Genomic DNA, 72,089 nt, shown 5'->3' on the forward strand with positions numbered 1-72,089 from the left:
TAGGCGTAACGGAGTATACGTCTGTGATCAAGGAAACGATGCAGTATTTGGGCATGACAGTAGTTCGGCGACTGCTAATTCTGAACATCATGCTACGCATTCGGATATTTTAATTACCTCATCGCCGGGAATCCCTAATGGACAACAGTTAGCGTCTAGGGAGACGCAAGGGATTGATTTACCGGCAGTTAGGTCGATGGATAATGCAAACAGTAGACTGGCGCCCACAGATTTTACGTTTGATTTTTCCTTTGCTAATACAGCCGACGAAATTAAGAGAATAGGAACCAGACCCAAAATGGGGAAAGGCACAAAAACTTATGCGACTGCTATTGGCGACATTAGCGAAGCAAAAGGTACTGTAAAAGCGAGCACTCGTTCTAGATATGAGAATAACATTACTAGTAAAAATCATGAGTGCTTACTTAAAGATTTCTTACAATATGACTGTGTATTTGATAATAACAAACATAATGGAAATGTCAACAGCAACTTTAAGCACAAAGGCACTTTAAAAGACATTATATATGAATTTGGAAGGAAACTTAATGTCATCAATTCAATTAAACTAGACAATGCTTATCTAGCACAATGCATGAATTTGGGTATAGTACCTATGGGCCTTCGTTTTTTTAAGGTACCAATGGGAATTGATCTAACTAAAGAAACAATCAATGAGTTTAACAAACTTTTTGATACTTTTGGAATTGCATATATGAAAAAATTGGTTGAATTCAATGATGCTAAACTGTGTATGTTACTCAGTGAGATTGACCAGATGAACGAAAGTATTACGTCAGATCTAATGTTTAAAGACTGGGAGAAATTGTATTTCAAGCAATTTGAAAATACTGAATATAAAACTAAAACAGCACATAGTAGAAAAAGCAAGAAATTAAGCAGAGATAAGGAACAGTATGAACAAGGAAGGGCGTATATATGGAAACAAACTGGTCAGAATTCATATGATAGAAAGGTGTACAATGTAGAAAAGGAAAATTTTCAGGAGGGGAACAACAGAGAGGGTTCCAAGAGATGGACAAAAAACAACTCTTGGAGAAAGAAAGGTTACAGTTATTACCAGGATTGGTAGGGGGAACGGGTGAAATAGGGAACAAGGAAGGTGTGAATAGTGATAATACACCTAATAAAGTTGTTAGCAGGCACAACAACTTTCAGATTTTCAATTACACCAACCTAGTCTTATCCCCAGCCCATTTCAGCCTATTATCCAAAGGTATGAAGTTTATACCGACTCCCTCTTTCAGGACGGTGGATACTATATGTGAAGTCAAGAAATACATAAGGAAGCTGAATTTAGCAGTAATGTTCAAGGACAACAATATTATAAGAGAAAGTAACAACGCCATCAGAAAAAAGAGTAGTTTTATACCTACTATGAATCAGGAAATTTTGAGATACGAGAAAATGGTCACACAAGATATATATAAGATCAAAAGGAACCCCAGAATAGTTAAGACCAATTTAAATGAAGATGAACTGAGGGTCCTTATGGATTTGAAAAAGAACAACAGTATCAGAATTATGAAGCCCGACAAAGGTGGGGGCATAGTAGTGTATGATCAAATAGAGTATAACAGTAAAATATATGGGATGTTACATGATACATCGAACTACGAGATAATATCTAAAAATGAATTAATTACGGCTTATAGGAGGATAGACTACCATATTGAAGAATTCCTAATAGACAACAGGATTAATGAGGAGATATATGAGTATCTAAAGGTTGAGTATCCTACACTGGCTACAATGGTTGGAATACCTAAAGTTCACAAGAACTTACAGGACCCACCATTTAGGCCCATTATATCGGGTAGCAAAACAAAGACATTCCCTATGGGAGTATTAATAGATACTATATTGAAACATGTATATAGTAAGGTTGAACATATGGTAAAGGACTCATGGGAGTTTCTAAAAAAGTTTCCAGTTACTTTAAAATCTCAACAGTTAATTTTTGCTTCTATTGATGTGATAGATTTGTTTATGTGTATCCCCAAAGAAGAAGGTTTGGAGGCATTTTACAATAGTATATACAGACACAGTAACCTCACAAGGGATAAAACCCATCTAGTTCATGACCTAATGTCTATAGTATTAGAAAACAATTTTATATACTATGAAGGGGAGATATTTAAACAAATCAGAGGTGTGGCAATGGGGGCTGCTTGTGCCCCCATCTACGCTAATATGGTTATGCTAGATTGGGAGAAGAACTATGTATTTAATAGTGAATTTATGGGACATATTAAGTACTACTCACGCTTCCTGGACGACATATATATTATATGGGAAGGAAGTCAGGAAGCATTTAATGGGTTTGTAGAGTACATCAATCAGAGCAGTAACTTTTTGAAATTCACGTCAAACAACAACAATCAAGGGGTACCTTATTTAGACACACTAGTAACCAAGAGAGGTGATGACTTCCATTCTAAAATTTATAGAAAAGACACCTTTACGAACTCTTATTTAGATTATGAAAACTGTCATCCGGTTAAAACAAAAATTAATATATTTAAAGGCCAATGCATTAGAGCATTGAGAATGACTACCTCTATTGATGAAGTTAAGCAGGAAATAGAGTTTATTATTACTTTATTTGCAGACAGAGGTTATAGTTTTTGCATGATGAAAAAGATAAGCACAGAATTGATGAATAGGTGGGGGAATAATATTTTTCCATTATTAGGAAGTAATTACAATGATATGGTGAATACCAATGTAGAGAAAGAAAAAATCACTAAAGATTTAGGTAGAGCCTGTATAATTGAATATAATCCACAAAGTAATAAAGTGAAACACATTTTAAACAAACATTGGCATACCATGCTTACCAATAATGAGATGCAAGACATTGTAGGAAGTAAACCATTATTCGTATATAAAATGGCCTTTAATTTAAAGAATATATTGGAAAAGGTAAAAAGAGAAGAGATAAACACCGATAGGGGTCAAAGTCAACGAACGAAAAGGTGTGGGTGTTGCAAACAGTGCAGTTATATAACAGAACAAGCTTATATTAAATTAGCTAATTACAACAGGACAAAAATTTTCTTTAAAAAAGGGAACTGTAATAGCAACTTTATAGTATATATGGCAAAATGTACCAAGTGTCCGTCATACTATATTGGTAAAACGGAACAGAAATTTAGAAAAAGAATATATGCACATAATTATTGCATTAAGAAATGTGATGAAAAGAATGCTTTGGCAAAGCATGCTATGAATAAGGGTAAAGAACATGAATTTAGGTTTGGTATTATAGAGTCAGTGACATCTGACCCCAGGGGTAGTAATATAAAAAACATATTATCATTTAGAGAAACATATTGGCAGATATTAACAGATGCCACTACCCCTCCGGGTTTAAATGAAAATATATCCACAAAAAGTATTCTAGAATACTCTTAATTAATTCCATGCATTTATAGTAGGCTTTACTTATTTTATGCTGTATTCATTTTATGTATTATAAACTTCATGTATTAAATATTTTAATCAATATCTTGTTTAGAAGTTTTTAAGGGTTAGAAATATATGGATTATTTTATTTACATGAATGAAAATTTTGTATGTATAAGAATTGAGAGTATATGGCTTTAAATGTGTAAATAATTTTTTTTGGCGCCAAATTCAAAGTATTTAAACTGTTGAAAGCACTTGAGTGATATTCTGATGAAGCCTACATTGTCAGTAGGTGAAAGCGCTTAATCTTATTTTTGCACAATAAAAGTTTTACCATTTGGAGTGAACTGTATCATTCGTGACAGTTTGGATTTTGCCACATTGTTTACGCTTTGGCGTTTGGCAGCAGTTTCATACGCCTTGTGGTTCAGTTGTAGTATTTAGCTGCTATCTTCGTTATTTGGTATTGTTGTGATAATGAATTTGTTTATGGTTCATGTGTTAAGTAAGAATGGATTTGGAACTCCACTTTAAACAACTTGTATTTTTAAGCATTTTGTTATTAACTAATTATATTCTCATTAATATGTATTAGGTAACAGTGGCTGATTTGTTGAATTTGAATTAGATAGGTTATATTAAGGAAGTGTATCAAAAGGAAATTACTCTGATGAAACCCACTAACGAGATGGGTGAAAGCGCTTAGTGTTTTGGAAGTATTACATTTGTTTCTTGCTCAAGTTTTAATTTTTTCAGTTATATTAATAAAAGTCATACCAGACAAGTCGACTGCCTTGGGTTCTTTACAGTTTTACTCGTTGGTTGTTCGTCATATACTTATTGGTGTTAATTCATGAATTTGTGTTACCAGGACTTTATGTGTTTTATCAGAGAAAATTTAAACTTTTGTTAAACACATTTTCCCTTTAATAAAACACTTTTGATGTTACAAAACTGTGCTTGTTTTAATTTAATCAAACTTAAGAGACATTTGCTTGATTAAGAGTTCATCCAAATAATGAGTTTTAACATATAGGGACTTCTTATATGAACATTTAGCATTAATGATAATCCCATAAATGAAAGATTTAAATTCAACCAATTTAAAACAGAAAGGGACATGAGAACTATTATGGATTGACCAAAAATTTCATTTCTCTCAATGTATTTAATAACATACTTCAGGTATATTAAACCATTTATCATACATTCTCTTCTTATAAGTAACTTTTTTAAAAACAAATATATCAACTTGTAAATATGTGAATGGACAATGAGAAGCATTGTTCAATTTACAATTTTGTGATAAATCCAAATAAACTAAGAAAAAATATATTCTAGAACAGAGTTTATCCTTATGAGATATGTGTATGTAGAATGTTGATTTTGGGTTTCTATGTCGCTCGATGTCTATGATATTTTTTCTTGTAGAATAACATTTTTTATTTATTGTCCAAAAATAGTCTGATATGGAAAGTGTGAGGGCATCACAGATCTATATATCTTCTCATCTATTCATGGATTCTAATTTCTACCCACTGTTTAACAAGAATTGAAGAACATCACTTATCTTCTTCTTTCGGCTTTTTCCCAAATAGGGGTCATCACAGCGGATCACCTGTCCGCTCAGAGCATCACTTATGTCATCTAAAAATATGGCACATGTGAAATGAACAATATACAGATGCTGTGGTAATAGATCTGCCCTTTTAAAAAAATGAAGCTGACAGAACTCTGCCGTCCAAGCCTAGGAGAGTATTGTTAATAGCAAAGGGCCTATTGTTTTAAGTATAATGGCTACATCAATTGAAGCACTTGAACCATAGTTATTAGATAAGCTTTTAATCCATTTATATTTTTCCAAACTACTTTTCAGAATATTTTATACAAAGTGTGTTTCTTGTAAAAGAAATATTAGGTGTAGTATGAATAAAATACATAATGTGGTTTACCTTTAAAATGTTGACTGTACAAAGTTGAACTGCTGCACCACCAAAATGTTTCCACGAAACCCGCACCACTGAAACATCACAAACTCAAAAAAAATCAAACGTTGACATTTCTGACCACACCACACCTGCAAACAAGTGCTAACATGGGTCAAAAAGGAAGGGAGATTTTGCTGTTTGGAACATCTGCATTTGAGGTTTTGATTGGGTGTAGTTTGGAGTTCACTGAAGCAGGTTTGATGTTCCAACTGTCAACATTTTAAAGGTAAACCACATAATGTTTCTTAATTTAAATGTACACCACTTATAGGCATGCCTATTATTTTAACTTTTTTATGAAAAGACCAAAAATATACATACCTTAAATCCAATGGGATATGACTATTCCAAAAAAAGTAGAAATTCTTCACCATACCCAAGAAAAGTTGGAAAAAAGTGAAGTAAAAAAGGGAGTTCATGGAAGTCCAAAATTCCTAGATGAAAACTTTTGAACTCAGTGTCATATGGTTGGAAGCAGCCAGAATCCTGTGAGGTAAGGAGTGCTATATTATTCCTAAAATGTTTAGGTCATGCATGGCTTCAATGGCTAATTCAAAAATTAATGTAATGAATTTTTAAACTATTCTCAATTTGGTCAGATAGATGAAACTCTTCTTCCATAACAAAGTTCTTATTCCAGAAAAAAACTTTTGGTTGTTTCACTATTTCCTGGAATAAATCTGAAAAAAAAAGAAAAAGAAATTTTGGCATCATCAAAGTTAATCACTTTTTTTCTGTATTGCTGAGATAAAATTTTCTCCTAATTAAGGTTTTTGGTTAGTTTAACGATTATTGGCTTTCTTTTGGTTATAAGCCTGGTATCTTGGAGTACTACAGTGATATCTGTCCATCTCTATATTAAATTTGTCTGCATGTTGGTCCAAAACATTTGCATACATTTCTTATATGGTGTTATTTTAGTCATTTTTATTATCCCATTAATTTTGAATCCCAAGAATTCTTAATTGTTTTTTTTCTTGCTCTTGCTTCAAAGTCAATTAATTTCTACTGAAAATAATATTTTTTTCTTGCAGTTCTTTCATGTGATCTTGCATAGAATTCATATTGAAGCATAATTTATTAACAGTTAAATGTATTATGTTTGTACTAACAAAAATTTTTGAAGTATATAGTAACAGTGAGTGTTTAACAGGTAGTAATGATATACAGGGAAATATATACAGTAGTATAGTGGATTATAAACTTAAAGCAAAGATCCAAACAGAGTTATGGATATATTTATTCAAATATCAGTTCAAAGAAAGTTCTGGACAGTACGTGTGGGATGAGAGGGCTGAGAAAATGAAATTCCAGGAAATAAGAAAATTATGACATTAGTGGATAAGAAGAGTAGGACACCGTATATGAGAAATACACCAAAGCACATCAATCTATGAATAACTTATTTCATATCAGCAATAAAGGTAGAGGTGAGGTCAGGTATGTTTAGTGCTTAGATACCCAGCAGTGACAGGGTGAACTAATGAATCTTCAAGATCTTGTTCTGAAGCCCAGCTTATCTTCTGTTTTCTTGATACTGAAGGGAAGCTTATTCCATAGTTTGTTGTTAATTCCATGAAAGAGGATTTGTTATACCTTGTTTTTACAAGTGGAATGCAGACTTTGCTGAGATTAGAAAATGGTAATTTATACATAAGAGTACATCACTGTGTTATTTTTGAAAGGCTAGACACTTTGCTGAATATAATGATTTGTATCCTGTACTGGACATGATGAACCCAGAAATAATGGCTTGAGCAGTATTACCATATAAATAGGGTCAGTGTATTGTATTGTACAATGTGACTAAGCAGCAAACCATGCATTCATGCTTCAAGCTTGATTAACAGGAATACTGTGCACATTGGTAAGAATATGTAAAGCGTAAAGGAGATGGGAGATTATGAAAATTGTTGCAATTGCCATTCTAGCTAAATCTGTCATAAAGTTTCTACGTGCTGCAAGACTTATTTTTTACTATTTTTTTGCAACAGATATAGAGACCTGTGAATAAACTTTTGATGTTTTTCCTACATGATTAAACTAATAATTTTAGATGAATATTTGTCTTCACTGGTCTCATTGTCCAAAACCAATTATGCATAATTTTTGCCTGCCCTAGTTGCTGTATGTCTGAGCAGTCTTAATTTAGTAGAATTTGGATGCAAAACAGGTGAAAATTATCAGTCCTGGATTCAGATAAAATTGTTTGTTAAGGCTTTTTGTTATATCTTGCATGTTGCAGTCATAATAATGTTGGGATAAGATGCATGTTTTCTCCTATCTCAGTTTTAGAAACATTCAAATCTTTAAAAATGCATACCATGTTTATCCTGGTATCTGTCATTGCTTAGTTTTAAGATATTTTGTTATTATTTACCAAAAACCTTCCAAATGAACATTCTATGCAAATGGCTATGAAATGAATGGCAGAAAACACTTTGAATATTTGGATATGTTTTACAAGCTGGGTTTTAACCAATTTACAACTTTTTTTCCTCCAAATGCAGATTTACAGAGAGCCTTTCAAATTTCATAGCATGGTTTTCTATACAAGCTAAAAACTCACTTCCCATTTTTTAAATATCCTATCCCCTTCTAGTATTAGCATCTCAACAGCAGACTCAGTCACTTTGAACTTTTTTTGGACCAAATATTTCCTTCTTACCCAGTAATATCATATTATCAACAGACACAAAAAGATACTTGGACATTGTTTTGGACACAACCATTTGCTATCTTCTGTATATTTCTAAACTGACTAGACATTGTAGTATGTCTAACTCCCTGCTTATTCCTCAGGTATGCTACTCCTAAAATGTGTTAATACTAAGATTTCAAACATGCCTTCCCCTCTTTGTTCTAGGAATTTCAAACTATAGTTCAGCTCTTAAAAACATTAAATAATTTTGTAAATTCATAAATGTTTCAGATTCCACAACCCACAAATGTTTTATATTAAATTCCACAGATAGACTCACAGTCACAGAACAGTTCTCATCTATATTTTTCTTTCTGTAATACAAACTATTTTTCTTACATTTTTGCCATTCCCTGGCAAGTAACTAAAATATATTATCACACCATTACTCACTATGAATCCATGTCGCTTTTTCAGTCACCAGTCATGTTGTGTGTCACAATGATCATATTACAGATTGGGTCCAGCATTTACAAAATCCATGCCACCTGACATCCAAGGTCAACTAACCCTACCATTCTTTAGGCAAATATTCACTAACCATCTTTCTGACAGTTTGTAGTGCAAAATATTCACAGCTAATTTGTAATGGTCACAACAGCACACATTCTTTTACAAGACCATTGACATCCCTTGCTTATTTTTTACAGGTTTTAAACCCATCTTAAAGACTATCAGACCAGCACTGGTATGTGCTCTTCTTACACAAGTAGTGCCACTAGAGCAGTGTAACACCTGCTTAACTTTCTCACTTGTAGTGTTATGGATTACTTCAAATGCAGATTATGGTCAGCAAACTCTAACTTCATTATACTACAACATCTGTGGCATGTAGAACCACAATTAAGTTGTGCAGCTGTGCAAGAAAAGTGATGGATAGAAAAAAGCAAAGAAAAAAACATAGCTTTTTATTTATGTTATCTACTCTCATTGGTCTAGGCGCTGACTATCTTATCTGTCAGCACTTAGGTTGTTCACTTGCCATTAAAAAAATAGGTACAGGTGACCTAACTATTTTTATAGCACATTTATTGTGTCAGGATTTACATTTTTTAAGCTAAGCTTAGCTATTTGTCAGTGATCCATCAGACACCTGACTAATGTAGCATTAATGGTATTCCTGAGTTACATTTTTAAGATACACTATGATAGAAACTACTAGCAATGCCTATATACAATAAGTCTCTTTAATTAATTTGTTTATTATTTACGTTTAACAATTTTACATTTAACTATTAATTAAAATTCCCCTGCCTTTTAAAAACAAAATATGTTTTGGATAACTAACATCCTTCTGTCATATTTGTTTTTTTTTTTTTTTTCATTTTTTCGATGCAAAATAGAATTACCTGTTATTAGTCATTTACTTTTAAATGGTCTGGTAATGTAAGTCACATGCACTGACATATTTTATAACTTTGATTCATCTTCACCTGGTTGAAGGATTAACTATATCTAGAATGTTGTAACTGAAACTGCATCTGTTATATGCTCTGTACCCCATTGCAAGTAAACACTGATGTTCTTGTATCCTATTTCAGCCATCCTGTTACTCAGTAAATGAATGGCAAACACAAACGTTTGCAGTTTTGTAAAGTGATAGGTAAACTTTTTTTTTCAGACTGCTTCACATATTCATAGTCTGCTTATTAAATGTTATAATTTCTATAAAGAAATGGTGTAATTAAATGTTTCAAGTCAAAATTTATAAACTTTGATAAACGTGTAACTGTATGCTGAATAAGAAGAAGACATGATGTCAATGGAGTTTGTCTAGCAGACTGATTTGTTACTGGGCTATGCATTTACATTAGGCTAAGGTATGTAAGTGGGGATGTGGGAATTTGAGTGATGTCACCGGATGGGTGGAGATAAGGAGGGAGATTATACAACAGCAAGCTTAGAGGAGGGGAATCCTCTTTGGCATTGCAGATTATGGGGAGTTCCTGATGTTCTAGTGGTTCGGATTTAACACTCTGACTGCTATACCCTAAATTCATACATAGGTTCATAGGTGTGTACTAGGCTAATGACCACATGGGCCTTTTTGAGCCTAGCCATGCATCCCAAATCTCTGGTAAGTTGTGGTACCCTTTATAAGTGTAAGCAGGGGCTTGGGAGATGGAACATTTACAAGCAGGGGGTTGGAATTTGAGCCATTTACAGGATGCCTGTGTCGATTGGAGACATAGGTGCCAAACCAGGTAAAGATGAAAACTAATCCCTATACCTTGTGTCTATAAAGTAAACACTTTAACCATTATGCCCCCCCCCAAAGTGATTTGTTTCCCAGTCAGAAATACTTTGAAAAGGTGAAATCATGTTTGGCATTCAATGCAAGTAAGTGTTTTTGGTCCTGTTATAGCTTCCTGCACATGTGATTCCACTATTCTTGTCAATACACTATGATCAGATGTTATAAACAGGATGCAATGAGTAGTTTGAGAGCTGACAGTTACAGGTCAAGGCAGGGGGGGAAATTTCAGGGTGGAGGTAGGTGGGGCAGAGTGGCATCAGGGGATGGACCTTCTTTTGTGATAATACTGATCGGGGGCTAGTACATTTGTCTATTAATATCAGGTGGCTACAAAAGCTGCTGCTGTGAGACCCCAATAAGGAAGCAACATAAGAGTTGGTGGGGGAAGCTTTCAAGGCATTCTTCATGATAAAATCCAAACTGGTTGGGTCGCTACAGATTTGAAAGAACTTGAAGCCAGTTGTGGGAAAGGAAGAGGTAGTTGAGAGACAGCTGGATAAAGATTTGGCAACAGATGGGTTATTGGGCCCCTTTGAGTTTCCTGTGTTTAGTGTTTAGCATGTATCCACTGGGACTGGTGCCCAAGAAGTCACCAGGAGAGTATCGGTCAATACATCGTTTGACATTCTAAAAGATGACTCGGTCAATACCATATGTTGATAGGTCAGATTTTAAGGTTTAGTATTTTTCATTGGATGATGCAATGAGGATGGTCAAGAAGCTTAAGGACCCTTGTGGCTAAACTGGATATTGAGTCTGCTTTTAGGTTATTAGTAGCAGGGAAGTAGGATTGGCCTATATACTGGATATTCATCTCAATGGGAAGTTTTACTTTGACAAGTTGATGCCCATAGGATACACAGTGGCATGTGCCAATTTTGAAAAATTCAGCATGGCGTTCCATTGTATGTGGCAGCAGAGGGCAGTGGACATCAGGACAGTGCTCTATTTGAATGAATTTTTTTTGGGTGGGAAAGGCAAGGAATCAGTGGTTAGCGGAATGATGCTGTTTCAGAAAGTGTGTGAAGCTTGGACTGCCATTAGCTAAGAATAAAGTAGAGGGTGCAGCTAAGACAATAAACTTTTTGTGTTCAGAGTTGACATAAACTTAAACATGTTCAAGCTTCCATACAACAGGTTGGAGAAAGTAGTGGATAAGATGAGATTAATTGTGAAGAAGGAAAAATGAGGGTTAAAGAAGTGATGGAGGCCTTAAGTCTGTCAAACCTTGCAGTAGGACTGAGGTTCTTGTTTATGAGACTGGTAGCCAATTTGTTGCCTGGTGCCGAATGGAAGCATCACTTGGTAAGGGTAAGCAAGCAGGTTAAGGAAGGCACGTCTATTTTGCTGGAGTTTCTTATGTATTTTAACAGAGTACCTTTCTGGCAAGAAGATTGGGTAGAAATGCCAGATATCAATCTGTTTACAGATGTTGCAGGGGTGTTAGGTATGGGTGAGTATTTTGGGAGCAGGTCGTTCACTGTAGCATGGCCATTGGAGTGGGGTGATGAGTGGGGTGATGAGTGGAGAATGTACATCACCTTTGTGGAATTTATACAGATCTGGGAATTGTTGATAGTGTTGAAGGAGGACTTTCAGAACAGAAAAGTAATATTCCTTTTGAATAACTTAGCAGTAATGAAAGTTTTGACAAAAAGATAGCAACGTCTTGATGGGTGCAGTCATTACTTAGGAAGATTGTTTTGTTTAGTTGAAACATTTGCCTTTCCTTTTCTTCTTAACATATTCCATGTCCATTTCAATGTTTTAGCAGATAGCCTGTCCAGCTTTGCAGGTTTTTGCAGCTGGTGCCAGATCCTTAGGTAAGCCAGACTATTCTACCTGGGAAGATGTGGGAGATTGATTATGCATGGTGATTTGACAATCCTAGCCTAAGTTGACTAGAATGGCTCATGGTAAGGCTTTGCTAGTCTTCAAGCAGTTTGCAATTGGTTTACCATCAAATATGAGAAAGTGGTTGGTTGTGCTGGTACTGAGGTATTTAATTGAAAGTTGGAGGGTTGGTGAGTCAGTTAGGACAGCAAGGCTTCATCTTACAACATTGAGCACAGCAGCAAGATGGTGGGTTTGCAGAAAGTTATGAAGAACTGGAGGATAGTGACATCATTGAAGGATTGGGACAAGGTTCACCCAAGAAAAGGGAATAAAAGGGTGCTGCCAGTCAAGTATATTACTTGTATTGTTGGAAGGATTGCACAAGTTGGCATGTTCTGTTTGATTATGTGCTATAGGTCACAGGGTCCCCTTGACTTGATCGACACGCCAAAACACCGACGCTCAGAAGACCGACTCCAGAAGACCGACGAGACAGATGATCGACAAGGTGAAATATCAACAGCCAAAACACCGACATGGGCAACATGTGAGCGCGGCTTGGTAAGTGTGCGATAGTGAGGGATTTAACATTAGGGAGCAGACAGGTAAGTGTGAGATAGTGAGGGATTTAGGGTTAGGGTGCGGGAAAGGTGAGTGTAAGGTAGTGTTGGACTTAGGGTGCGGGTAAGGTAAGTGTGTGATAGTGACGGAGTTTAGGTTTAAGGGCGGGTTAAGTGAGTTAGGGTTAGGGTGCGGGTAGGGTAAGTGTGCGATAGTGACGGACTTTAGGTTTAGTAGTGGGTTAAGTGAGTTAGGGTTAGGGTGCGGGTAGGGTAAGTGTGCAATAGTGACAGACTTTAGGTTTAGTGGCGGCTTAATTGAGTTAGGGTTAGGGTGCGGGTAGGGTAAGTGTGCGGTAGTGTCGAACCTTAGGGTTAGGGTTTGGGTTACGGTTAGTGCATGTATAGTTGTGTGTAATGTGTAGTTTACATTTTGTGTGTCGGTGTTTTGGGTGTCGGTGTTATGGTGTTCGGTTTTGTGAGTTGTCGGTTTTGTGCATTTTCGGTCTTTTGGTGTCGGTGTTTTGGGTGTCGGCTTTGTGGCGTGTCGGTGTTGTGATAGGGATCCAGGTCACATGGCTGGTTTCATGTATGTTGGGGCATTCCATGTTTGTGAATTATTTGGTCAATTGAAGTGGGTAGATCTTGGAAATGCATTGATGGGTGTGCTGATTTGTTTAAGCCACTCAAAACTGATCAGAAGGCATAGGTAAGCAAATGGTTTTGCCAGGAAGTAAAATGTATTTGCTTTTCTGGTGGCTAGGGCTAGAGAATGGCAGGAGACATCTGCTAAGCTGTTGGAGGGCTTAGTTGTTTGTGATTTGAAGGGTAAAAGGTGGATGTTAGGAAGTTTTATGTCATGGATGTAGATGGCATTGAGGATGCACTGGTTGGTGGATAATCATATCACTCGTTAGTTTAGAATATGGAGGGGGTTGGATTTTGCTGAGGAGGATAGGTCCATGGACGTGATTAAGAGAGTGTAGAGGTGGTGATCTAGGGCATTTTGACTTACATTTATTAAAAAAGTTATATATTTATGCAATTTATGTTAACATAAAGGGAGGAGTTGTATAAATCTATCAAGGCAGAAAGCTGTTCATGCCGAGTCACTCTTTTTTCTGGCAATAGGCTAGAAGAGCAAAGCTCGTTTATGAGACAGGTGTCATGAGGACAAAATTTAAACTCTTATTAAGCAAAGAAACTTCATCATTAGACAAGGAAAGAGAAGACACATTATGCACAATACTGTCAAAAGTTCAACTGGGTCCCAGCTTCTGTTGTAGAATTTTCAATGCCTCTTGATTTCTTATGATATTTGTACCTTGAAGGGCTAAAACTATTAGCCCTCTTAGCTGCAGGTAAATCAGATGAAATATCAGTATCAGTCTCAAGGGCAGATGAAGAATCATCAGCTAAAGATGTGGACACCCTATTGCTTTTCAAGACAGAGCCTCAAACTCTTTTCTTTTTGTTCTTTTTAGTTGTTGCATCTTCACAATTCTCCTTAGTAAATCAACAGCCTTGCAATATTGTTTTCAAGAAAACTGCCTATTATTAGCATAGTCCTGGACATCATGCTGAAACTTGTTTAGTTTATCTTCCTTCATTTCTGCCTCAAGTCTATCCAAAGACTTCGACGATTCCTGTAGCAACTGGCCATGGATGTTCTCAGTCTTATATACAGACAGTAAACAAGAAATTCTATTCACTTTACCCAGATACCTTTTAATTAATCAGTCATATTGCTCTAGCAGGGCCTTTCCCACTTCCTGGGTTTCAGTTGGCTCTCTCATTGACTCAGTTGACCGGTTATGCTACCTGGTAGATTTAATCCTGGAGAGAGGTTGGACACTGCTATAGGTTATTGATGAGTGGTTTGGCATGCAACCTAGTTTCTTTGAGTTTTGTTGAAGCTATTATCAAGTATTATGTAGGATGTGAGTGGTCTATCATGTTGTCTGGTTGTTTATGGTATGTTAATACTGGTGGCGTTTTAATTGTTATTGAAAGTAATTATTATTGATGTAGTGAGATATAGTAATAGAACTCATTGCAAGCTCATGAGAGTTGCCTAGTCTTTTGTTTGTTGGAGAGGATAGCCCAGTGTCAAAAGAACAGTAAGCAATTTCACTGGCCCAAGCATTCAGAAAGTTCATTATAAAGCTACTTAACATCGCTTTTATCAGTTACTGTACATGATTCCATCAAGCAGATTTGAAATAAAAAAGTTAGGCCATCATGACCTGGTGGTTTGGCTGTATTGTAAAATACAGGGTGAAGCTATCCAATCAAGAAGGAAATCTTTCAAGTGAATATTCACCAAGTGAACAATGAGAAATCTGAACATTTTTTTAGAACATATTTGTATGGAATTCTTATTAAGGTCTACTTTTTGAACTGCGACCAAGTAATTGTATTATAGCTTTGTCAAGCACAATTGTCTCTCAGGAACTGAGATTTTTTCTTTTAAACAATTTGAGTCATATAGCTTTTCTGGAGAGATTTGTCCATGAAACTCCCACTGCTTTTGTTACAGTATTGAAAATGTGCATCAAACATGATCAGGAATTTCCAGTGACTAGAATTAGCATGACAGAAAAGAGAAAGAACTCTGAAATAGGAACATTCACAAGTATGACATGTACAGGGGTCAGTGTTTTCTCTGAAAGCTTTGTTGTACACTAGCATGTGATGTTGCAGGTCTGATTCTATTGGGAGTTCTATAGCTAGCTAATATATGGTTCATAGGTTCATGGGTAGGTACTAGGCTATTGGCCCTAGGACCTATATACACCTAGCCAAAAAGGTCCCCTGGCTTTCGCCACCCAAGAAAATTATTTTCCTGTGCCCCTGTCGAGCAGAGCCACAGAAGTGATCCCCAGAGTGAATTTCTTATTTCCCATCCAATCATCTCTTGAAGATTGCTAATGAGGAACTTTGTTTGATATAGATAGGTAGTTTGTTCCAGAGTATGGGAAGTCTCTGGGACATGAATCTATCCCTCCAGCATGTTCTGTTTATTGTGGTGACAAGGTTTAGGTCCCTAGACCGTGTAGCTCACAGGGATTGGGATTTCTTTAAGTGGAGCATGTCCAACAGCTCTGGGTTTGACATAGCTTTGTATGTTAGGCAGAGATCGCCTCTGAGTAGACGATATGCAACAGAGTAAAGCTGGAGTTTTTTGAGACGGTCTGTGCAGGGCATCTGTTTGAGGCTGGTAATCCTCTTTGTGAGGTATTTCTTGGCCTTTCCAGTTGTTGTAGATGTCTTGTGAGGTACATACCAAAAGGGGCATTGTACTCTATAATGGGTCTAATGAGTGATGAGTAGAGTGGAGCAATTACCTCTTTTTTCCTGGATGAGAAACCTTTTGTGATGAGGTGTGCCATGTAGAAGGATTTCCTGACTACTGCGGTGATGTGATTATCAAAGGAGATACTACTATCCACCTTTGTCCCAAGGTCTGTTATCACACTTTCGGTGTTAAGTAGACTACCGCCTATGTGGTAGTTCATGGGTACAGAGCTTTTACCAAAAGGGATGACGATACACTTTTTGGCATTGAGCTTGAGGTCATGACTTTGGAACCAGGCATCTGTCTCAGTGAGGCCCTTTTGTATGATGTCCACATCATTAGGAGTTTCTATTATGCCTCCTAGTTTGCAGTCATCTGCAAACTTCATTAGCCAAAGACGTTCTGTGCTAGCCTGTACTTCAAAGAAGTAGGTACCAAACAGGAGAGGACCCAGGACTGAACCCTGTGGTACTCCACTTGTCACTGGTCTGAAGTAAGATTTTGAGTCTGCTACTTTCACAGTGTGGGTTCTGTCAGTGAGCCAGTTGGCAACCCATCTTATGACATAGGGATTTATACCTAGTTTAGTGACTTTATCTATAATTTCAGAGTGGAGAATGGTGTCGAAAGCCTTGGCGAGATCTAGATAGGCTGTGTGGACCCCCTTACCCACGTCCATGGCTCTAAAGTCTGATTCAAAGAAGTCAATCAGGTTCAGGAGAGAAGATCAGCCCTTCACGAACCAAAACTGGGTGGGGTCCAGTGTTTGAAGGTTGCCAATGTCTTTGTTTATAAATTCCATGATAATACGTTCCATGACATTGTAGATCAGACTTGTCAGACTGATGGAGCGGTAGTTCCCTGGATCCAAGGTGGATCCCCCCTTGTTGAGTGGGATAACTGTAGCTATGCGCCACTCAGTGGGCATGAAGCCTGAGGTGAGGCTATGATTAAACGTCACTTAGGTGAGGTGCCAGTTCATTTTGTAGTTCATGTAGTACACAGCCCAGGATGTCATCTTGTCTCATGGATGCTGTATTCTTAGCTTTGGAGAGTGCATTTTTTAACTGTGTGGCCGTTATTACCGGAATTTGTCAGTCTTCCGGTATTGAGATGGGCCATTTAGGGGGTGAGAGGGGGGTGAAGTTGGCACTGAATTGATCTGCCAGGAGATTGGCAATATCCTTGGGATAAGTATATTTAATGCCATTCTGTTGTAGCTCAGAGCAGATCTGAGCATTGCCATTTAGATTCTTGACATAGTTATAGAATGCCTTGTGGTTGTCTTTGGAATCTTTGGCAATTTTATTTGCGTAACTTGCTTTGGAGGATTTTATGAGGGATCTCAGCTTCTTACTGAGGCTGGTAAGGGAGTTTTTTGCATCCTGGGATTTTCCTCTTTTCTGCAACAGTTTCTTCCTTTTGTTTTAAAGTTTGTTTATGGCAGGGGACAACCAGATTGGCTTCCTTTTTTTGGAGGAGAGCATCTTAGTCCTATTTGGGATGGCACTATTCATGCATGAGTGGATGTGCTCATACAGTGCCTTAGTGCAGGATTGAACAGTCGAACTTTCAATTCCCATCTGCATGGGTGTCATGAAGTTTGTCACTTCTGACTTGAGTAGCATGAAGTTGGCTTTGGAGAAGTTTTTTATGGAGGTTTCCTTACTGGGGGGTGGGGGTGGGATGGGGATGTTAAGGGTGATTAGCTTATGGTCAGACCTGACCAATGAGGGGGTGACCATAGGTGTGGAGCATCAATTTTCCATGTTGGTAATGACCAGGTCTAGGATATTGGAGCCTCTGGTGGTACTATGGATTAGTTGATCCAGGGCATTGGAATTTATGAATTCCAAGAACCATTGGGCAAAGGTGTTGGTACACAAGTAGTTTTTCCAGTTAATGGCAGGGTAGTTGAAATCACCCAGTATTAGGGTGTTTGGCTGTATCTTAATATTGTCTATTATGTTTAGAAAGGTGTAGCGAGAATCTTGGGGCATAGTGGGGGATCTGTAGCAAGCTACAATTTGGATTGCAGTCTTACCTAGTGTTAGTTGCACAAGAATTTCAGACACATTGTGTTGGGCAACTAGCCTGGTGGTGTGAATATCCTTGGTAAATATGGACACTCCTCCACCTTTAGTGTTTAGGTCCTGAGAGTGCACTTTTAGGTTTAGACTTCTAGCATTGAGTAGCATTGCCTTCAGAATTTGCATGCTTGTACCTGTTACGGTGGTGGTTTTGTCCTTTGAACTTTGCCTAAAAAAGGCACTATAGGGGTGGCAAGAGCCTTAGCCAGTAACCTGAATCCCAGGGGTGACAGGTGCAGACCATCTCTGGCAAGGCATCATGGTCTGTCGATCATGTCGTCCCAGGCAGACAGATACTGGATTCCCTTTGAATGACACCAGAAGCTTAGCCAATTGTTGAAGTCAATCATTTTGTCCTTATATTGTGGTATCATTGTGGGTGAAGGCAGGATGCTACTCAGGGCTAGGGTCATACCTGCCTGGGCCACATGATCCGAGAGCTCTTCCATGTCTTTTTTCATGTAGTTCAGGGAGGTACATTGCAAGTCATTCACTCCAACATGGACAATGACAGAGTCATATTTGTACTTGTTGTGGAGTGACTTGAGTGCATGCATTATGTGGCAGATCCTGGCACCAAACAGGCAGCTGACTGTAATTTTCTCCTTGTTCAGCCTGGTGAGTGGGACATCAGTGTTCCTGACTATAGAGGCAGCTATAACTAAAGTGTTAGGTACATTGTCTTGCATTAGGGGCTGTTGCTGGGTGGCACACTGGTGTTGTGAGCTATGTGACACTTTGGTTGTGATTGGTGTTTGTTTGCGTGTTCCATGGCCTTGCAGACCAGGCTCATCGGGCTAATGGGGCGATAGTTCCCGAGGTCCATGGTGGATCCCCCTTTTAGTTCCCGAGGTCCATAGTGGATCTCCCTTTGTGGAGTGGGGTAACCATCGCTGTGCTCCATTCAGTGGGCACAAAGCCTGAGGTGAGGTTATGATTGAACATGGTACTTAGGTGGGGTGCCAGTTCGTTCTGTAGTTCATGTATAACACAGCCTGGGATGTTGTCAGGTCCCATGGATGCTGTGTTCTTGGTTTTGAAGAGTGCGGTTTTTACCTGTGGAGCCATGATTACAGGAACTTTGCATTCTTCCAGTATAGAATGGGCCATTTAGGGGCTGAGAGTGGGGTAAAGTTAGCACTGAACCTATTTGCCAGGATGTTGGCAATATCAGTTTGTTCTGTATATTTAGTGCCATTGTGCTGTAACTCAGAGCAGATCTGAGTGTTGCTATTGAGATTCTTGTATGATACCTTTCTTGGCTATTTTTACTTGACAAAGCTTTAGTGCACCATGTTGCTTTACTGGCCTTTATGTGAGTCATTTTTGGATGTGGATTGATACACCTCCAACTTTTTTCCCTCCTGCACAATAGCTGGTCTAAAAGTATGGAAAATAATATAGCCCTGCACAGCAGAAGTGCTCCCTGCTATTTTAAGCCAAGTCTCAGTCACTACACAGACATCAGTCTCCACCAGGGTGAGATGGGTTTCTAGGGAGTTGAGTTTCTTGTTTAAGCAAACACAAAACAAAGAGCCTTCTAGGTTGGTGAAAATCCTTTACTGGTGTCTTCTGGTACCTCGGCTGAAAAGCCTTCAAGAGATAATTAACACACCAGAAACATGGTACTTGTATATCAAATTCATCAACAGTTAATTAAAGTAACACCAAAAAATTACAAATGATACACCAAATTTAAAGTAATACACAGATTTACATAACAAACATCCATATTATCCCCACATATTTCCTAAATGCATATTCAAATTTAAACATTCAAATTAATCTCCAAGTTGAGAACTGAAGGAAATAATGTACTAAAATTAATGATGAACTGGTTTCTAAAGCCATTAACTTATCCCTATATAATTCCCCATGTTGGTACATGGGCTTGGCTAGTACACTAACAAATAAAGAAGAATTGGAACCCCCATGGTAAGCGCAAAATTGACAGGCAACTGGGCTGTCTAATCTGCTATGCCTGATGTCCCCCAAATGCTCCAAAATGCATTTTTGTAATTGTCTTTTAGCCTGTACAACATACCACTTGCTCAGAGAACAGCCACATCCCACAATATAGACCACTCCACTAGAATGACAGGTAAAACTCTGCGTGGCTTTATATACTCTGTCATTAATCTTATTACCATGTAAATTCCTAACCCTGGGACAAACTTTGCATTTGGAAAAAGGGAAACATCCCACCCAACAACCACTGCCTACCTTATTGTTCTTCCTGTTAAGCAACTGCTTCAGATTCAAAAATCTTCTGTGAGAAAAAAATTATATTTTCTGGAAACCCTCCTTTAGTCATATCCCCTTGCACAACTATGGTCCAAAACTTCCTAACTAAATTCATTAGTATATCAGAAAAGGAAGAAAAGCTACGGACAAAAAACTATCTGTCAGCTTCCTCATTGTGAACCCATTCCTCTCTGTTACTGGGCAAGAGAGAATTGATTCAAGTGAAGAAGGTGAGGGAGTTCAAGCCAATCAAGTTCTCTAAGTGAGATACAGTGGTGGCTGGGATAAGATGCACCACTGGCAAATTTAAAAATTTCATTGTAGCAAGCCTCGAGCTTGTTTTGGTCTGTTTGTCTAAGGAAGGAAAGTATAGAAGATGTGTAGAGTAAAGTGGAGATTAAGTGGGAATTTGCAGCAGAAATTCTGGCTGTCTTCGTGAGGAATTGTTTGTTTCTGTGCAATGCACCTAGATTTTTGTGAACCTTTTTGATGGTAAGAGAAATGTGAGTGTCAAATCTGAGATTGTTATCAATCTCAACACCGGGTAATTTGATATGTTCTGTTGGGGAGATGACGTCATTGTCTATGGCTAGAATATTAAAGTGGGTGATAACTGGGTTAGATTTAGTGGGTTGGAACATAAGGAGTTTGGTCTTAACATAAACATCATGACAATATCATGCTGTGCCACAACATAAAACATCATGCCAGCATTATGCTATGCCACGTATACCACATTTGGTGTTCAGGCAAGTGCACTTTCTAGCACCACTACAGATAAATCCTATATTTGAATATGAGAAATAGGGACTATTTGATAAAAAATAAACAGTATTTTATAAGCCCCACTGGTATAAGTACCATTTGCTTTACTAGTTCTTCCCTCTGATTTTACATTACTGTAGTCGCTTCCCACTTCTAACAGTTGTTTTAGTGCGATACCCATAATCTAACAAAAATAAATCATGAGACCTCAGTTATATATTTGCAAATGACTTCACTAAACTTCAAAATATTCTAAATGATAGTAATAATCATTCTCTACTTTTCATATATCTGCATTAAAATATAGCCTTTTCATTCTAATTTCTTTGCCAACAGTCCTTTGAGTCATAGCCGTGTTAGTACTAAACAGTAACATACGTCTGTGATTACTGACCTTGTCTTTAATTGTGCTTTCTAAAACTCCATCTTCTTTAACCTCTGGATACCCTTCTGTTTAAAGATACACTGTAATTAATTCAGCTTCCCACCAAATTCACCCTGATTGTGTGTCCGAGGCAGGTGTGAACCTAGATCTGAGCAGCACTTTACCTACTCCTGGAATTATGTCACAACATGAACAAAAGATGATTGGCTTCAGCAATTTGCTAAGCTTTTGGCATTATTCAAATTGGGCTGTCTCTCTCTCTCTCTCTCTCTCTCTATATATATATATATTTTTTTTTTTTTTTTTTCTCCCTGGGAGGACATGGTAGACAGTCCAAACTGCTTTGCCAGTGTTGGGTCCACCTGTCCCCCCCAAGAGTTTTACATATTGGTAAAAACTTGATCCATCTCATAATCCCTTTTTTATGCAAAGTCTGTATTCAAAAGCTTCTACCATAACAACGCAAAATTCAGATAACATGAAGGTAGAACTGCTCAACTTTAGGAGACTAAACAAATAAACAAACAAACAAACAAAAAATACACTTACTGTAGGCACTCCAGACCCTAGAATGTATTGATAAATGCATTGTTGTGGAGACCTGGTTCAAGAATATTGAAAACACCCCATCAGTTTAAGGTTTGAATACTCACCACCCATTCAGACCCACTACATTAGATGAAAGCACTGAAACTGGCAGGGTTTCTACATTCATAAAATAAAATTTAAAGTCTAGACTCATTAGGCAGCATAATGGCATGGAACTCAGCCATATTCTCCATGTCCACCTTACCATTAACAAAAAGCTATATCACATCTTAGCTAACTACAGGCCCCCTTAGCCCATTCCTCCTATCTGACAAGTCTGGAAGCCCTACATATTCAGACAAATACCATTCTCACAGAGGACTTCATTTCCCTCTCCATCAGCAAGGAAACTTAAATCCTTAAACATGTGTGCTCTGAGATTTCTGGACTTCATAAATACAAACTCTATGGATCAGCTAGTCTGCAACACCACCAGGGGAGATACAATCCTGGACTTGTTTCTCACCAATATGCAACATCTATGTTCCCTACCAATTATAACATATGAGACATCTCTGTTGCCTACCAGTTGTAACAGCCTCCTTTGTCAAATTGGGGTTTGACTTCACTATCTCAAAATACTGAAATCTCGAATTTCTGTACCTCGAGACTGAAATATCGAAAGACCAGTTAAGCGAAAGTCCACATAACTGAATCCAGAAATGTCGACTCAGCGGTTGTGGCGGTATGCTGTGTTAATGGATAGCTGAAGATTCAGGTAAGTGTTTCTATTTTAATGGTTTGGGTTAGGGATTTCAGTGTATGTTAGTGTGTTGGGAAGTTGTAGGTGTAGGTTAGGGTATGTAGGTAAGAGTGTGAGTATGTAAGTGTTGACAATGGTGGTGTTTGTACGTATATGATGTGTGTTTGTGTGAGGGGAACATAGAATGTGTAGTGGTGGGTTTAGTGTCTTTGTCTTTTTAGTGTAACCTCGGAGTTAGTATATATAAGTAGCGGGGTGTGGGGGGTGCAGGGAGGCTTGCCCGCCTGCTTATATGTAGGGTAGGTTCATGTATCTGTCTTGTTGAGATTGTGTGTGTTTTGTTTGTTTGTTGTAGTGTGTGGACGAAGGTGCATGTGTGTTTGCTTGTGTGGTGGAGGGTGTATTTAAAAGTTGAGATTTTGAATTTCACACTTTTGAGGTTTCGGTATTTTGAATTTTCGGCTTTATAGTCTAGAGATACTGAAATTCGAGATTTCAGTTTTTCGAGATTATAAAGTGAATCCCAAATTGGACAATACATCATTCATATTCGCCATAAGACTGAAGCTAGAAGCATCCTTCAATAACTCACTATTTAGATAGTATGCTAAAGCTAATCCATACCTCTCAGCTGTAAAGATTTTTGCAGAATGTCCAGATTTTTGCCTCATATTTTTGGTCTGTTTTTGCTAAAATTGTGGTTTTCTGACAATTCAGTGGCAAATCATTAAAGACTGAAGTTAGAAAATAATAGACATTTGAGTTTCAGACTTCATACCCTTCAAAAAATTAATGCTAATGCAAAGCCTATTATTCTATCACTGTTCTAAGTTTGTAAGAGCAATATTTAAAATTGTCCCTATTTTTGGGCCTTTGTCCCACTTTCATTGATGGCTTTATCCAGATTTTTTGCTCTAAGAGGTTGAGCGGCATGAGCTAATCTACTAAAACTGAGTGAGGATCTGGCTAAATTCAACACTCCCTTCCTTCCTGATGACTCCTCTATGAAGGTGCAATCCTTCACTGACACATTCTATGCTCAAGTAAATAGCTGCAGAGAAGCAGATATCCCCTCTGGAATAAATACATAACTGCATTTAAAAATGAGCTCATATTTTAGATTCCCAAAATAAACAGGCTTTACAATAAAACAATAAATAAATAAAAGCTTATTGCATGTAAAAATAAATGTAGCCTAACAAATGTCAAAAATAGTCAAACCAAACTTCATAGGGGACTCCTGTCCCTGACATGTCAACCAAAGCTAGACATAAGGTAAAAATAGCCATTCACTGGTAAAGATACTCACAAAGCCCTTTTTAACACTGTAGGAGACATCTGAAATTATGCTCAAAACACTACACAGAGTTAAAAGTAAATTACATCAGATGCTCTAATCCCAAGGACATAGCCAAAATTTTACCTGATATATTTAGCTCTAACTTCACCCCCTCCCTCCCACATTCTCAGAATAAATACCAGAAGCTACACCCTCTTCTAAAATCTCCCAGGAACAAGTCTTCAAAGCAATATCCAAAGCCAAGAACATTGATTCTATGGGGTGTGATAACATACCAGGATGCCTACTAGTCAGCCTGAAACAGGACCTATCAAACACCTACAAAAGCTCTTCACTACCAGCTTCTAATCAAGGTCTACGCCTGAAAAGTGGATGACTGCAACAGTCAACTCCTAGCACAAAGGTGGGGTGTCAGCTGTTCTGTGTGATTATAGACCTATAAGCCTGACCATCCTTATCTTTAAGGCTAAGGAAAGGCTCATTATGGAATTGAAAAATAAGGACATAGGCAGTCTACAAACTATTAATAAGCCAGTTCATTTTGGTCAAGGGCACATCCTGCCTACTTAATCTGGTCAACTCCTTTGAAAATATTACTGAAGCAATGGATGAAGGCAAATCTGTGTCCACTGCATGTCTACGTAGATCTTGCAAAGGTGTTCGACACCATCCCCCACTCAAGTATAATTAATAAACTCACCCAGACATATGTAAATACTTATGTAGCATGTTGGTAGGAAACTTGTTCACAAGGAATACATAGAAAGTTAAGGTGGGTGGATCTATCTCCTCCAAAAGACCTGTCAATAGTGGTGTCCCAGGGTCCTCTCCTCCTTGGTATCCACTTCTTGGAAATGACTGTAAAGTTGGTGTTATCATAAATACTGTAGAAAATACCAAGATTATTTACAAATTCCTTTCCTAAACAAATACGTGGTATCAAAGTCGTAGCCTAAAACTAAATTGTATCCTTTGGCCAGCATGATGTCTGCTGCAACTATTACATTAACGACATACTTCTGAAAATTCATCCAGTAGTGAGGAACTGCGGAAGCCATGTGGACAATAAACTGTCATTAGATCACCATGTATTTGCTGCTGTAAGGGAGTCCTTTTTAAATGCCCAGCTTCTTAGTAAGAGTATGTTATTCAGTTCTAGGCAGGTGATCTTTCTACTGTATATTGCACTCATTAGGCCAATCATTGAGTATAATGCCAACTTCATTACTTACCTATCCAGACCCCTGGCACAACTCAAGCAACCGCAATGCTTCTCACTAAGAAAATTTATTTTTATTTATTTTATTTAGTATTTGTATACTGAGATAGTGCATCTGGGATGATAACCATACACTTTTCAGTGGAGGCCCAGGGAAAAAGTTCCACATAAAATTGCAGTATACTTTATACAGACTTTGATCAAACAGGATAAAAAATAAGCATAAACATATGTTGAAATCAGAAATTATTTGCAAGGTGTCAAAAGTGAAAGAAAAAAATAAAACAATCAAGGAGATGATTAAATCAAGTTTGAGCAAAAGCTTAGGGTGGAATGAAAGGATGGAGGCTAATATAAAAAGTGGTACAACAGAGTAAGAGAAAAATTACAGTAGAATGTTAAAGATACAGAAAAGCAAGAAAGAGGAAAATATATACGGATGAGTCAATTTTAGAGAAAAGAAAGAAAAAGCAGGTGCTTGATACCTTAAATCATAATTGGGTGAAAGTATATAATGGGTAGGGAAAACGTGATTGGAAATTAGGTAGTAAGCTATAAAGAAAATGTAGACCTGGTTAGAAGGTGGTTATATATTTAAAAAATATGATTAGATATTAATCAAGAACATGGCAAGAGCATAGCCAAGACTGAGAGATATTCTTTTAGGAGACATTTGTAACTGTCTAGATGCATGGTACTGAGGTGTTCCTAGCTTTACTGACGTAACTGGAATAAAGTGAGCCCTGTGCAGAGTTATTTGATGACTATAAGGAGTGATTGAGCAATGGATCTTAGTTGCCTTGCTGGTGAGTACTTTGATAGAATATTTTGGAGTGAAGGGCAGTTATCTGTTTGGTATATTAAGGTATGTGCTGTGATGATCTGGGATTAATTTTATTGCTTTGCTAATTCTAGCCATTTTAAACGTTTTAGCCCAATACAATGATGTGTATAAGTATAAGATGGAAGGTTTGAGACAAGTTTAGCAATTTTGTGGACATAGTTTGGTTAATAAGTTGGATTAAAGGTGGGTAAGTATAAGTGAAGCATGGAACAATTATGGTAGAAGGGTCTATATTACAAGATTGAAACTTTAGTTAATCGAATAACTAAAGATCGATCTTGTAATATCGAAAACTAAAAACCTTGAACAGCCAATTTAACGCAGGGAAACATTTCCCTTGGACGCATGAAAAAAAAAACTTTTAATCCCAAATCAAGTGGGGGGCTTCACCTCCTACACCCCCTTATGTGGGGGCTGTGCCCCAGACACACCCCTAAATAAATATACCAACTTTGAGATCACTCCAGATTGGAGAAAGGGGCATAATCCCCATAAAGGTCAAGGGAATTGTTTCCATGAGTTAAATTGGCCGTTCAAGGTTTTTGGCTTTCGATATTACAAGATCGATCTTTAGTTCAATTAACTAAAGTTTCAGTCTTATAATAGAGACCCTGGTAGAAGGTAAGGAGTTGCTGTGTTTTTTCTTGTTTTATTAAAAAGGCAGTATTTGATTATTTTATATAGGGTAACAAGTTTTTGATTTTTTGTAATTATCTGATTAATGTGATGATCATATTTTAGATTGTCATCTAGTATGACATCTAACAATTTGGTTTGAAATACCAGTTTAAGTGGCATGTTATTACTGGAGGTGATTCAGAATGATTGCATGTGTTATGAGTAGTTTTTAGGTGCAAGTAGCATAAGTTTTGTTTTGTTAGGGTTGAGAAGAAGCTGAGAGTAGATAGCCAAGTTTTAGTAGAAGAGTAGTAGTCTTGGGTGATGTTTTGGAGAGATGAGAGGCAAGCGACAGAGGAGATAAGGGTGAAGCCATCTGCATACTGAATTAAAGAGTTATCTTTGCAAGTCTTGTGTAGGGAGTTAATATAGATATTGAATAGGAGAGGGTCAAAGATGGAACCCTGTGGTTCTCCTATAGTAACAGGAAGAAAAGATGAGGTGTGTTGCCACTTACCTGATTGTTGTCTAGCTGTAAGTTAGGTATAGAACCAGGATGCTACTGTCTGAGAGAGGTATAGTGTAGCGTGTTCAGATAATACTTGTTTGTATAGAACAGTACTGAAAGACTTGGATAGATCGGAGAAGACTGAGGAGACATAGTTATCTTTATTTCTTTCTGTATTGATATTCTTAGTAAAGCCCACAAGAACTGTTGTAGTGCTATGTTTAGGTCTGAACACTTGTTAAGTGTATATGATTAAGTTTTTAGAGATTAGGTAAGTCATGATCTAGATATGAATACAACTTTCAAAGATCTTTGCCAATGGGGGAAAGATTGCAATAGGTTTAAAGTTAGAGAAATCTGTGGAGGTGCCTCTTCTGTGTAACTGGATTACAAAGGAAGTTTTCTAGATGTTATGTGTTTTACATTCTTTAACGGAATGATTAATGGGGACAGTCATGGGTTACGTTAGGCATTAGCTGCCATTGAAAGACATTGTGAAGGTAGGTTATCATCAGCTGAGGTAGAACGTTTTAGTTTTTGCAGGTGCTTTTTATAGTGGGTATGGGCATGGATTGAAAAGAGTATAATGTTTTATGATGTTCAGAAACACATGCAAGAGTAAGACTAGAGGGGTTGCTTTTAAATAGTTTAAGTAATTTCTGTACGAAATGGCACTGCTTACCTATAGTCAGAGCTATTATTAGTTTGAGGGGTAAGCGCAGAGGTTTGTCCAGGTTTAAGAAACGTATTGATAAATATTCTGAAAAGTTTAGGGTTATTATAGTTGCCGTGCTGTAGTTTAAAGTAATAGATTTGTAAGTGTTTTATTTGGCACTTTGTTAAGTTTCTTAGGTGTCAGAATTTGTCAAAAGATGAATGAGTTTTATAACTTTTATAATGAAGCCATTTTTATCATGCCCTATCTCTTTGGATCATAAGCTGCTTGGTTTCTTTAGTAAGCCAAGGTGCAGCAATAGATTTTGCTCTTTTAGATCCAGAGAGTGCTTCTTGACTTGAAATATCTAGAAATGTAGAACTGAAAAATGATATGGTACCATTGAGAGGTAGGGGTTTTAGAGGAGTCCAGTTACACTTTTCATGTGTCTCATGTCTCACTGAAGATACGCTTGCTGAGGGAAGTTGGGTTATGAACATTGTTTTATATATATATATATATATATATATATATATATATATATATATATATATATATACAGGTACACATATATATTTTGCCATTACTATAACAGTTCGTAAGAACAGTAGAGGGATGAGCAGTTATAACAGCTGGTAAACAGCCTGCTGTCTGGACATTTTGATTACTGGTTGTGAATATCCAGTCTAGTACTGAATCTCTACCAGTTCTTTTATCTGTTGTAGTAGACATATCGATGCACAGTGAGAAACCATAAAGGTTAATTGACTGAGTTTCTAGGGAAGAGTTTCAGGTTTTCCTGTCTATATCAAGGTCACCTGGTATAATAACTTTATAAAGAGTAGATTTGTTAAATCAGCTTAGGATAACTTCAGTTAAGCTTATGTTATTGCCTGGTAGAACATAGAGGGCAGTAATACATGTTTTCTTTTTTATTGTTTGCTTTGTTTTGATTTGATTCTACTTTGTGGAGTTGAGTAGTGTTGTGTGGGTATGGTTTAATATCTACTATATTTCTATATACAATTGTAACTTCTCCAGCTTTCTTATTTTGTCTATCCAGTCAAAGACTATTGCAACCAAGTGGTAGTATTTATTCATTTGTTGTTTCTATCTTCAGTCAGGTTTTGATGGTAATGAGTATGTCAGGGCAGCACTGTACAATATATCTATGAATGTCTTCAGTTTTATTTATGAGACTCCCAACATTAGCATTTAGTGTCACTATACTACTGTTACTATTATGGAGGGGAGAAAGAGTGGGTTTAGATTAGCTGAGGTGATAATATGGACAGTGCCAGTGCTAGGTTATTTTGCACCCTAGGCAAAACTCATTAGTGCCCCCCCTGTTTTATAAATAAGTTACTTTTTAATTGAAATTATAGAAAAAGGAAACAAGGATTTAAATTGACATATTTATTGAGATATTTATTGCACAAAAAATTGCACATAGATTATATAGTCAAAATTAATTTTTTCTTGCCTTCTGCTTTGCAATTTTTTTCACTAAATCCTTCAAATCCAATGTGGAAGCAAGGTCATGTTCAACTGAAATTGTTGCCAAGTCTACAAGTCTGTTTTACAACATTGTTGAGTGCAAGTAAGTTTTGATAAGTTTCAACTGTGAGAAACTACGTTCACCACTTGCCACTGAAACTGGAAGTGTTAGCAGTGTTCTTAGGGAAATTAAAACATTAGGTACACAGTCGACCAATTTTTGTTGTACAATGAAGAGAAGTACTTCTTGTAGTGGCATAGACTTTGGAAGTCTTTGAGCTACTGCTTGAAGTTCATAGCAGAGATCTGTAGCATCAATATCTTTGTTAGAATTATGCATCAAAGTCTTTTCAAAAAATTTCCAGTCGGTATATCGGCAGGTGCCTTTTTGTTGATATTGTATATATCATACAAGAAGCCAAACAGAATATTATAGTGTTCTAATGGTTTGAACCTCTCTTCAATAGATTGGATAGCCATGTCTAAGACAGAATAATAAAAGCCTACTTTAAATTTGTGCTTAGGATGTTACAGTGTCTCACCTTGAGCTTCATATTCAAACTGCCGTTTTTGTCTCCTCCTTCTAACTTGTTCTGTATCAAAGTTTGGTTGTGTTTCTAGTTCCTTGGCAATCTCAGCAGCATCAATCAAAACCTGCTCAAAACCCTTATCACTTCTGCAAGTTAAAAGATCCATCTTGGTTATTTGAAGTTGTTTTGTTGCTGAATTTAAATCAGCTTCCTTCCTTTGCAATGCTTTGCTAGTAATATTTACTTCACAAAGAATGTTATAACATGCAACAGGAGATACCATGAATTGGAATTTGTAAATTGCATCATCTAGGGCCTTTGCTTTGATTTGTGAATTATTTCCAGCCAGTTAACCTTTTAGTCTTGTATCATCAAATATTTGCATTAATGCATCATATATGCTACCAAAATTATACATTAGTGGCTTCAAAGTGTCAATCCGACTCTCCCATCTTGTTTTGCTTAATGGTGAAGTACAAGACATTGCTACATAAAACTTGCCAACAATGAGCTGATGCAGAGAAATAGTTATAAATCTGTTGGACTAAACTGAAGAAACTAGATGCATCTAGGCAACACTGTGATGCATCATTGACCACTAAGTTTAAAGATGTGCATTGCAGGGAACAAAAAGGGCTCGTGGATTTATGTCTAGAATTCTCTTTTGTGCACCATTTTCTTTGCCTTTCATATTACTTCTGTTATCATATCGTTGACCATGTATATTCTCAATTGGTAATTCCATTTGTTCAAGTAGTTCAATCAAAGTTCCTGTCATGAAGGAACCTATAGTTTCCCCGAGTAGAATAGATCCTAAGAAATGTTCCCTTATTATTACCTCAGTCTTGAACATCTCCCTATCTGATGGTTTGATAACATGAACAAAACATACAATCACTGTCATCTGTTCTGTATGGCTAACATCTGGTGTGCAATCCAAGATAACTGAGTAGCATTTTGTCGATTTCACGAGTGACAAGATTTTCTTTTTTATAGCTCCTGCTAGGATATTTATAAGTTCATTTTGAATATCCTTTCCCAAGTAAAGGACCATTATTTCCTGAGTTTTGACTCTGTGTAAATGTTCGTTCATTACAGGGTCAAAAGGGCAAGATATTCAACAAACTTTAAAAAATTACCGTTACTGGCACTGTACAACTTTTCATTAGTACCACAAAATGCCAGGTTTTGAGTGCCAAGTACTCTGACCAAAGCAATGAGACATTCCAATATTCTTTGCCAATATTGTTCTTCTTCTTTGACTTTTTTGCTGGTTAATGTTATCAACTGTTTTTTCTTTTGCTAAACACAAATCAAGTTCTTTCCAGGTCTGATAGTTATTTAAATGAAAAGCATTCCTTTCTTGTAAAGATAGAATTACTCCAATGTTTTTCCAATCTTTTGAACCCAATTCTTGTAGGGCTGATGTACCTTCTGTGGTGAATAACTTGCAGCAAAAACAAAAAACTACATCTTTTGAAACTGAATATATTAACCATTGATGGTGTACTTTTTCACCATTAGGCAGTAATCTTTGGTAATGTCAAAGAAAATTTTCTTCTTTGTGTGTCTTTGGGAAAATCATACATAATCTGATGTGGTCCATTTTGTACTAAAATCTGTCAAAAAGTATCATTGCAATGAGAAGGCCAGTTTGTTGGGTCACCATAATCTAGATTAGGCACAGTAGCATCTTCTTTTTCACTTTTTCCGATATTTTATTTTTCTCTAATTTGAGAAACATCTGTTTTTGGATCAACATAATTTGTAACAGAAGTAAAACATTCAGCATTCGATGTTTCACTTAGAGAGTGGTCACATTCTTGTTTTTCAGTTATTTTCCATGTGCAAATATATTTCAAGAAAGTCCCCTCTTGCTTTGCTAGTTCCTTGGCTTTCTCTACTTTTCTTTTTCGATTCTGAGTTCCAGGTGGTCATTTTGTATCGGCCATAGCTAACTAAGCTAGAAAATAAATAATTTTCTAAGCAAGGTAGCAACATTTAATGTTTATTACCTTACCTCTAAAGCTGTGTAAACTCTAATTATATATACTAACTATATATACTAAATTTAAAGCCAGCCAAGGTTGGGAGGGTGGCCTAATGGTTAAGGTGCTTGCCTTATAAACCCACAGTGCAGGGTTTGAGTCTCACAAGAGATAATTGGCTAGGCCTAAAATGGCTCACAAGGGCAGTTAGCTTAGTACGAACCTATGAACTCATTTAATTCTCAAACGCCCTCATTGCTTAACTAAAGTAGCTGTTTTTTACCTGTCAGGATTAAGATACAAATAATAGTAACAGTTGCGTTGCATACTTGCATTGCTTTCATTTTATTGACAGAAACATTGGTCACAGCTTGTGTGAGCCAGCCAAGTGCACATTTTATTTCATTTATTTTAATTTGGTTTACTTGGGTTTCTACAAACAGCTTTAGTTAAAAAAAAAAAAAAATCAACATATGTGTAGGAAGAAAATCTCCAATATATTAGAAACATTTTTAAACAAATTTCAGTATATACATGAACAGATATGAAATAAAACATTAAGAATTACTCGTAAAATTGCTAATTATTTTACATTTATCGTAAAGTACAGACAGAAAAGTATTATAATTCTAGCTTTGCAGAACTGTAACATTAAGCAATTGGGACATTTGTTCCATTCACACAGTCTCGATGTCCACTCACAACCCCAACCACAGTATATGACTTGATCTTGCGAGGTTAAAAACAAAAAACAAAAACAACAACAAAAAAGAAGACACTGTCATTAAGTTTAATTATACTTTTTTTTCACACAAACAATGCTTAAGAGTTCAGAGCTTCTGGTTGATCTTACTTCACTAAAATGCACATTAATATTGCAAAGTAAGACAGAATTGCAGTCATTCTATCTGCACATAAGCATTGCCCCCATTCCAACTGCCTACCCAGAGAATCTGCTTTGAGCCTACAATGTTTAAACTAATGAAAATAAAAGGCCATGGTTGCATTATTGTATTTCTTTCACATCACATAGCCAAGAACTTGCACGTGATCTTACTTCAGTTCACCAATACACACTGTACTCATGCAAGAGTACAGCTTGTTTCAACAACACATTGACAAACAGTCCTATTTATCTTGACTACCTCTACAAAATGATATTAGGTTAGAAAAACATGTTTTCCTTAAACAGCTCTCCAGAACACACTTCAGACCTAGTATCTCTTTGACTCCTGCCAGGATATTAAATTAAAAATATATAATAATAATAATAATAATAATAATAATAATAATAATAATAGTACTAGTAAGGAAAGTCATCAACATCCCCCAAAACAAACAGACCAGTAGCATCTGGTTGACCATGCCAGTGTATTACATAAAAAAAATAAAATCAACATATGTGCAGAAAGAAAGGTTCCAACATAATAGAAACATTTTTAAACAAACATTCAGTATATACACGAACAAGAATGAAATAACACATTAAGAATTACTCGTAAACTTGCTAATTATTTTGCATTTATCATGAAGTACAGACAGAAATGTATTGTAATTCTAGCTTTGCAGAACTGTAACAGTAAACAGATGAGCCATTTGTTCCATTCACACAGCCCCAATCTCAACTCACAACCCCAAATGCAGTATATGGCTTGATCTTGTCAGGTTAAAAATGAAAACAAAAACAGCAACAAAAAGACAACACTGTCATTAATAAAGTATACCTTTTTACACACAAATAATACTTAAGAGTTAGGAGCTTGTGGTTGATCTTACTTCACACAGCTTCTCTAACTACATATGAACAATACTGAGGTACCCTGATCTCAGAATTGGGATACTTTGCCACTTCCACAAAAAAAAAAAAAAAAAACAGTAACAGTCTTTTTATGACGTGTTAAAGAAACTGACGGTCTATGGTTTTATTCGGTCTGGATTTGGAAATGTCATCCTAGGTACATTCTGTTAGGTTTCAAATAATCAATGCATAACAGTCCATTTGTTTGCACTAAATCACTGATTTGCACAGAATGAATATCGACTGATCATATACCAGTAATTATACAATAATGGCTCATTGCTGTTAAAAAATGAGAGCCCAACTGATGTGACCATTGTAAATGGAGCATATACCAATAAAAAAGTCCATCTCCTGAAGTTCTGTTGAGCGACCAAACTTTCTATTGGCATATGCTGGGGGAAAGAGCAAAATATGAAAAAATCAGGTACTTTCTGGAAAACTAAAAAGAAACATACCTGATTTTCCTTGTTTTCTATGCACTCTCTCATAAAATTTCATGTTTTCTTTTAAACAGAAAAAAAAGATTCCCTTTTCTCCAGTTGCTTCTTCTGTGCTGCAGTGATGTACTGTGCAAGTCCTATATGCATGTGCAGCACAGAGGCCTACAGATGACAACACAGAAGAAGATTGAAGCGCAGTTATACAAATACATTGGGCAGGATTCACGAAGGCTTGCACGGAGTCTAAGAGTAGTGTAAGACTCCATGTAGCCTTTGCGATCCAGGAACAGCCCTAAATTCCATGTAAGAGACCAGCTAAAACGTCTCTTACATGGAGAGGGTGTGGATATGCTAATCACCTCACTTGCAGCCAAAAGGCATGCAAATGAGGTAGATTAGCGATCCAGGAAGCCCAAAGCAGCCCGTGTAAGAGCCGTTTTAGCTGCAGAAATGTACTCAGTTGACAACTGAGTACGTTTCTGCAAAAAACACAATGGAGCCATGTCAGCTCCAAATAAAGGGTGCATATGTGTCAGACAGCATGCCAATGGCCAAATATGTGGCCATTGGCAAGGTACCTCGATGCAAATATAAGAAATAAATATTAAACGCAGCGCAGCCCCGCGCAAATGGGCTGCGCTGTATAAAACATAAAAATGAAGGTTATAAACCCACAAGTGTGGGTTTTATGCAATACATGGATTTACAATGCAGGGACCAGCAGACCAAAAACACATGGCCACTGTTTAGTGGTTGCTAAGGGGGGAAGCTGAGTCTAAGACATGTAACTAAGCATTAGTAGGCAATCTGATGTAAATGAGTGTTAGGATACTGAATTCCACTGTCACATAGCAAATGAGCACATTCTGAGTAGTGTAAGAGATACATAAGGGGGAGGAATAGAGTAGGAGATAGGTGACATCACAGGGGGGAATGGCAGAAAGAAATGCAGTTCATTGGAGGTCAGTGTTACATGACAGATGTCAGACACATATCATGGAAAGAGGAGTGCCACAAGATAAGCATGGGAAAGTCAAGAAATGGAAGGTGTACACTGTTGCTTACACCAAAGTTTCTTGCTGGGCATGCATGCGATGCGCCATGAATGAGGCGAGTAGGGCAGTGTGTGCGCGTGTAAGGCAGACTGAGCATGTGGGAGCATGTTGGCAGACTTCTAAGACTGTTTGCGCTGGTGTGCGTGCGTTTTAACCCGAATAAGCAGATTCTGAACCATGTAAGCATGTGTGCGCGCGTGTAAGCCACTGTAACGTGTTTCTGCTGGTATGCGCGTTGCTCCCCCTTGAGGAAACAGAAAGGAAAAAGGAAGCAACAGAATTAGTAGGAAGCTAGCAGGGAATACTGCTGGAGCTAGCAGGTGAAAACAATTAGAAGCAGGTAATTACACAGGCAGAATAGTAGCTCAGCCAAGCACTTAAAACTCTGCAAACAGCAGTGCAGGATGTTTCTCTCAAGAGACACTGCAGGACAGGAGTAAGCTATTAGAAGTGAAAACTGAAAAAGCTGAACTCAGAGCAGAAATGCTAGGGGCTGCCATAGCTGCCATAAGAAGACATAGGCTACTTGCTGTGGGTGGTGACAATGCAAATGGTGCCAGACAACCCACAGTGAGGAGACGGAGAAGAGTTTACAGGCCCAGGGTCACCTACCACGGGTTACATGAGCTGGAGATAGTAGAGCGCTATAGAGTGGACAGAGACCTCCAACAGCAAATTGTCGAGCTGTGCAGGCCACGCCTCACACACAGAACCAACAGAGGGGAATCCATCCCAGTGGAAACCAAGGTATGTGTTGGCCTAAGAATACTAGCAACAGGTACCTTCCAGAGACCAACTGGTGATATGATGGGGATATCACAGGCATCAGCCTCCAGGGTACTGCACCAGTTCCTGGATGCCATGTCAGCACATGTCGGTGATCATGTATATTTCCCCAATGCCCGTGAGGTATTGGCCAGCAATATGCGTCTCTTCCAGCAAATAGCGGAATACCCTGAGGTAGTGGGTGCAATAGACTGCACGCACATACGCATCAAAGCACCAGCCAGTGAGTGTGATAGGGCCTACATTAACCGCAAGGGCTTCCCCTCCATCAACTGCCAGGTTGTGTGTGATGCCCAGGGCATAATAATGAATGTGTGTGCTGGCTGCCCTGGGAGCTACCATGATTCCTATATCTGGCATTTGACGCAGCTGTACCAGACATTTGCCAATGGGGACATCCCACATGGACACCTAGTGGGGGATGCAGGTTATGCACTGGAGCCGTGGCTGATGACACCCATCAGAAATGCACACACACCTGAACAGGAACGCCATAATGAGGCACACGCACAAACACGTAATGTAATAGAGCGTGTGTTTGGGCTGCTCAAGTCACGGTTCCGGTGTCTGGACACATCTAGTGGAGCCTTGCAGTACTCACCAACTACATGTACCCAAATTGTCATGGTATGTGCTATGCTACATAATATGATCTTGCGAAAACAGCTGCAGCAGGACCAGCATAGGGCCGGGCCAAACAGCCCCCCACCATTGCCAAGGCCATCACAGGCAGAGCGTGACTCGGAGGAGGAACAACCTGAGCCTGCCCCAGTAGGCAGAAGGAGGCATGCCCAGTATGCCCTGGCCTTGGCAAAGAGGCAATGCATAGCACATACACTGGCTCAGTAGGAACCCTGGGAATGATACCCCTCTCTGACTCACTCATATAATAACAGGGATGCCAAAAATGACATAACCTGCTCTCAAACATGTACAGGGAGTGTAGCATGTGCATCCAACAGAGGCAACCCTGCAGCACCACTCGAGGCATGAATGCCATGTGTTAAGCAATGTAACACCATGTAGTATATGAACACTTGATGACCCTGACTAACATCCTACCCTCACCAAGCATGATACCACATAATGACGATGAGATGATCAATTGCAATAATTGGCTGAAGTATTGCAGTTAGTCAAAGGGGATCCAATGTGTGCCAGCCTGGGATGACATGCTGAGCATGACATGATGCTCCACCTGCTAGGGGTGGCGTGTACCTATCAGTGCAGGCCTTATGGATGCTGGCAAAGGCTGTTATTACCCACAGTGTGCCCTGAATAGGTAAGGCTCAAAACACAAACCACCTCCATAGGTATCACAAGGGATAAGAACCTAGATGTAATGCTACCCAATGCCAGAAGTCTAAACAGCAAGATGCATGCAGTCTAAACTCCCCCAGTATGGAGAATGTTGATATCTGTCCTGTAACAGAAAACTGGGTCAAGGCTCACAACAGCACCCTAACACTACCAGGTTACACCTCATACTGTGCTGTACAGCCTCAAAACATGGAACAAGCTACAAAAGGAGGGTGACTAGCAATAATTGTCAAGGATAACCACACCCCCATGTTGGTACCACAAGAAGCAGCATGAACTAGCCATGGTCAAGTAGCAGTGGCTAAAACTGCCTCTCAGTTTATAGCCTGCTACAGACTACCATCCTAACACCAGGAACTGCACCTGGCCTATGTTGGAATACATGAATATATCAAGCCCTCCAAACCACATTATATTGGGTGACTGAAAATACCCAGACATAGACTGGGAGCATTATACTAGCTCCAACACTGTAGGGCAAAAGTTCCTAGAATCCATAAACCAAAATGCCCAGGAACAACATACCACTCCCCCAAGAGGGGTAAGCATCCCACAAAAGGGCCACATAGAAACAGACAACTGGTGCCATAGCCATGTTAGCAAGCTAATTGCAGAAAAGTATATAGTCAACCCCTGTGGATATACAGTAAGTGCCCACCAATTACCACATAGGTGTTAACCCATTAAGTACTTAACATTTAATGAGAGACCTGGGGACACAAGTTGATAGATATCCTGCATTGGACAAGCATGTGGCTGTAGTGGTTACAGAAACATACCATATACCCACCTAATCATGAAGGTTGTCAGATCTAGATAAGGGGAGGTCATTGTGCCTCTGCAGTCATCCTTCATCAGCGTTACAATTGACTACAATAGCCCCTGTGGGATGTACCTCAGCAGACACCTCCATCAACTGTAAAGTCCCCAAAAGTACCTCACCAGGAGTATCAAAGAGCTTGAACAGATGCCATGTGTTGCCTGATTAAACAAACTGCAGCTCCACACACTGCCATACTACCCACCCAGAGGCAAGCTGTGCCTGATGTATAAAGCCATGTCCAAGCTGGAATCAATGAACATGCTGCACCTTGTACAATCTGAATGGCAGTGAGCTATGCACATGAGAGACCTGAACCCCAGCACTGACATACATAGGACAAGCTGTACTGAATGATCCATAACACAGAAGCCACCCCCACTCTTGAGTAAACTCCCAGTACAGGTTAGCCAGAGAGTCACTCATCGACTCTTCTCAAGAGGAATCTTGATGAGTGGATGGGAGATAGTAGGTTTACCCTGGGTATCACTGTTATGTCATGGGTAGACGGAGGCACAGTATACTAACCATGACATGTGTCATGGCAAACTCCACTTACAATGTGTGTCGAAGGACAAACACACTCTCCGAGTAGCATTAGAAATGGCCTAGGGCACATCGCTAGTGTTTGCCAATGTACACCTATGTTGTGGAATACACTACCAATGTTGGACAAGCCTGGTTTAAGTAGCCCATATCTGAACATAATGCATCATGGTCATATGTGCACAACTGGTCCCTAACGAGTCTGTTGTGCTCTCTATGAAAATGTAAAGCAGTGATAGGACTAAAGCCCAGGATACTGTCCACCACAGTGAAAGTACTGAACCAGTACACTATACGGTACTACAGTGTTAGGTCAGTATGAAAGGATGTTGACAACTGTATGCAAAGTATCCCATGCAAACCCTGCAGGCACAGTATAATCCCTGTTGTGTTCAGACACAAAGCAGTTGGACAGTAACTACACAACATGACACACAACACACAACCATAAACGTGAGATATTGTTGAAGTTCACACTCATCCACAAATGTGGTGGGCTGCAGAGTTCAACATATGGAAAGCTCACACTGGGCATGTTCGCACATTTTGATAAATGAGACATATGTCAGACAACATGCCATGGAAAGCCTGAACTGGGCATGCTCACACACTTAGGCCAAATCTCAGTTTAGCAGTTGGCCACACATATCTGGTATTTGTATGTGTTATTCCAGGAACCAAACACATTACAGCAATCTGCCCAGTGCACACAGTTAAATGACTACAGAGACATACGTGATATAGTGGATCCCTCACATATTCAAACATCTTCCACAGATACACAAGTTGTTCATAGAAACAGGGAATGCTATGGCAATAAAGACCTGCAAATAGTCTATCAGCAACAACTATTGTGCATCTGACAATTAAACATATGGGTGTAGAGGTCAACACTAGGCTGTTTGCCCTAGGGAATGACAGCTTAGCCAGAGTGTGCTTGGCATCTGCCTCCCCAGTACAGTAGGCTACTGTGCCACTGTAAAGTAGGTCACATAAGGCACCGTGTGAGGTTAGTGTGCTGTGCTTCTGTCAAGCAGGGACACAGTGGAGATCCCAGGGGTTGAATTTGCTAAGCCACATCCATGTTGTTGGTGTGTGCTGGAAGAGGGTTGGTGAGGACCTCTAACAGTAAGTGGGCATCAATAACAGACTGAGGGGAGCCTTATCTGCATTGTCTGGACAATTTCACTGTCAACACTTTGTCATGATGATTATGAGGGATTGAAGTGTCGTGCCAGTACTGTTCAGAGATGTCCTCCCTCTGTGGGCTACTGCTCTGCAATGTATTAGCTCACTCTGTCTGTTGGACAGCTCATATATGGCTGGTGTACACCTGACAGGTGTCCTGTTGTGGAGCAGTCATGGGTATATTTGGGATAGAATGATCAATGCAAACCTTCCACATGCTCATAGAATGCAATTGTCAAGGATTATGCAGAGTGGCCTGTATACTCTCCCAGCATGGGTCCTTTGAATTCTTCCACCCCAGTCTTCACAAGTGTAAAGTCTGCTTTTGATAAATACACTTTGTTTGCAGTGACACCCTTGCCTGGGGGTGGGGATGGGATATGGATGTCCAGGGAAAGGTGGGTATGGTCAGATATCAACAATGGTGGTCTACCTCTGGTGTGGAACATGTTGCAGATGGTCAGGTGCAATATGTATTCCCCCTTGTGGCTGTGGTGAGTGGTTTTGCTATAGCACATGGACTCACAAATTATAGTGGCTGTAGGGTAATGTTGTAGAGGCCTGAGTAGTTCCCACACACAATATACCTGTACCTGACATTAACAACTGGAATGGTGTATGTGAACACCTGCATATCTTGGCACTGTTCCCAGGGAAGCAAAGTGTGTGTCCTGGATGTGGGAGGGGTGGTCCAAACTGATTGTGTTGTGTGTTACAGGTCCTGTGGTCACGAAGCATGGTATAGAACATAACCTGCCAGTGTGATGTGCATATCTGACCCTGAAGTAGGTGGCTGCAAATGCATATATATGCTATACCCCACCTGACAGGTAGTACTAGATGTACATATCTCTGTAGAAATAATGATGTCAGCACCCTATAAATAATGCAGGTGCAGAGCAGATGCCCAGTAATTTGGATAGTGTGCTCTGCTAATGCGTCTCCCTCAAGTATCATAATATAGTTAGGTAGGGGTTTGAATTGTGCAAATGCTCAGTGGGGGAGTGGTGTTGGTGTGTGTGCAAGTCTGTGTGAGAGAAATGTCCCTTTTGACAACTGGGAGAACACACTACAGGATACACATTCCTCTTTCTAAACACTGATGATGTCAGCACCCTATAAGTACAGCAGGAGAAGGGAAACTTCCCAGTAATGCGAATAGCGCATTCTGCTAATGTGTCTCACTTGAGAGACATAACATAGTTAGGTTAGGGATTTGAATCCTGCAAATGCTCTGTGTGCTTGAAGAGAGGTTAGTGTATGTGCAATTCTGTATGAAAGAAATGTCCCTTTTGGCAACTAGGAGAACAAACTACAGGATGCACATTCCTCTTTCTAAACACTGATGATGTCAGCACCCTGTAAGTGCAGCAGGAGAAGGGAAACCTCCCATTAATGCAAATAGCAGGCTCTGCTAATGCGTTCATCTTGAGTGTCATACCATAATTAGGTAGGGGTTTGAATCCTGCAAATGCTCAATGGCGGTGGGTTAGTGTGTGTGCAAGTCTGTATGAAAGAAATGTCCCTTTTGGCAACTAGGAGAACAAACTACAAGATGCACATTCCTCTTTCTAAACACTGATGATGTCAGCACCCTGTAAGTACAGCAGGAGAAAGGAAACCTCCCATTAATGCAAATAGCAGGCTCTGCTAATGCGTCCGTCTCGAGTGTCATAACATAGTTAGGTAGGGGTTTGAATTCTGCAAATGCTCAGTGTGTGTGGAGGGGGGTTAGTGTGTGTGCAATCCTGGGTGAGGAAAATGCCCCTTTTGGCAACTAGGAGAACACACGACAGGATGCACATTCCCCTTTCTAAACACTGATGATGTCAGCACCCTATAAGTACAGTAGGAGAAGGGAAATCTCCCAGTAATGCAAATAGCGTGATCCGCTAATGCATCCATCTTGAGTGTCATAACATAGTTAGGTAAGGGTTTGAATCCTACAAATGGCAAGTGTGTGTGTTTGGATAAGGGAGATTAGTGTGTGTGCAATTCTCTATGAGGGAAATGTCCCTTTTGGCAACTAGGAGAAAACACTACAGGATGCACATTCCCCTTTCTAAACACTGATGATGTCAGCACCCTATAAGTACAGCAGGAGAAGGGAAACCTCCCAGTAATGCGAATAGCGCTCTCTGCTAATGCGTCCATCTTGTGTTTCATAACATAGTTAGGTAGGGGTTGGAAACCTCCCAGTAATGCGAATAGCGCTCTCTGCTAATGCGTCCATCTTGTGTTTCATAACATAGTTAGGTAGGGGTTTGAATCTTGCAAGTGTGTGTGGGGGTTGGAAGTAGGATGTGTACAATTACATATGTGAGAGAACTGACCCTTTTGCCAACCAGTACAACACACCAGCTGCTGCATATTCCAATCTCTACACAGAGATGATGTCAGCACCCTACAAGTACAGCGGAAGAGGGCACATCTCCCAGTAATGCAAATCGCACACTCTGCTACTGCATCTCTCACTACTGTCATAGCACAGTTAGTTATGGCTTTGAATTCCACACATAACACGTGTGTTTTTGTCACACTGAATGCCCATGTGTGTGAGCTGTTGTTCACAATAATGCATGACATCAATTAAACCAGTAATGGCAATGGACACAGATGATGTATGTGTGTGCCAAATACACATATGTACCTGTGACCTTCAATAGTTCCCATGTCTGATGCCTGCCACATGTGAATACATGGTATTTGCACTGGATAATTTTATGACTGTGGTCTTCTGTGGGGGTGCTGCATGTGGTATGTGTATATACAGTGTGAGATGTATATGGTATCATCCTAGCAGCGAGGGATACACATCTGGTCTGGGGCATATAGTCTACATGTTGTTGATGAACAGGTGCTGCATGTTTTTACCTGTTGTGGGAGTGGTAACAAGTTGTTCCATAGCAATGCAGTGACTACATGCTAGGAACCTTTCAGCTAGGGTGTTGTAGCTACAGTAATTCATCAGCATTCAGTAATACGTCAGCATTCCTGGTGAGGGTATGATGCCAACCAAGGTCAGGGTCATTCCAGCCTGTGCCACATGCTCAGAGAGCCCTTCCATGTTCCCTATCATGTAGTCCAGGGAGGTACATCACAGGTCAGCCATAGTGGCATGGACAATGACTGAGTCATATGTGTCCATGCCTCTGACTGACCTGTATGCTTGTGTTATGTGGTGGACCATAGTGCCCCACGGGCATATCACTGTGACCTTCACCTTGTCCAGCCTGGTCAGCAGGACCTCACTGTACCGGACAATAAAGGTACCTAACACAACTGTAGCAGGTGTGTTGTCTAGCCGTACAGGCTGTGACTGTTTGGCACACAGGATTTGTGTGCTATGTGTTGCGCGTGCTGTGTTCCAGCTTAACGTATGCTTGTGTGCCAGCTGCAGAGGTGTCTGCTGCTCAGGCAGGATGCTATTCTGAAGCTCTATGAATGGCCCAGTGTGTTCACGTGTTTGGATTGCTGTCAGTGTAGGTCTACATCAGACTGGTATTGTAGTCACTGTAGTATTTCATGCCACCTGACAGGTTATGCCAGTACTGGGTTCAGAGTGCTTAGTCCCCAGTTTGGCTATGTGGTTGCGTCTCATACATGTGTTGTACATCCATGTGTAGGGGAGAGGGTTGACTGTGAACATGTGGCAGCTGTGACATTGCCACATGACCCACATATTCCACAACTGTACCATAGAGGTGACTGACAAGTGACCTTTGCACATGCTACCATAGTATTGTGATTGCCATGGTGATTAACAGCACATAGGGCCAATGGGGAACAAGGTACATAAGTTCATAGGTTCATAGGTTCATACTAGGCTATCTGCCCTAGGGCATTTATAAGCCTAGCCAGAATGTGTTTGGCTTTCGCCACCCATTTTAAATTTATTTTGCTATGCCCTTTTTCGAGGTCAGTATACTGTGCCTCTGTCTAACAGTGACATAGAATTGATACCCAGGGTAAACCTATGATCTCCCATCCACTCATCAAGATTCCTCTTGAAGAGAGTCAATGAGGCACTCTGCCTAACCTGGACTGGGATTTTATTCCAGAGTGAAGGGAACCCCTGGGTTATGAATCTGTTCCTCCAGCATGTCCTATTCATTTCAGAGCCGAGGTTCAAGTCTCTCGAGCGCATAGCTCGATGGGATTTGGATTTTCTGAGGTGCAGCATGTTCATTAATTCCGGGTTGGACATGGCTTTATACGTCAGGCACAGATCGCCTTTGAACAGGCGGTATGCCACTGAGTAGAGCGGGTTTTGCAGGAGGGATGTAGGTAAGGCCCATAGCTGCCCATTTCTTCATCAGCAACAGCTGTGCATATGTTTGTTATTTGATGTGACATTTGAAACCTTCCACCCCTGAGAGAGGTGTAAGGACAACAATAATACTTGTTGTACAGCCAATTGTAATTGACAGTTTCCATGTCCAGCAGACATGTGTGTGAAATGGGCAGCTATGTATGGGGCGTAATATTTTGTGGGTACAGAGTGCCCCCCCCTTTTTTTTTCAGGTGAGAGTGGTATGTCAGGTACGGGAAGTCGGTATAGCTAGCTGGGGAGGTAGGTTGGGTAGGTTAACAGACAAGACAAACAAGACGCATACAGGGGTGGTGTATGACACATGTTGTGGGGTTACACAATTGACGGGGACGGATGTTTGGATATCTAGAGCCCATGAGCCCACAGATGGCAACAGTGGAACTGATATCCCCACCTATGGGCAGTTGCCACTGTGCCTTCACGGCCCAGGACGGGGCTGTGCTGGGGGTTGTGTAGGCCGGGCAGCAGGCACGCCCGTTAGTTCTGCTACCTGTGCCTCAAGCTGGCATAGGGGCCCAAGAACAGCTTCCTGGATCTCCCTACGCACCACAGTCCGGACATTACGGAGGGTGAGTGGATGTTCTCCTCCGGCCACACTTGCAGAGGGGTGATGAGCCCCATCCCCTGCAGCGCTTCCACCGGCAGGTGGCACAGGGCCACCGGAGGAGGGTCCGGCCTGGGCACTACTGCCAGGTGCACTCGCCAGCTGAGGTGGGAGAGGTGGGTCTGCTGGAACCCGCCTTCCCTGTTGTCCTATGTTTTGCATTATGTCATGACAGTTTGGGTTAGTAACGTACAATACCATTCACAATTAGTTGTAACAGCATGCATTAGTATTCCCATTAACCAAACACCCAGATATTCAAACCATTGAACAGCAAGCATAACACATGCATATTCTGAACAGCAATACACAGTCCAACAACATGCAGGGTTGATTGATGGCAACAGGCCATCAGGTTTGGATGTATGAACAGGGCAGATGCATCAACGTACATGCAAATATGTATGAACCAACAGGACAAATGTCCAGGGGTGTTAATTGTGATTGCACATACCAATTTCACGTGGAATGGATTATATGTGGTTATAGGGTAGGGTGAAGAAAATTTAATTAACAACTTCAAATACCAATACATATGCTGTACAGTTCTAATAGCTGCAGATATATACACACTGCAGTTCTACCTACAGTTTCCTATGTGATAACTACTTCAAGTTGGTGATAGGAATGTTACTGCTACATCAATATACATTTTCATTTTTATTCATACACATTCATATCTGGCTCTGTTCAGCTACATCATCCTGCTACATTTGCTTTATATAGCTATAGACAACTGTGGATGTTTGGTATTTCAGACAACTATACTATCTGCATATTGCAGACTGAGAGCAACATATCCAGATTTTGGGATACACATTCCAGCTGTGGTAACATTTTCAACACATTTTGCAGTTTGGTTCTGCTTGTCACATTAATTTCATTCTGTACTGACTGCAGTATACTTTATTCAGGAGTTATTACTACTTTATTGGTGGATTCATAACTCTTTTTCACACTCTCTCACTTGCTTTATTTTTATAATTCAGGATGGTACTTAATTCTAGGCATTATTGACATGTTTTACCTGTAGTTATTACAATCCTTTCCAACAGTCTCACTTCTGTCATGTTTCTATATTTCAACAGGGATATATTTCACCCATGTGTTTTACTCAGCTTATGCAGCTGTACTTTTCAGCCTGCTGCAGGTTATGTACTATTATATTACAGGTGGGACATCTTTATTTCAGACTTTATTTCAGACTTTTTCATTTTTCTGTTTGGATTACAGACTGCATCACACTTTTGTAATCAAGCAATACTTGCAAACCCTCTTACACTGTTACTTGCACATTTTATTACTTAGTGACTACACTGCACTCTTTTGCTAACTGTTATACTTTTATATTTATTTACAGTTACAGGGAGAGGATTACTGACCTGCCTGGTGGCGCAACCACGCCAGCCTATCGCCATAGGCTCTACGGTTCGCAGAACGGACACCTGCAGCTGTAATATAAATAAAGTAATATTTTAATACACATCTCCATAATATCAGCTAGGTTAATTTCTTACATAAATAATTAGATGTAACTTAGTAGTGGGGCATTGGGCATTTGCCGGGCCTCCTGGATCCAACGGTTCAGTTGGTCCTGCTTCCATCTCTACAGGTCCGCATGGTGGTGACGGACCTGCTCACCAGTCCTTGGTATCCCTGTGGCACTGGTGAGATCATGAGCCAACCGGTCCCATGCCTCAGCCCTATATGCTCCCCACAGGACCTGGCCCTGCATGAGTTGGGCCTCATGATTGTGGACAAGGAGCCAAACCATATATTTGGAATCCTCAACACCCCACCTCTGTGCTCGAAAGCAACTACCCTCACCTACACCTGACGTTCTGGCTGCAAGTTGGTTCTACAATCGGTTATGCTGTGTATTCCCACCTATGGGGCTTATATATGCCATTTTTCCCGCACTTATCTGTGATTGGCCATTTTGGAATTGTATCAGCTTCACAAAACCTGCTTTGTCATGCTCCTCTTTCTATTCATTCCTATATATTTGCTATTACTGCATCTCTAAGTGCAGCTGTCATGGCTTAGTGGTTCAGTGACTTGACTATGGTGCATAGTGTCCTGGGTTCAAACCTGGCCACTGCTTTTTATATTTTATGACTGTCTACACAGGCTAGGAGGTGTGTCTGTGTAAAGGCAGTTTTGTTACAGCTTGCTCAACGTTGCCCGTTGGTTAGCTTGTTGGCACGGTGCGCAGCTCCGCGCAAACGGGGTATGCTGGTTTATGCGTGGTTTGGCTGTCAGCATGCATATTACGCTCAGCTCAGCTACGGGCACACAGTTTCAGTGTGTTAAACTACTGCTCACCTACGGGCACTCATTTTACACCTGTTAAACCACTGCTCACCTACGGGCAAATGCACTCAACTTGTTAAACTGTAGCTCAGCTATAGGCACATCTGGCATTTTTTATTATTTTCTTATCTCACATTTCTTCAAAATAAATGGCCCATTTCATTACATTTTACATAAAATATAATTTTATATGTGTACATATATGTCAGGGACTTGTTTCGTGCTTATTTCACTAAAAATAAAAATTGGTGTTGGGGTGGCTCAAACCATGACTGCCTGCTCTTCAGCTGATGTCTCTACTGCTATGCTACTGCTTCTTGGTTTACGTTGCATATGTAGTTCTTATATGCTTTTCCACTGACTGCTAACTGTGGCTAAGCTATGGGCACGCCTGCGCAAATGAGCACACTCACGGGCAAACATCTTTACAACTTAAAAAAAATATAACATGTTCATTTATATATTTTATGTTCATAGTCTGTGGGGGCATTTGTTGTGTTGTGTTTATTCACATTTACACTGACTCTGTCGTGGGGGTTTACTTTCGGGACTTTTACTGTTCTGGGGGCGTGTCCGTTTGCAGGGCTCGGCCTATGGACACGCCCCGTACTGTCTTCCACGGACCGTGTAAGCCTTAGGTGTGATTCAGCATGCCCTCATGCATATGCATGACATGCTGACGTCACACTGTTTAACTGCAGCCTCCATGTAAGCCTTCTAACTCTTACACGGAGGCTTCGTGAATCCTGCCGATTGTTTAAGAAATTTCTTTCTTAAATAATGTCATTGTATAATGGCAGTAATCCACGACTGTCTGTAGATATATCAGAATTTACCCACAGCTGGCTTTAATTACTCGGGCGTCACCCTTATGATCACACCACAGCAGCTGTGGATAAATCCTGATATACCCACACACAGTTATGGATTATTAATTAAATAGAAATCACACTTTCCAAAAGGCAAATAAACTAATAATAGTGATACAGTGGCACAGTGGATAACACCATTGTCTCATGGCAAATGGCTGTCCCATTCACTTCTTGGTTGGGGTACTTGTGTTTGTGTGGGTTTACTTCAGGTGCTCTGATTTCATTCCACATTTCAAAGACATACATTGGAAAGGCTGGCAGCTTCTAAATTGCTAGTAGTCATATGTGATATGAAAGAAATGCCTGGCAATCTACTTTGGTCCCCCTTACCTAGTATATTGAACACAATGGTGGATGTTCATGGGATCACCACAGGAGTTAGTTGCAAGTAGTAAACATGGAACTATAGAAATAAACTACCATACATTGTCAAAAATCTTAAAATAATACAATAAAAATTGAGAACTAATATCATTTGCACGAGTTACAGATGTTAATTTTATTGGCATATCCAATATTTAAATTTGATTTACATTACTAAGCTTGACTATATTATTAAGATCCACATAAAATGCTAGAAATCTGAGGCCAAGCAGAAAATCTTTCTAGCTTACTACCTCTCAGCTATCCCCAACCATGATGAATCTTATTAGTTTTGCTCATATTGTGCTTTTCACTTTAAATGACAAGTCTGAACAGATGTTACGTAATCTGTCGACTTGTCCCAGATTTTTGTGAATAAAGGCTAAGATATAAGAACCTCTTTTTTCAGGCAAAAGCTATGAGAATCAAACTTGTCGTCAGTATATAGCTTACCAGTCACTCCCTGTCATCCAGTAAAGCAAAAGCATGCTGTTAGTATTTAAAATTAATTTTGCTTTTCTAAGTTTGAACATTCTAGCACAGAAAGTCCAGTTTTGATCAAGAGCTGCCACTTGTCATTAGGTAAAAGAAAACATTAACAAACAGAAAATTATAGGAGGTTCCATCCTTAATGCATTCGCTGCCTAACATTTTTTCATACTAAGTCACATTAGTTACTCACTGTTTCTGTTACACCTCTCAATCTGAGCATCAACAATTACTACACTATTCCCTTCAAAATTATGGCAAACAGTGGATATATTTTACAGCAGAGACTTGATTATCCAAACTAATTGGGACCTAGGGTAGTTTGGATAATCAAACTGTTTGGATAATCATACATATAATGAAACTGGATAAAATCTTCTACAACCTTGTTTTTTTTTTTTTTTTTTTGCACACAGGGAATGCACTTCTCAACCATTTAGCAATTCCAGTGGACAATAAGGAATATTTTTCACACAAGAGTGGTCTACAAGCTCAAAAAATACACACAAGTGAATACATATATTTACATATTCAGACTTTATGATTTTAAAACTTTGGAAGGCTGTGTTCAGATAACTGACATTTTGGATAATCGACATTCGGATAATCAACTCTCTATTGTATATTATCACTAGCCTATAAATACTATACCACCAATGGTCATATGCTTGGCATTTAGTCAGATACTGATTAGTCAAATGTATGTGCTGCCTATAACTACTATGATTTAAGCACAGCACAATGATTTTTGACCTCAAGAGTTTGCCTTGCTCCTCCTAGATGTATTGACTCTTCCAGTTTGCCTCATGAAGACATGTTCAAGGATGTACAGATTATTAAATAGCTGAAATGCACTAATACAAAGATACTTTATCACTAACTATATGAGGTCTAGTATCTGATGAACTTCTATTAAAAATAAGAAACTGCTCCTCTTTTGTGCCTTCTGCTCTAATTTCAAAGTACTATGGTTTAATGTTCAGAGGGAGAGAACTATGTGTGCTTATCGTATTTCTCAAAAAATGAGGAACAAATCCAGAAATAATCAGGAAAAATCAGGGACACATTTAAAATATTAGTACTACTGTTAACTCACAACATTGACATAATAAGAAAATGTGAAATAATCTACATTTTCTCAAGTAAAAGAAGTCTATAACTGTCATTGTTGTTATTTAACAGCTGAAAGGTATTCTGTTCAGACCTTGCAACTTCATTAAAAATGTCAGCAATTCTAGGTGGAGTGAGGCTGTATTTAAGTACAAAAAAAAAAAAAATCAAAGCAGCAGAGAAGAAAGAAGTATGACTCCAGCGATACAAACGTCTATAAGACAGAAAATTAACATGACTAAGAAAGGTCTAAACCACTGACCAAAACACTTCTTTTAACACAAACTCACTACAAAGAAGCAAGAAAATGGACACAAGTAAAAATAAAAGGCCATGGTTACATTATTGTATGTCATTCACATCACATAGCGAAGAACTTGCATGTGATCTTACTTCAGTTCACCAATACACACTGTACTCATGCAAGAGTACAGCTTGCTTCAACAACAATACATTGACAAACAGTCCTATTTATCTTCACTACCCCTATAAAATGATATTAGGTTAGAAAAACATGTCATCCTTAAACGGCTCACAGGGACACACTTTAGACCTAGTATCTCTTTGACTCCTGCCAGAATAGTAAAAAAATATATATATATATATATATATATATATATATATATATATATATATATATATTTATATAAAATCTAAAATAGTAAAGGAAGTCATCAAAAGCCCTCAAAACACACAGACCACTAGTATCTGGTTGACCATGCCAGACAGTGTATTACGATATAAAAAAAACACACCAGTCTCCAAAAAAACTGCATCACCAGTATCTGGTCAACCTTGCCAGCATAGTATAAAAAAAGAACATCATCAGCCCCTAAAACCCACACACCACTAGTATCTGGTTGACATGCCAGTGTATTACAAAAAAAAAGAAAACAAAACAAAATCAACAGTCCCCAAAAACACATTGCATCCCTAGTATCCAGGAGAGTTAGAAAATCACAAACTGCCCCCAAAACAGCCAGCCTTCTGCGGATTTCGCCTTCTACTATGATTTGGTTGACCCTGACAAACTCCAGGTCCAAGATGTTAGAAAAAAAGAATAAATATGTAACCAATCCACCTTTTCATTTTAAATGGTATCTGGTCAATCCTGCAAAAAATAATAAATAATTAAATACATAAATTATCAGGTCAACTCTGCCAGGAAAAAAAAATACCGAATATATCTGGTTGACCCTGCCAGGAAAAACAATACAATACATAGTATCTTGCTGGCCCTGCCAGGAAAAAAATGCAATATATATATATATATATATATATATATATATATATATATATGTATATAAAATTGGCCCTGCTGAACAAAAAAACAGTCAGAAGAACCTATTTTGTTTCACACGTACCTGAACTATCTTCTGTCACTGTGGTGTGTGGTGGATTAGTTTTCAAAGCAGATAGTAATAAATTTACCCACACCTCACCTCAGAAGAAGACTCACTGCCACTCTCTCACTCTCGCTCATTGCTTTACCTAATGCAAAGAGTGTGAAGAGGGCACTTCGGCAATAGGACTAATCAGCAGTCATGTCACATATGTGTCTGCTGACTAAACAGTCTAATCAGACTCGGATCCCTGGCTAGAAATATCCCGGCTGCAGTCTCTAGTCAATTCAGAGTCTGGACTATTTTTAAATCAGTCTGGCAATGATGTTTTTATTTGTTTTGTTTTTCTTGTTAAAATGGAACTTGAGCACACGTGCACACTGCTCCGAGTTTCACAAATACTTGCTATGAGCCGCCTAGCTGCCTGCACACCCTCATGATCTGCGCCCTAGGTGAATGTCTAATTCACCTTAATGGTGGTGCCAGTCCTGAATATGGCCAATGAAGGGCCTAAATTACAAAAGCCAGACTGATCATCTCTAAGCCCTATCTATTTTTCAGTGTATTACACATTACTGAAGAGTGACCTTTACTTCACTTACAGAGCCTCTACCAGCCCCATATTTTCAGATCTACTACACATCCACAAGTTCAACAGTGGTAGAAACACCTAGTCAGGATATCCCAGTCTCTTCTAAACCTGAAATAGAATATCCTAGAGGGATAATTACCACTTCCCTGGAATCATCTTCTTCTCCATGTAAAACAAAGTATGTTCCTTACTCCAGTCAATTATAATCTGGATGAGTAGATAGGAAGCTGCAGTTTCACCCTTGAACTGGCACCTTTGTTCCTTATAGACAGGGGTAATGTAATTGTCTGCCTGTTCCTAATATTAGAAAGGGCTCTGAGTTAATCTAATTTAAAATAATATTGAAAAGTCTAAGGGATCCATGGCTAGGTTTCTGAAGATCCTCACTGATCATTAGCCTAGTAAATACCTATGAATTTATGAACATATATATCAGTTATTATCTGTACCTAAATTAATATTTAAATCCATATCTTTCTCTCAGGCTGTCTAGCTATATATCTATCTAGTTAGCTATCATATTTACCAGTGTCATTATGGTGTTGATCTTGGTTGAAAAGCATTCACTCATTATAATTAATACAGAAAAAACAGCCAATAAAAAAACATCACACCTCAGCTAGTTGCATATAGTTCAGAAAGCCTACTTTCCAGTCAATTGCAGGTAGGCAAGGCTGTCCCCCTAACTGGTTTCAAAGGAAACAAGTAGTGTCATAACATTGAACAACTCAGTCTTTCTCATGTCTGTGCACATGCATTTACCTTATTATTCCTAAAGTAGACCAGATGAGTGGTAATAGCTGATTTATCTTCCAAACTAGGCAGGGGAAATCCAATATGATTTGACAGATAGAGCAGGATTTTCCTGGTCGTCATATACAGCAACTAAAAGAAATCTGGTCTAGGATATTAGGATGGCCCCTTTTAAAAAGGTTGATGCCTGGTTCTACATGACATGTTTGCTGTCCAGTCCCATTGATATCAACCATACAGTGAAACGATGTAGGCATCAATACAATGACCTGGAAAGTGACCATTAGACCTGCCTAAGTAAGGGGATGCAAAGGCTCAGGAGGTAAAGCTAAAAGTATATCATATTTTTTCTTTTGTCCAATCATATACTGTTGCCTTAGCTGTTGTCCATGCGTGCTTAGCAATATTTCATTTGTTTATCAGCTGATGAAGTGTTTGATTTGGGCATGTTTGGCATTCATAAAAGCAGGAGTGGGCTCTCCAGATAGTGCAGTCTGTATAATTTGTATAACCATACAGCATGCAACTGTAATGCTGCTGATGTCATATGAGTGTTTTGCCATTTTCTTCCTATTATATCTCCCACATGTAGATCCTGTTCAGGAAAATGAAAATGTGTGGCCATTTATAGCTTATTCTCTGTCAGAAGCTGCAACTGATTTTGGGTCACAAAGCCCCTCTGTTTCCGCTTCTTAGAACAAGAGGAATGACATCTGTGTTGAAGATGACATAATATGTCCCTGATGCTCTCCATGTCTGCCTCTGTCTAGGGGAATTGAATGCTTCACTGCTGATGACAGATGAGGGGGTTAACTTGTGGTAACCTAGCTGTAAGTACAGCGGTTGTTAAATGCTGAGGTATCCAGGCAGCAGGACACCCATATCAAGAACATCAAGCACCTTCTGGAGTAACTCAAGGAGTAGCTTGATCAGTGGATCCTGGCAGTTAGGCATCCTGGAAAGCAAGTGACCCATGATATTAGCCACCCAGATGTGTGATATCTGGGTATGTTGACTTTCTTGCCAGCCTGCACAGCTCATGCTATCTGTGTTTTGGTGTTATCACTCCTCTCTCATTTTGCTTGTATGCTGTTCATTGTCTTGAGATCCACATCATCACTTGTCTGTGATCTATATGCATGTGGACATCCACTCTCTACCACACCTTTTGTAGGTACATAACCTGTCAGTAAGTGTATGAGTTCCATATTTGCCTATCTGCACTTGCTATCTTCTCATCTCACTGTTTTATATCAAATGTCATCCCTTTAATCTTTCCCCAACTGCCCCTCTCTTATAGCATGAAAAGCTGACACTTTCCCCACAAAGAAATATAACTTTCCAACCACACCAACTATATCACATTGGTTACTCTTGTATTTTTTTTTACTTGCTTGCACTCCATTTTCCTACTTTTCTGTGTAACCCTTTTCCTACTCATTTATTTCATGAACAGTGTAGACTCTGTGATGTGCAGAGCCACATTGGTGGTCTGTTGGCTACTGCATTTTGCTTTACTGTTCCAGCTAATATGCTGATGTAGTACTGCTCTTTGGTTATGTGCTTTTTAATGTTACATGTTTGCTGTATCTCTGATGGTTTACAACTCAAAGTAGCATTTGATAATTTGTGAAGTGAGCCCCCTCAGAAGCAAAACTGTCTAAAATTAGCTTATATTGAAGTGGAAATTTTTGGTACAAATTTGACCTTGATAATCTCATTAAGAAATATACTGAATTGGAAATGTCACATAAGTACAGAGAATTATTTTTACCTTAATGTTCTTAATGCCATCAATTTAAATGTGTACTTTGAGACTGTTATTCTGACAAAAGGAGATACTGCCAGCACAGCTAGCTGGAATTTTGTAAATAATTATATGTCATTGGTGACTATCAAAATGATTTATACAAGATGCTTGTGTTGCATATAGGCCTTAGGTCAAACTCAACTGGTGGCAAAAGCAGGCTCCAGATGTGCCCCCTCACCACAACTGGTGCCCCCCATCCTGGTCTACCTACACCAAATAAAATAATGAAGGAAAAGTGCCCTTTATTAAGCCCTAGGCAGCTGCCTAGTTGGCCTATGCCTAAGGCAGGCTATGTGCATATGTATTAGAATTGTATGTCATGTGTATATCAAACTGCTTGTACAGACATGCTTAAAAGGTATTTGAAGAGTGCTATGTATAAAATGCAACCATAGTGTGCTCTACTGGAAGTGAACAGAAATGTACTTGCACTATTGTAATTTTTTAAATGTATATGCTTAACAGCGGAAACTGGAGGGTTAACCTCAGTCCAGCAAACTTTATAAAAATATCTGAAATTAAATTGCTTTATAGGCTACACAATGAAGAGGCTACTTCTCAAGTTTTCAATGCAGCTAGATATATAAAGTCTGTACTTGGATGCTTTCTGTACTGTCCTTGGAGTGAACTAATTGCTGCTTTTGAAGCATGAAGAAATACAATTGTTTTATGACTTCCAGCATCTGTCAAAGATCTGAGCAAAAGCCCTCATCTGTATATTTTTACAGGTAGATGCTAAATGCTGACAGATTCTAGCAGTGGGGGTTTTGGACTTGGAACTAGAAGTCAGATGACCAGAAATGATGTCATTCTGCAAGCTATCCCAGCAGTGATATTTTAGATATTAATTTGAGAAGTCTCTTAGTGAGACAGAGCATTCTATATTCGGTCTTAGACCTGATTTACCACAGCATCTGTCTTGCTATAAAAAAGTACGTTTCAATGGAATAGTATAATTCTCTTAGATTCAGTCAGGAATATAGTAAAGCTTAGTTGAGATGTTTTTCTTTATTTGTGTGAGCCTGTACTGCAATGTTATTTTACATATGTCCTGTGGTTTTGAAGTCTGATGTCACTGTGAATATATATTTAGTATTGTCTTGTTCTTTTATTATTTATTATTAAATATATTTAAACCTTTCATTGTGGCTGATATGTGTAGAGATATTTAAGTTTCAAGAGTACTTGCATATTTATTTGATGACACTGTGTGGGCCACTCCTAATAGCCTTAATCTTGGTCAAACTACCATATGTGTTATAGATTCATAGGTTGTTACAAGGCTATCGGCCCTAGGGACTATACAAGCCTAGCCATAACAATTCCCTGGCTATTTCTTCCCAAACTATTTACTTCCATGGACTCCTATGTAGCAGGGTTACTGACGTGATCCCCGGGGTGAATTTTCTTTCTCCCATCCAATCGTCAAGGTTCCCTTTGAAGAGGGCCAAAGAGGCGCTCTGCTTGACATGTATGGGCAGTCTATTCCAGAGTATGGGGAGTCTCTAGGTCAGGAACCTATCCTCCAGCATGTTTTGTTTATTGTGATGACAAGGTTTAGATCCCTAGAGAGTGTGGCTCTGAGGGATTGGGATGTCTTTAAGTGTAGCATGTCCAACAGCTCTTGGTTTGACATGGCCTTGTATGTTAAGCAGAGATCGCCTCTGAGTAGACGATATGCAACAGAGTACAGCTGGAGTTGGTTAGCATAGGGCATCTGCTTTTGGCCTGTGATTCTTTTAGTGAGGTATTTCTGCGGCCTTTTCAGTTGTTGCAGATGGTTTAGAGAGGTACATACCAAACGGGGCATTGTATTCTATAATGGGTCTAATAAGGGATGAGTACAGTGGGACAATGACCTACTTTTTTCAGGATATCATGCCCTTAGTGATGAGGTGTGTCACATAGAAGGATTTCCTGATGTTTGTGGCGATGTGGTTATCGAAGGTGAGACCACTGTCCACCTGTGTCCCTAAGTCTCTTATCACACTTTCAGTGTTTAGTATACTACCACCTATGTGGTAATTCATGGGTACATGTTTTTTCTTAGATTACACAGTAAGACTGGACACAGTTTGTTAAGGGCCCTAAAGTAGCTGATAAGGAGTGACTGTTAGCAGTGAAAACTACCTTATAGTCTGGGCAGAAGGGGGTATAGCAAGTAAACCTGTGCCAGCATTTCCCAGGTATGTACGTGTGTGTGTGTGTGTGTGTGTGTGTGTGTGTGTGTGTGTGTGTGTGTGTGTGTGTGTGTGTAAATCAAACCTCAAACAGTGTATGTGTCAGCTACTTGGGCAGGGACATGAAGCACTGGTTGGACAGAGAGGGTTCTGGAGGTGTTGGCTTGGTCACTCCATGGAGAGCTCAACTCTATAGCTATGCCAATGGGGAGTATTATTGGTAATCTGGAGAAAAAGGGAGAAACCAGCTCTGGACTGACTGTGGTCTCTGTGTACTCTTAAGTGAAATTGCACTTAATGCAGACAGCTGCATTGAAAATACTGTGTGTGTACCTGTTAACCTCTCAATGAACATCCCCTAATGTTGCCAGTGGTGAGGATTGAGGCTCTTTGATTACGGGTCCAGTGGTGGGTTGTCATAGTTATCTTCAAATACTAGTAGCATAAGCAATGACAACAAAAGGAGATCTTTACTTAAATATGTAGTTTTTATTAAAAGATATCTCAATGAATGGGGTATACATAAACTGAATTAGAAACACTTTGCAGTCTAAACAACTTCTTCCTTTAGAGTGAAAATAAGAACAGTTATATTATGAAGAAACATGAATATTATGCTTAAACTTCTGTTAATATACACAGAGTCTAAGCATATATATCCTATGATGAATATAGAGTACCAGTGAATGGGATTTATCTTTGCATACTTGTATTGGTTTCTAGGAATCAAAGCTAGTTCATCAAAAGAATATTTAGAAAACTTGAATTATGTATGAGAAGCCTAATCTTTGGTGGAAATTGTAACTGCTTTTTGAGTAAAGAAGATATATATGCTTATACATTTTCCACAGTAGCAGTAGCTGCTACAGCATTGAAAACACAGACAGAAAACTCCATTCTTAAGTATTTAATAGAGTTTTTTAACTGGAGACTTAATTTTTGCACATTAAGAATACATTTGTCAGATTAAAAATAAATACTTGTCCTTTGATCACAATACTATTTTAACATAACAGTAAGTCTAAGTAATTTTACAATTTTACTAGAATTCTTTCATATATGACAAAATAAAATGTTATTTGTGAATGGTTAGTTAATTAAAGTAATAATTATAAGTCTTTTAATAAGAATGGAGATGTAACTGGTATAGTCCTGCAGAATTCTTTAAAAAATGTTATTATTCATTAAAATTAATTGCTCGTGTAATATGAATTATACACAGTGGGAAAATAGGTCTAATACATATTCAACAGAAGCCACAACATGCCAAATTAGAAGATCATAAAAGTATAAAAAAAGAGTGTTAGTATAATTAAAGCATTAACCAAGAATGATAAAAAGATTCTGATTCAGAAGTTAGAAACAGCACTAGAGAAAAACAAACGTCCTTCTTATGCAGTGTTACCAAAATATTTACATAAATTAGTTAGCTGAAAATAGATGTCCAGATTTAATCAACTAAATTCATACTAGTTACTGACTCAAACAAAAATTTCTGACATAGAAAAAATATCAGTGGCTTTCAAGAGATATAGTGAAAAAAAATAATCAAACATCTAATGAGAATGTTGAGGAGGATGTTTTAGAAAAAAACTGAAACAGATAAAATGCAATTTGACCAATGATCAAAACTTAAAACTGTGAAAACCTATATCAATAATATAAGGATACTAAACTTGATAAAGAACCTGGAATGGATGACATTATTATAGAGCTATATAAACGTCTTGTACAAAATATTATTCACCTACTAAAAAATACTTTGAGTGAATTATCGAATGAGATAAAAAAATCTCAGAAATATTCCCTAATCACACCTATAGCAAAGCTAGGTAACAGTCCAGGACTGTTCTTATCATATAGACCTATATCACGTTTGAACATTGAATACAAATTCATTATGTCCATTTTTGCGAACATTATTCTTAAATACCAGATTGTTTTTATAGTTAAGGCAGAAACACAAGGTAATATAAAATACTTAGAATATCGATAGATTATGCTATACACACACACACACATATATATATATATATATATATATATATATATATATATATATATATATATATATATATATATATATATATATATATATATATATATATATATATATATATAATATATGCTCACATATATATGACTGCACTGATGACATTATTATGAAACTGGTCTGCTGTTTATCATGTTGTGTTCTTAAAGTCATTTTGTGGATTATTTGGATGTTCCTCTGCATTAAAGTAAAGTTTGGTGATTCCACATATTTTTGAGTGCTGGAGTTTTCTTGGTGGATTGCATTTCTATAACTCCATTGCACCTATTTTGGTTCAAGCACCAGATGTTGTTGTTGGGATGTGTATGGATATATATATATATATATATATATATATATATATATATATATATATATATATATGGATCTTCTTTATATCATTGAATACCAAATCAGCGAACCGCAGAACTTCAAGACCAAAACGAAATGTCTAATCAACGAAACTTTACAATGTCAGATGTTCATAACACTGAAACACTACTACACATGTGCCAACCTAAACAATACAAATCTTACAAAACAATTAAAAATAACCACTAAATGGACAACTATACACTTCACATTGTTTTTTGCATGGGGGTTGCACCCCTCTGCACCCTCCATGTGAGGAGCTATACCCCCCAAACCCCCAATACTTATATATACCAACTCTGAGATTGTACTACAGTGGAGAAAAGGCTAAATGTCCTGATCTGCACTTCCATGTTCTCCACCAACAATCCTTGCAATGGGTCTATATTACCATGTTGAAAGACATGTTTGCCAAACACATCTTAATTGACACAGAAATACCGACCTGTTAAAATCCGGAACAGCTGAGTCAGAGAATTTTTCCCAGGGGAAAAATTGGTCATCCATACACAAAAAAACACACTTTCAAACCATACAAAGTGGGGGGCTTTGCCCCCCCCACACCCAACCCTAACTACATATACCAATTCTGAGATCACAGTTCAGTAGGGAAAAGGGCAAATCCCTGGTGAAGGCCAAGCAATTTTTTTCTCTGGAGAAAAAATTTGCTGAAGCGGCCATTTGGGATTTTAACAGGTCGATATTTCAGTGTCAACTTTCTACACGGTAATATAGACCCCCTTGCAACAGGTAAATTTTTGTAAAAACTTAAAACCCACAATTTACCTGTTCTTGTAACTCTGAGCGAATTTATACTATAAGGACAGTTAGGCTGTTGCCGGTGCACAGGTAGTAGTATTTCAGTGTTCTGAACTTTTGGCATTGTGATGTTTCGCCGATTAAAAATATTGGTGTTTTTGTCTCGGTGTTCTGTAGTTGGCTAATGATTTGAAGGAGCTATATATATCTATATATGGTTCCCTATCAGAAGCCTGAAACACTATAAGCCTGAAAATCAAAATCCTGAAACCAAAAGCCTGAAAACTCAAAATCCTGAAAACCCAAATTCCTGAAACTCAAAATCCTGAAAATACAAAATAGACATACTGACGTCATTGTGGCTTTGCTATTGTTAGCCCTGTGGTGTTAGGTCGGTTTTATGTGAGGCAGGTGGGCATGTATGCAATAGTGACAAAAATTAGGGTTAGAAGTGAGTTAGACCTTAGGGTTAGGTTAAGGTCAGTTGGTAGATTATTAGCATTATTTGTGTTTTCAGGATTGTGAGTTATATATATTTATATATATATATATATATATATATATATATATATATATATATATATATATATATATATATATAGATTGATTCCATACATTTGGTCGAATTACACTTAGTCGAAAATTATACCAGGCATTGCAGTTTACTGAAAGCTCACTTGACTGAAAGCTCACTTGGTCGAAGTTCATTTGGTCGAAAATGAATACAGGCCCTGCCCCAATGCAGTGTATCCCTGGAGTGAGAATATTAAATAAGGGGCACAGCCTCATTAATGGGGGTGTAGCCCCCCACGTACTTTTAATGCATTCACTATTATAAGAAGATATATCCATTAGAAATGCATTAATATATATATCTTTAGTAGAAACTATTAGCATAATGTGGGGGGGGATGTGCCCCCCACACCTCCCAATGTGGGAGGCAGTGCCCCCCACATGCCCCCCTTATTTAATATTCTCACTCCATGGTTGCACTGCAGTGGGACAGGATCTATATTCCATTTACGACCAAATGAACTTCGCCCAAGTGAGCTTTCAGTCAAGTGTGCTTTCGGTGAAGTGAAAAGCCTGGAATCATTTTCGACTAAGTGTAATTCGACCAAATGTATGGAATCCATATATATATATATATATATATATATATATGCATATATATATATATATATATATATATATATATATATATATATATATATATATATATATATATATATATCTATATATGTATATATATATATATATATATATATATATATATCTATATATATATATATATATATATAGATATGCATATATATGTGTGTATTTCTTTGGATATGGAGTAAACACTTGACTGTAAATTGGAACTATTCATTTAACGTATTGGAACATGATGGTATTCCTGAAAAATTTATAGACATGCTAAATACCATGTGCATAGGCACCAAAGTAAAGATTAATTTATTTCTTTCCCATTCAGTCGACTTAACTAAGTGATTGAACAGGGATGTGCTCTCTCTCTCTCTCTCTCTCTTTTTACTATATTTTGGATTAGCTGCTGAACCTTTTACAAATTTTGTTAGGATGAACCTGAATATACAAGGATTTTATATAAATAAGGGACATAAATCTATGCTCAGTTGTTTACAGATGTCATATTTTTAAAAGTAAAAGACATGAATAATCCAATAATGTGTTTGAAAAAAATATACAAATTAAAAGACAATAAGCTCAAAATGAAGCTGCATTAATACATAACATTATTGGAACCTCTGAATTAAACAAATATTTTGATTAGGGAAAAAGAGTCCTTTAAATATTTAGGGATAATTATTTCTAAAGATATAGATGGCATTGTATGATCAGATTGTATAAAGTACAATCATCAAACTAAAATAAAATATATTTTGTAATTTTTGTGGATAGACTTTTGTTAAGTTAAAATGATTCTATTGACAAAGAATATGCATATCTTATGACTTACATCAGTTCTTTCAGGTACAGCTTTTTTAAAGAAAATTAGATAAAGTACTTCTCACATTTCTTTTGTATCTATCCAGACCCAGAATGGCGTATGCTGATCGCTCTAAATCTTAAGAAGAAGATGATACTGGCTTTCCAAATACTGAAGTTTTATCACCATTCTTTTGGCTAGATGGTTCATATAATAGTCAATGGAGAAAATACATGCATATCTATGTGAAAATTCAAGAGACCATTAAAACCAGTGCCAAATATTGTAGATAATAAAATATGCAGGACTCTAAACATCTGTATGAATAACTACTGCATAATAGCATTCACCATTATTATTACTATCTTTATTATTATTATTATTATTATTATTATTATTATTATTATAAAATAATGTAGAAGTTTTGAGTTTAGACACCCTTCTTTATTGAAACTAAAAACGCAATCTCAAAAGGGTGAAACTTTCAACTGTATTTGTTTTGCATAAGGACAGACACCCTTCTTTATTGAAACTAAAAACGCAATCTCAAAAGGGTGAAACTTTCAACTGTATTTGTTTTGCATAAGGACACACCCTCACTGCATCCTCAATGTGTGGGGAAAAGGTCCCACTGCATCCATCTCAAGGGGAGTGTGCTACAAATACCCAACTTTGCTTATATATACCATCGCCATGATTGCACAAACATGAAAAAGGGAGAAACAACCCAAAACGTATGAATCCCTACTCTACTATGTGCCCACTACACTCTCAATTTATGTTTCTCCATGCTTTTGACCCCACCATCTTTATCTCACTGTACAAATTTAATTATCTTAGCTATCTCCAGAGATCATTTCCCATCTTTGTGCAAATACTTCATTGTTGCCCCCTTCATAAAACCCCTTTTAAAAGTACCACTGCATATTTGCATTGAAATTCTTTCTTTCTCAACCTTAGCAAGATCATATATAAAGCATTTTCTCTATGCAGCTAACAGATCACTTATATCATTTATCACCTACTGAAAAAATCTTACTTCAGCAACCATAGAGCTGCAATGTTTCTTCCAAACTCTTCATCAATATGGAAATGGTTCCATGTGAGATGTTGTGTTTGTATATTTGAGCAAGTCATTAAACTCTTTATCTCAACAGCTTCAACTGAAAACTTAAATTTCCATGGCTTAAAGACCATAACATTACAAAACAAGTTCCTTAATTGTTTAGCAATTGTTAAAGTTAACTGCTTTCTGTAATGTGCTTCTACTTGGAAATGAGTTTCTTATATGTCAGGACAATGAATAATTCTGTTCTCAGTCTTACTTCAATGAAGACTTCTACAAAACACTGTAGAGTACATTTTGTGCTGGGCTGATAGTTCTATAACAGTACAAGGAAAAACATTAAATGAAATTTCATCACAATATATATTTTATAAAATAGACAATTTTTATGTAGTTTGCAGTGCTCAAGCCCCCTTTATTACCTTCCACATGCATCACATTGGCAAAGTGCTCATGTATTATCTACTGTTTCCTGTCTCAGGTTTGAAGTATTCCTAGATTGTTATGGTGACGATTCCAAAAATCAGTTTTCATTTACTGCAATCACTCTATCAGTCCAAATCCACAAGTCTGAATATAAGCTGTCTGCAGCACCAAGCCGATCTGCTTCAGAAAACAATGATACAGAAATAGAAGATGTTATTTTATGAGTGCCCGTAGTTTTTGCTAATACTGATCAGAGATGCCTTCCCTTTTTGGGATTTTGCTCTATCATGTAGTAGCTTCCTCCTTCTATTGTATAGTTTGTTTATGGCTGGGGTCCACCAGACAGGACGTCTGCCTTTGGAGGATTGGGTCTTGGTTTTATTTGGGATTGCATGATCCATGCATTCCTGAAGGTGTTCATAGAATGCATTTATAAAGGATTCTGCGGTCTGGGCCATATTTTCCACAGGCCTGGGGGCTTTGAAGGATTCCACCTCGGTTTTAGGAGTGTGAAATTTTCTTTAGAGAAGTTTTTCACTGTGGTTTTCAGGGCATGGGGTGGAGTCGGGATGTGAATATCCAGTGAGATTAGTTTATGGTCTGATCTTACCAGTGAGGGATACACTTCTGGTCTGGAGCATAGAGTCCCCATGTTGGTGATGATCAGGTCCAGTATGTTTTCCCCTCTTGTGGGAGTGGTAACAAGTTGTTCCATAGCATTTCAGTTTATAAATTCTAGGAACCTTTGGGCTAGGGTGTTGGAGCTAGAGTAATGCTCCCAGTCTATGTTTGGGTAGTTGAAGTCGCCCAATATAATGGTGTTTGGAGAGACCTTCATATTTTCCAGTGTTTTCAGGAAGGCCGAGTGGGGTTCCTGGGTTTGGGAGGGTGGTCTGTAGCAGGCTATAAACTGGAAGGCAGTTTTACCCACTGTTAGTTGCACATGGATATTCTCTGATGCTTCGTGCTGTGCCACCAACCTGGAGGTATGGGTATCTTTGACGAATATTGATACTCCCCTTCCTTTTGTGGTACGGTCCAAGTTTTGGGGTCGAAAAGCATGGTATGAGGTATAACCTGGTAGTGCTGGGGTGCTCTCTGGAGCCTTGAACCAGGTTTCTGTTACTGCACAGATATCTATTTTCTCCATGCTAAGGAGAGTTTCGAGTGCGTGCATCTTGAGGTTTAGACTTCTGGCATTGAGTAACATTACTCTTAGTTTCTTATCCCTTGTGATACCTATGGAGGTGGGTTTGTCTTTTGAGCCTTGCCTTAGAAAGGCACTATGGGGGTAGCAAGAGCCTTTGCCAATATCCGAAAGCCCAGGGGTGACAGGTGCAAGCCGTCCCTAGTGAAGCATCGTGGCTTGTCGAGCATGTCATGCCAGGCTGACAGGCATTGGATCCCCCTTTAAATGACACCAATACTTAAGCCAGTTGTTGAAATTGATCATCTTGTCTTCATATTGTGGCATCATTCTTGATGAGGGTAAGATGCTACTCAAGGTCAGGGTCATACCGGCCTGGGCTACATGCTCAGAGAGCTCCTCTATGTCTCTTTTCATGTAGTCCAGGGAGGTACATCTCAGGTCATTCACACCAGCAAGGACAATGACTGAGTCATATTTGTACTTGCCTTGGAGTGACCTGAGTGCTTGTGTTATGTGGCGGATCCTAGCGCCCGACAGGCAGCTCACCGTGACCTTCTCCTTGTTCAGCCTGGTGAGCAGGACGTCAGTGTGCCTGACGATAGAGTCAACTATTACAAATGTATCAGGTGTGTTGTTTAGCCTTAAGGGCTGTGACTGTTCGGCACACTGGCTTTGTGAGCTATGTGTTGCACGTGTTTTGTTTTGGGGTAGCGGTTACTTGGGTGTCTGCTTTGGAGGTCTCTGCTGCTTAGGCAGATTTTTATTTACAGCCTCCGAGTATGTTTTTGTGTGTTTATGTGTTTGGTTTGCTGTCATGGTAGGTCTATGTGATACTGGAATTGTAGTGAGTGTGGTTTCCTTCTCCTCCTGACTGGTTTTGCCAGTACTGAGTTGAGAGAGCTTAGCCTCCAGTATGGCTATATGGTTGCATCTCTTACATGTGTTGGAATTTGTTGGGAGGAGGAGAGGGTTGTCTGTGTACATGAGGCAGTTGTAACATTGCCTCAAGATTCCCAGATTCACCAGCTGGACCGGAGAGGAGATTGACAACTGACCTTTGGACATGCTAAAATAGTATTGGGAATTCCTTTATAACTGAAAGAAAAGGGCCAATGGGGAACGAGGTACTCAAGGGGAGTTTGTGAGGGTGTAGTGCTTTTAATATTTTAGTGCTGACTTATATAATTGCTTTAGTGAGCAAGTGCCAGGTAACTTAAATGCAATGCGTTTCGGGTAACTTAAATGCAAAAACGACAAACAGTAACTTTCTTTCAAGTGAAACAAGGAAATAAGTACATTAAGCAATGCAGATATCACTAGGGATCCACAGAAGCACTGAAAAGCCGCGTTTTAGGTGGAATTAATGTTTCAGGGAAATAACAAGCAAACAAACAAGCAGCATACAAATAAAGCTAGATTCAGCAGGCCTGGATCTAGTCTATGCTACAGCAAACAAGGTGTACCATTTTCAGTAAGAAGCATTTCAAATATGCAGGCACTATAAGCCTTTAACCAGAAATTCCCAGCTCAGAAGGGCAGAGTCCAGCCTCTCCTCCCACAAGAGTGCAGACCACGAACCCTTTTAATGTAAAATAACTGCCCTGAAGCCCAAGTGCTTAAACTAGAATTAATACACTTTTAGAATAACAGACACTGAGCCCTCAATCAGCAGTTCCCAACTTAGAAGGATGTAAGCTATCTGTTCTGCCACTACAGTGCAGACCACAAACCTTCTTAATGTAAAACAACTGGCGTGAAGCCCAAGTGCTTAAACCAGAATTAATACACTTAACAGACACTGAGCCCTCAATCAGCAGTTCCCAACTTAGAAGAATGTAAGCTACCTGTCCTGCCACCACAGTGCAGGCCACAAACCTTCCTAATGTAAAACAACTGGTCTGAAGCCCAAGTGCTTAATCCAAAAGACTTAGAATGATAGCTACACTTTAATCAAGTTACTACCAAGCAGTAATAAATACAATTGAATACTTTAAAGAATGCCTGGATTAGTGCTCAGGTTATACAAACAAAGCTAGATTCAGCAGGCCTGGATCTAGTCTATGCTACAGCAAATAAGGTGTACCAATTTCAGTAAGAAGCAGTTTAGATATGCAGGCAGTATAAGCCTTTAACCAGTAATTCCCAGCTAGAAGGGCAGAGTCCAGCCTCTCCTCCCACAAGAGTGCAGACCATGAACCCTTTTAATGTAAAATAACTGGCCTGAGGCCCAAGTGCTTAAAATAGAATTAATAAACTTTTAGAATAACAGACACTGAGCCCTCAATCAGCAATTCCCAACTTAGAAGGATGTAAGCTACCTGTCCTGCCACCACAGTGCAGACCACAAACCTTCCTAATGTAAAACAACTGGTCTGAAGCCCAAGTGCTTAAACTAAAAGGCTTAGAATGAGTTACACCAAGCAGTAATAAATACAATCGAGTACTTCTAAGATGACGCAAAAGCAAAATTAAGTAGGAAGAAACATAAATACAGTAAAAGCAGATTTTTTTTTTGAGTGAGCAAATGAGATGGGCCCAGGAGTTACAGGAAAGAAACAAGTGCAAATGCAGGCCTTCAAATCAGAAATTTGGGAGAGATGGAAGACCGCCCAAAAGGCCAATAACTACAAATTCTGTGCCAGAACCACTCCTTATGTGGTAGACAGGTTACCTAGTGCTTACCACTCCCACTGATAAGCTAGAAGGCTTCCCTCCAACACAGAAAGGCTTGGGGGCTCAGAAGCTTACAAATAGTCCTGGATACAGCAAATCTGTATCTGGAACACTAATTACAGGAATGGTAGGAAACAGGCTTACAATTTTTTTTTTTTCAGAAAAGTAGCAAAAACAGTAGTAAAAACAATTCACATGCAGTGCAAGCTGGCACAGTTGAGTATGTAGCAATATTAGTCCACACACAGTTTGAAAAAATGTAATTAAATTAAAAAGGACTAAAAGCAAGTTCAGAAAGGGTTTATTAGGTAGAATGCGGTAAAGAGATGGGACTGGGGGAGTGACCTAGACCAAATCTACAGTGGGGCGGGCACTGCAAAAGCCACCAAATTTAAACTACTACCAGAACAGGGAGGGGGTGTGGGGAAAAGTTTCAACAGAGATGTGAGGAATCAGAGTGCAAATTATAAAACCCAAAAAATATATACTGATCTCTGTATATTTTCAGAACACTAAGACAACAGATATATAAGCAACAATTTAGCTCTATAATACAGAAAATACAGAAAAATATACTCAGCTCTATATATTTGCAGAAATCTTGTAAGGCTGTTCCACTTTAAATGCAGACTGCTGCTATTAACAGTTCAAATTAAGGGAACCTTGAGTTAACAACACAGAAGCAACAGAAACCACAATGGGGGGGGGGTTTCAACAGAGATGTGAGGAATCAGAGTGCAAATTATAAAACCCAAAAAATATATACTGATCTCTGTATATTTGCAGAACACTAAGACAACAGATATATAAGCAACAATTTAGCTCTATAATACAGAAAAATATACTCAGCTCTATATATTTGCAGAAATCTTGTAAGGCTTAAGAAAGTACTGAAGATTTTCCAGTCTTATAGGTTCATAGATTAGTACTAGGCTAACTGCCCTTGTGAGCCATTTTAAGCCTAGCCAATTATCCCTTGTGAGAGTTAAACCCTGCACCTTGTGTTTGTAAGGCAAACACCTTAACCATTAGGCTACCCTTTATTATTATTATTATTATTATTATTATTATTATTATTATTATTATTATTATTATTATTATTATTATTATTATAAAATAATGTAGAAGTTTTGAGTTTAGACACCCTTCTTTATTGAAACTAAAAACGGAATCTCAAAAAGGTGAAACTTTCAACTGTATTTGTTTTGCATAAGGACACACCCTCACTGCATCCTCCATGTGTGGGGAAAAGGTCCCACTGCATCCATCTCAAGCGGAGTGTGCTACAAATACCCCACTTTACTTATATATACCATCGCCATGATTGCATAAACATGAAAAAGGGAGAAACAACCCAAAACATATGAATCCCTACTCTACTATGTGCCCACTATACTCTCAATTTATGTTTCTCCATGCTTTTGACCCCACTGTCTTTATCTCACTGTGCAAATTTAATTATCTTACTTATCTCCAGAGATCATTTCCCATCTTTGCGCAAATACTTCATTGTTGCCCCCTTCATAAAACCCCTTTTAAAAGTACCACTGCATATTTGCATTGAAATTCTTTCTTTCTCAACCTTAGCAAGATCATATATAAAGCATTTTCTCTATGCAGCTAACAGATCACTTATATCATTTATCACCTACTGAAAAAAATCTTACTTCAGCAACCATAGAGCTGCAATGTTTCTTCCAAACTCTTCATCAATATGGAAATGGTTCCATGTGAGATGTTGTGTTTGTAGATTTGAGCAAGTCATTAAACTCTTTATCTCAACAGCTTCTATTGAAAACTTAACTTTCCATGGCTTAACGACCATAACATTAAAAAACAAGTTCCTTAATTGTTTAGCAATTGTTAAAGTTAACTGCTTTCTGTAATGTGCTTCTACTTGAAAATGAGTTTCTTATATGTCTGGACAATGAATAATTCTGTTCTCAGTCTTACTTCACTGAAGACTTCTACAAAACACTGTAGAGTACATTTTGTGCTGGGCTGATAGTTCTATAACAGTACAAGGAAAAACATTAAATGAAATTTCATCACAATATACATTTTATAAAATAGAGAAATTTTTATGTAGTTTGCAGTGGCTCAAGTCCCCTTTATTACCTTCCACATGCATCACATTGGCAAAGTGTTCATGTATTATCTACTGTTTCCTGTCTCAGGTTTGAAGTATTCCTAGATTGCTATGGTGACGATTCCAAAAATCAGTTTTTCATTTACTGCAATCACTCTATCAGTCCAAATCCACAAGTCTGAATATAAGCTGTCTGCAGCACCAAGCCGATCTGCTTCAGAAAACAATGATACAGAAATAGAAGATGTTATGTTGTCCTATCTCACCTTCATTCTTACACGTGGGTTCAGAGCGGGTCCTTGGCTCCGACTCAGCTGATTACAGAAGCTTGAAGTCTCTAAGTTGGCTCGTGGATAGTAGATATCCCATCATGAAGTGGTATCATTCCTCAGATCTCGTTTGCTGCTTTACGAGTTCAGAAGTGCTCTTCTTGGCCATGACTAAGTTAAACCTTTTTTTCTGTGTTTTCATATACATATATATATATATATATATATATATATATATATATATATATATATATATATATATTTAGGTATTGTTAAATAGAGGTCGTTGGTTTGCCAGCTGTTTGGCCGATGTTTTTTTCCTCAGGCCTGTTTTGTCGGTATCCAATAGTGGTAGTTTAGATTTTTTTATTTAGCATTTGCTGTTTCTTCTTGTTGAGCCCCTTTGTCGGCTCTTTACTAGCTTGATAAGTGTACATTTACATTGCAGGACTTGCTACATTTTAGTCCTTTTATTAGTATTAGCTTTCTGCCTGTGTGTGTGCTCATCTAGGTAACTAGGTTAGCTGTCTTTAAGGACTAGGCCCGTTTAAGTTAGAGGACCTAGTCCTCTAATGATCTTGCCTTTTCCATTCATAGTGTGGTGCATTTTTCCCTCTAGCTAAACCTATTAACCGTTATTTATTAGAGGGTTTTTTCCTAGTGGTATGTTCCTTTCATGTTCTTGGAGGAGCTAGGCCCGTTTAAGTTAGAGGACCTAGTCCTCTCCTTGGCATTTACAAATTTTTTGTGTGGTGTGTTATTTTCTCCCAGTAGTTAGGGACCGTTTAGTTAGAGGACCTAACTAATCCCTTTTTTCACATTTATAGCTCATTTCTGCCTTTGCTTACAGTGACAATTATGTCTAAGGAGTCTAAAGAGAAAGATCATAAACCTTCAGGGTTTAAGAAATGCCAAAAATTTACTCAGAAAATGTCCATAACAGACAGGGATAGTGAATATGTCTACTGTTTGGGAGCCATTAACTTACAAGAGACTTGTACTTTTTGTCAGTCATTTAGCTCAAGAGTCCTTCAAGAAAAGAAAAACAAATTGATTTTGAAAGGTCTCCTGAAACCATCCTTTGAGAAAGATTTAGGTAGTTAATCTTGCTCACAATCTACAAAGTCTCCCTCTATCAGGAAAGAAAAGACTGTTAAAAAGCCATCTCCAGTGTCCTCTGAGAAATCTGGACCTCCTGAGAAAATAGTAAAAACTACCAAGACTTCCACCTCATCGGCTCCACTGCCTTCGGAGCAGACTGAGATTATTACAGTTGACTTGCCTATATCGGCCCCAAGAACTTTGGAGCCAAAAAAAGGATTCTTTAACTCAGAGCCAGTCAACAGATATTCCATCGGTCTCCCCTACTCTGAGATCACCTATTTTTCAAAGATCTCGCTCTCCAACTCTTTCCACCAGGTCCTCTAGGAGCCTATCAGATGAAGATGTGGAGAGGGTGGTGAGCAGACTTTTGAAGGTGCCTTGGCTGGCAAATTTGCTCTCGGCTCCGGCCAAGCTGGCCTTGGAGCCTTCTAAGTCTTTGACATCCACTACTGTTCCTCCTCTGAGCCAGGATATCCAGTACCACTTGCAGTAGAACCTTTGGCTCCGGCACCCCATGAGGCCTTAATGGAACCGATATCTGCTCCAACACTCTTGGTGCCATCCATTGTGTCTAGGAGCTGAAGTTCACAGGTCGGCCTTGAGGGAGATTCTCAGACACGAGCCTCTTCAGTTCTGTGTCTACCTCTCAGTGTATCGGCTCGACTGAGCTCGGCTCCTACATAGGCTTCGGAGCCTATCTCCCTGGAACCAGGGACTACCTCTGCTTCTTTGGAACTAGTGGTATCCTTGAAACTGGGGGAGTCAGCCTTTGAGCTGATGAGGAGCGTGCTGGCCAAATCTGCAGCTCTATGCAAGGATACTGATGTTCTTCTCCAAAAAGCACTGGCTTCTATTCACAGGACAACAGAGATCCACAGCATCAGGAACACCATCTGGGTGATACCCATTCTTCCAAGACCTCCCCAGAATACCCTTCTGAGGAGCCTCTTTGGAAAAAAAACATAAAATAGGAGACATGTAGACTCCTATGATAAGTCTGTCACCTCTGACACTGACCTCAAGGAGTCTGAAGGGTCCCCACAGTCATCCTCTGATGATATCTCCTTTGCAGATATCCTTGAGATCCTAAAACAGAGAGGCAGCTGGACTATCATCAACCCTTCTGATGAGGAGTCAGTGTACCCGAAGGCTTTCGGATCTCAGCATTCAGCCTCTTGGGTGTCTCCACCTTTCGACGAGCTCATGGACTTGGTCAGTCAAAAGGCATGGGAGTCACCTGACACAATGGAGCCAGACCCTAGGAGGCCAAACAAGTTTTTGTCAGCCCCCAAGGAAAACGATTTCTTGATTAAAGGTGTGCCGGTAGATGCTATGGTGGTGGCAGCAGCCACCAAGAAGGAGCTTGCAGAGACATCCTCATCTGTCCATCTGCTGAACAAAGAGTCTCAAATGAATGACAGATATGGGAAGTGTGTGTTTTCATCATCGGCTTTTACCCTTAGATCGCTGAATT

The sequence above is a fragment of the Protopterus annectens genome, chromosome 1.part2, assembly GCF_019279795.1.
Source record: "Protopterus annectens isolate FY-2018-M chromosome 1.part2, PAN1.0, whole genome shotgun sequence".
In the NCBI taxonomy this organism is placed as follows: domain Eukaryota; kingdom Metazoa; phylum Chordata; order Ceratodontiformes; family Protopteridae; genus Protopterus; species Protopterus annectens.